A 71,919-nucleotide genomic window follows, 5' to 3' on the forward strand; every position below is an offset into this window, starting at 1 on the left:
CGTTGACTTGATTGGATTAAGGCCTTTTTGCCTAACAATATGCACCTGCTACTCCTCCAAGTCATTTCTGATTAATTTCCATTCCGCCTATGAATTTCTTGGTGGGTTCCTAGTCATTAATTTGAATAGTAACGACGATTAGTAATGACCCTTATATTTTAATTTTCAGATGGATGTACAAAGTTTCCAAAAACCATTTTATCCATTGCAATTTCTTGTTTGACTTTCCATGGCTGCCAAAGGTTTCTCTGAAGCATCTTCTTCTAGCTTCAAATGGAACCATGATGTCTTTCTAAGTTTCAGAGGCGAAGACACTAGGAAGAACTTCTCGGATCATCTCTACGCAGCTCTGGTGAGACATGGAGTGGTTACCTTCAGAGATGACGATGAACTTCCCAGAGGAAAAGACATCTCCTCGGAGCTCCTCAAAGCAATTGAAGAATCAAAACTTTCTATAGTGGTTTTCTCTAAAAACTATGCTTCTTCCAGGTGGTGTCTTGATGAGCTTGTCAAGATTATTGAGTGCAAAAACACAACAGGTCAGGTTGTTATTCCAGTCTTCTACGATGTTGATCCATCTGATGTCCGGAAACAGATGGGAAGTTATGAAGGAGCTTTTGCTAAACACGAAGAACGGTTTAAAGATAAGATGGAAAGGATCAAAAAGTGGAGAGAAGCTCTTACAGAAGCCGGAAATTTATCCGGCTGGGACCTTCGAAACATGGCAAACGGGTAATATTTAATTTCTAAGATGAATCATCCAAAAAAATTCTAAGATATATATATGTGTGTATATATATGTATATTTACATCTTCGTTTTTAAACAAAAAAATTAAATGAAACTAATTTTAATTGCTAGTTAGTTCTATTAAAATTATAATATGTACTTAATTTTAAGTTCTTGTAGTCAATTTATATCTTACTATAAATTTTTTCTTTTATGTTTGACGATTTAAACCTTAAAATTAAAAGCGAAAATTCTACTCAAACTATAAATACCTGAAAAAATGTGTAATTTATTTCTGTTGTAAAATTGTTTGTTTGAAGTGTATAATGAGAATATATCATATATAATTATTGGAGTATAATTAATCAATTATAATTTAGTATTGTGAAGTGTCCATCAAAAAATTATTTAAATCTCATTATATTTTAAGTGATGAACTCTTAAATAATATTTTATTATAATTGATTAATTGTAGTAATGTAATCAAGATAATTATAAAAATTATATAACCAAAAGTGGGTGTTTACTGATAGTCAAATTTACTTATGTTTTTCTTGTGTTCTTTCATATGTTTTTCTTGGGTTCCTTCATCGCAAATGATTTCACAGGTATGAATCGAAATTCATCCAAGAGATTGTCGATGATGTTATCAGAAAATTTAACCGCAATATTCACAATGGCTTGCACGTCGCCACTCACCCAGTAGCTCTAGAATTACGTATCAAAAGGGTGATGAAATTACTAGATATTAGATCTGAAGAAGTTCGCGTAGTGGGCATCTATGGAATGAGCGGGATAGGTAAGACCACCATTGCAAAAGCTGTCTACAACCTAATGGTCTGTGAAGGATTTGAAGGATGCAGTTTCCTTTCAAATATTGAAGATGACTCGCAGCTACCTAATGGTCTTGCTAGGATGCAAGAGAAGCTCCTTTCTGATATCTTGAATGGCAAAAAATTCAAGATAGATTATATTGACAGGGGTGTCAATTTAATCAAGGAGAGGCTTTGTTGTAGAAGAGTTTTTATAGTTCTTGATGACTTGGTTGAGTCAGCACAATGGAGACCATTAGTTGGTGATAGGAAGTGGTTCGGTCGAGGAAGTAGGATTCTCGTCACAACCAGAGATGTGCTGGGAAAAACAACAATACCTACGCGCAGCAACCACACACAAAATAACAAGCTCAAATCAAGAATAAGAACACACAAATATATTTGGTTCGGCCCAACTCAAAATGGCCTACTCCAAATCTAATTCACTATCAAATAAGTCTTTACAATTGTGAGACTTTTAGAATGAGAAAAGTCTCCTAAAACTCCTTACTCAAAACTTAACCCAAAACCCAATTACACCCTTTTAATAGCCTACTCACTTAGCTATTCTCTTGGTGTCTAACTCTATGGGGTTACTAAACTAAAACCAAAACATCTTATTTATAGGGGTGAAACCCTTTATACCTTTACTAAACTCCCGATGTGGGATACAAGACAAATTCAAACTTACTTAACTTTCGATGTGGGATTCTGAGATTCAAGGCAAATCCCAACAAATCCTCCCTTGACTTGAATCTCCAAACACTTCAACAGTATCTGCAAAGCTAACATGCTTACCTTTCTTCTTTTCTTTCATCACAGGCATTCCAGCAACTGAGCCTCCATCAAACATGTACAAGTGATTGACCCTATTCCCTTGTAGAATCACACTACCATTCTTGTACACTTTCAACCAATCATTACTACCATAATATGTGTACCCTCGAGAAGCTAACTCACCCAAAGCAATCAAATTGTAGTGACAATTTGGTACATACCTTACATGACGAAGTGTCCTAATAACACCATTGTGAGATTTAAGGCGAACACTCCCAATGCCTTGAATCTGCACATTTTCTTTGTTAGCAACCACAATATCCCCATACTTTTCATTCTCATTCAACTCCACAAAGCAGCTCCTATCATTGCAAACATGAACTGTAGCAGCTGAATCTAAAACCCAACCTTTATCACTTTTCAAAGTCTGGGTCTCATCCACACAAGTTGTCAAAACAACATCATCATCATCAGACACGACAGCAGCAGTATCACTCTTTTCTTCATCTGATTTCTTCTCATCATTCGCCCTTTTAAAAGCAGCCATATCCCTTCTCAGCTTCCTGCAGCGCACTTGGATATGTCCCTTCTCACCACAATAATAACATTCTACATCACTGTAATCTCTGTCTCTTGACTTGGATCTCCATCTTGATCCATCAATCCTCTTTTGAGTCCTCCCTCGATCAAAACCCTCTACAGCTAGTGTACTCCCAGGTGATGAGTTCTGAGCTCCCATAAACCTTTCATTCTCACGCAATAGGGCAGTCACATCATCCAACTTCAAAGTAGACCTGCCTACCAACACAGTCTGAACTAAAGGCCTATAAGACTTGGGCAAAGATGACAACAAAATTAAAGCCTTCTCTTCATCTTTTAACTCATCAACAGAAATCGCTAACAATTGAGAAACCAATTTATTAAATTCATTCAGGTGATTATGAAGACTCATACCTTCTTCCATCTTCAGAGAATACAGATCCATCTTCAAACATAATCTATTAGTCAACGACTTCGAAGCATAAATACCTTCAAGCTTATCCCACAAACTCTTCGGAGTACTCTCAGTCAACACACTGTACTTTACTTCTGGAGCTAACGCCAATCTAATAGTACTAACAGCCTTCTTCTGAATCCTATTCCAATTAGCATCAGACATTCCTTCAGGCTTACTACTCTCCAATGCCTGATCCAATCCTTGTTGTACTAACAGATCTTGAATCGTACTTTGCCATAACATAAAATTACTCTTTCCATTAAATAACGGAATCTCAAACTTAGGCATAGACATACCAGACATACCTTCTTCAGACATCTTCAAACACTGCTTCACGATCTCTTGGACCCACGAACCTAGAACCTCGAACCTGGAACCTCGCTCTGATACCACTTGTTGGGAAAAACAACAATACCTACGCGCAGCAACCACACACAAAATAACAAGCTCAAATCAAGAATAAGAACACACAAATATATTTGGTTCGGCCCAACTCAAAATGGCCTACTCCAAATCTAATTCACTATCAAATAAGTCTTTACAATTGTGAGACTTTTAGAATGAGAAAAGTCTCCTAAAACTCCTTACTCAAAACTTAACCCAAAACCCAATTACACCCTTTTAATAGCCTACTCACTTAGCTATTCTCTTGGTGTCTAACTCTATGGGGTTACTAAACTAAAACCAAAACATCTTATTTATAGGGGTGAAACCCTTTATACCTTTACTAAACTCCCGATGTGGGATACAAGACAAATTCAAACTTACTTAACTTTCGATGTGGGATTCTGAGATTCAAGGCAAATCCCAACAAGATGAACATTTGCTGACCGAATTAGAGGTGGATGAAAGATATAAGGTTCAACAATTGAATCATAAGGATTCAATTCAGCTTTTAAGTTGGTATGCATTTAGGAGGCCTGCTCCAGATAAAGATTTCTTCGAACTTTCCAACAGTTTGGTGGAGCATGCTGAAGGACTGCCGTTAGCTCTTGAAATTTTTGGTTCGTCTTTGTTTAAAAGAAGCCTACCAGAATGGGAAAGTTTTCTGGAAAAATTACAGAAGGTACCTCACCAAAAAATTCAAAAGAAGCTTAGGATAAGCTTTGACACACTAGATGATGATTTATTGAAAGCCATATTTCTTGATATTGCATGTTTCTATCTTGGGATGGATAAAGATTATGTGATGACAATACTAGATGGTTGTGGATTCTTTCCAGAAATTGGTATGAAAGTTCTTCTTGAAAGGTCTCTTATAGCAATTAACCCATTTAATAAGCTAGAAATGCATAACCTACTCCGAGACATGGGAAGAGAGATTGTTCATGAAGTATCACCACCTCACCCAGGATATCGCAGCAGGCTTTGGTTTCACCAGGATGTAGTAAATGTATTAACGAAACACATGGTAAAATGTTAAATGCATTTCGTAAATAAATCTAAAAATGTGCTATACTTAACTAGAATTAATAATATTCTTTATTTGTATTTAGGGGACGGAAGCTGTGGAAGGTCTCAGCTTAGGTGTGCCAGCACTGGAAGATGATCTTATAAGCACCAAAGCATTTGCGAGGATGATCAACTTAAGATTGCTGAAAATCGATTCTGTACATTTCACTGGTTCCTGTGAAAAAATTTCAAAAGAATTAAGATGGCTCTGTTGGCGTCGATGTCCACTAATGGTTCTACCGCCCAATCTTTATCTAGACAACTTGGTTGTTCTTGACATGCAATACAGTAGTATCAAAAAAGTTTGGAAGGAGACAAAAGTAATTAAAATCACTCTCACAATGCTATGTTTTTTCTTTTTATTTTGATATTCTAGATCTTTTTTTCCTTAGCGCATATTATGGATTTACTGTTATTTTCTTTTTCTTATTTCAACAGGCTCTTCACAAGCTTAAAATACTAGATCTGAGCTATTCGGTATACCTTGGAAAGACACCAAACTTTGCAAAACTCTCAAGCCTACGAAGACTTGAACTTGAAGGTTGCACAGGTTTAGTTGAGGTTGATCAATCTATTGGACATCTGGAAAAACTTGAATTCTTGAATTTGGCAGAGTGCAAGAACATAAGTGAACTTCCAGACAGCATTTGCAACTTAAGGTCTCTTGAGACAGTGAACCTCAATGGTTGCTCAAAACTTTGTAGTTTGCCAGAGCATTTGGGTAAATTGGAAGCTTTGAGAAAGCTTGTTTTAAGTGGATCTGCTATTACAGAGTTGCCTACTTCGATTGGACTTTTGAAGAACCTTGAAGATCTATCTTTGGCTGGACTTAGAAAAGAGTTACCTTCTAAGTCTTGGTTCTCATACTTTTCCTCATGGATCTCACCAAAAAGTAGTGTGGGTTCTTCCTCTTTACTGCTACCAGCAACGTTCTCTCAGTTAAGCTCATTAAGAAAGCTTAATCTTTGTGACCTCAACTTGTCTGACCATGAAATTTCCATTGACTTTGGGAGTTTCCATGTTTTGTGGAGTTTGGATTTACAAGGAAACAACTTCTGTAACCTACCCGCAGGAATCAGCAACCATCCAAGGTTAGAGAGACTTGTATTGAATAACTGCAAAAACCTTAGATCCATTACGGAGCTTCCTAAAAATTTAACGGCCTTATACGCAAAGCAATGCACATCAATTGAGAGATACCCAAACTTATCAAACATAGGTAGAAAACTTCTTAGAATCGCAATTAGTAATTGTCGCGAAGTAGCTGAGATTCAAGGTTGGGATTTTCGCTCATTTCAGAAATTGTCTTCTTCTTGGCCTATTGGACGAGATCTTAACCAGCAAGAGGTCTTTCTCTATCTCTCTCTGTATACATATAATATTTATTATCATGCATGATAATGTTCATAACTACTAGTATTTCTTTGAAACAGAAGTCGTTGTATTCCAAGTTTAAGTATTTGGAAGCTTACTTCCCAGCGAGAGAGGTGCCAGATTGGTTCGACTATAAAGAAATTGGATCTTCGATACTGTTTTGTATGCCTTCAATCCCGATTGGTTTAGATCGAGGTATGATTGTGTGCGCAATCTATTCGGTCAATGAAGAATGCAATGACGAATGCACTTCTACAGCTTCTCTTACCATATATTTTAAGAATAAAACAAAGGGCTGTGAGACTTTTGATAGGTCACATGGTTCCCTCGATGGGAATATATTGCAAGATCACGCGTGGGTGAGTTACATGGCACCTAGTTTGAACGATGATGTAAAATCTTTTATCGACGATGTAAACGCTGAAGAAGGAGATGAAATTGAAGTTTCAATTGAGCCGCATGGTGGAATTCTTGTGAAGAAATGTGGTATTCATCTGCGAATTCATGGGTAGATGAGGGTAAGTTTTAAGAGCCTTCATTGATTTATTTTATTTATTGTTGAGACCAATATTAAATTTATTCGTTGTCAATATCATAATAGGGAAATTTTTCAGAAATAAATTACGTTTTAAAGATTCATTTGCATGATTATTGAGAGATCAATGATTGAATGGTAGTTTAATTATATATATTGAAAAAAAAAAAGTTAAAAATATTGATATCAAAATTATTGTACAAATATTTTTAAAATATGAAATCACATTAAAAATAAATGTAAAATTTATAACAATTATGAGTGAATATGAAAATTTTAATTTTTATTAGCATTATCTTATTTTTATTTTATTTTTAATTTAATATATTTCAATTAAACTAGTAAAATTTCTAACTACGTTGCTAATAATCAATTCCTTGTAAGCCAATCACCCAGCCAAAATCAAATTATTTCAATATTGATGCAGAATAAAAAAAATCGTTGAAGATTTTTTTTTACGATCTATAAATATGTGATTATGTTTAAAGTTAAGAGCATTATTTTGTAAGACATTGATAAATTATTATTATATATGAAATCATGTTTCTGTTAAAAAATTAACCATTATTTATTAATTTTTCATTTTTAAAATGATTATCAAATACAATATAAATCTAATAAAATTAATTTCAAAAGATAATAATTATATTCACTCCATACCAAATTGAAAATATATAAAACCAAACAATAAGCTTAATTTTTTCCACTATTTAGAATAAAAATATATAATTATATGTTTTCATTTAGTTATTGATTTTCTTGTATTAAATTTAAATTTAAAACTTTGCAAATGATTATAAAATTTTTTTTGTAGCATGCTTTGAGACAATTGCAATATTCATTACCATCCAATATGCATTACACCCTTTATTTGAAAGATTCAAACTTGCCACTGACGATCATTGACCATATTATTGCCACTAACAATCTCTTCCATTTAGCAATAATTTTGTGGCTTCTATAGTTTTCATATAATAAATTTTTTAATTTAAAATTTTAAGTTTTGATTATAAAAATATGAAATATGCAGTAAAAAATCAAAGAAATTTGAAATATTGCTTGTAAAAAAGTAAAAAAATTTATAAAAAAAGTTGATTTTAAGTGAAATAAATTTCAATTATTTAGATTCAAGTATTGTTTAATTTTATTTAAATATCATTATTAAATGACATATGATAAAAATATATATATTTATTTAAACTTTCTTATGTAACAACATGTTGATCTACCATATTTATTTTCCTCATTTTATATTGAATTTTTATATTTTTATATTAAATTTACTAATTATATTATAATTGCATTTTCATATATATATATAATTGCATAAATTAATTTAAATAATATCCAAATTCAAAAAAATCCACGATGCAAAAATAATTTTAATTTTTTCCGACCGACGCAAAGCCCGTTGATACGGCCCAATTTGACGCAACTTGACGCTTCTTCCATTGACTCCCTTTCCATAAACCTTTTCTCTACTAAACGATAAAGCACCTTTCAAAATGGACACAACCGCACCATCCACAACCGGAGGCGGTGGCGGCGGAGGAAGGCCTGCACCTTTCCTCCTAAAGACATACGACATGTAGAGGACTCTTCGACCGACGAGATCGTGTCATGGAGCTCCAGCAAAAACAGCTTTATCGTTTGGAATCCTCCTGAATTTGCCCGCCTTTTGCTTCCCACCTATTTCAAGCACAATAACTTCTCCAGCTTCGTCAGGCAGCTTAATACCTATGTGGGTTTCTCTTCTTTTTGCTTTTTTTAAAGGATTTTCTTTCTGGGTTCTTTTATTCATTTAACTTGATTGAATTCTTTGATAATTATGGGAAATTATGGGTTTTTATTTACCGTTTAACTTCATTTCTTCATGGGTTTTTTATTTGTAACTGTAACAATTTTGATTTACAGCTGATTATGATATCTTGGCCTGGAGCCGGCACAAAAATTTAAGGTCGACCAATGTCTTCTGTTGTCATTTATAAGGTGATTTCTATGAGGGGTGGGTCGTTTTCTTGGTCAATGAACTATGGAGGTGAATCAACCTTGTACAGAAACATGGGGATTGTAATTAGTCTTTTCTAATTTGGATTTAGGAATCTTCTGCGTAATTGTTTCAGATTTTCATTTTTCTTTATTGTGCATTTCTTCTATGAATAACAGAAACTTTTGATCTTTTCTAGTGAAGAGAATTGTTCTTCATTGAATCGGAGCTTAGCTCAGTTGGTTCATGTAGCTACTTTATGAGTTGGCATCCGGTAGGTCTAGGATTCAAATCCCAATATCGCAACCATTTCCCCTATCTCTAGGTTTTGGGCTCTTTGTATAAAAAAAATTGATCCGTCACTAAGGTATCACTTGCATGTTTATCTTCGATTCATAGGCTGTTCATATGAATGTTACCAATAGTTTTCTATTACCTTTAGTTTGCTTAGGTTAGATATATGAGGATTGGAGTGGTTAAGAATGATCTGAGTGCATACGAATGTAATTTGGCAACAGGGGTTCCATAAGATTGATCCTGAAAGGTGGGAATTTGCTAATGAAGATTTTGTGAAAGACCAAAAGAATCTTCTTAAGAATATCCACCGTAGAAAACCTATATACAGCCACAGTAATCCTCATGGTTCTATGATAGATACGGAAAGAGCTGGATTTGAAGAAGAAATAGAAAAGCTTTAAAGTGAGAAAGCTGCACTTGAGGCTAATGTTTTGAGGTTTAGACAAGAGCAATCAGCTGCAAAGCATCAATTGGAAAAACTGACACTGTGAGCTGATCAAATGGAGCGGAGGCAGGACACTTTGTTTGATTTCTTACAAAAGGCTGTTCAAGACCGTACTTTTGTTGAACATCTTGTTCATAAGATTGAATCTATGGATGTTGCAGCATACAATAAGAAAAGACGATTGCCTTATATTGATCAAACCAAGCCAGTTGGAGAAAATAGTCTTTTGGAGAACAACAGTAGTTCTGGACCTGAGATAGGAAATATTTTCCACCAAAGTTTCTCAAACAAGCTAAGACTAGAATTGTCACCTGCTGTTTCAGATATTAACTTGGTTTCTAATAGCACACAAAGTTCTAATGAAGATAGAGCAAGTCCACAGAGAAGGGTCTCTGAAGGAGAACCAAAGGATGCTCAGACCAGATCAGAGGGCCTTTTATTCGCACCTGAAACGTTAGATCTTTCAGATACGGGTGCATCTTTTACATTCAAAATGGATTCATCTTTCACGCAGAGAGTACAAATGAATGAAATCCCAACAGTACATTCCCTGCAACAGAGATTAAATTCCAATGAAGAACCTGATAGTCGTGTTTCCTGTCAATTAAATCTAACTCTGGCATCTTCATTACAAGTCAATAGAAGTCCTAGCTTAACTATGATGTCCCAACAACGTCGGTAAATTGTAAAAGTCCCAGAGTTAGGATTTGATGCCAACACTAAAGACTCTGATACTAGAGCTTCTGGGAACACCAGAAACATGATTGATGAGGAAGCAACATTTTCTTCACCAAAAGAAGGCCCTAATACAAATCAAGAGCCTACGGCTGCTCCAGTTAGAGCGAATGATGTATTTTGGGAACAGTTCCTTACGGAAAGACCAGGCTCCTCTGACAATGAAGAGGCCAGTTCTAATTATCAAGCAAACCCATATGAAGAGCAGGAAGACAAAAGATTGGGTCATGGACCACCAAGGAATGCTAAAAACATGGAGCAGCTTAGTCTTTGAGCAGCAAAATTGCCAATTTTCCATAAATCCAGTGACAAATCTAAAAAGGTCTCTCTTACACCTCTTCTAAAATCGTTTTGATTAAAATAATGTTGGACTCCATTTGTGTTTCCATGTTGATATAAGTGCTCACATTGGAGAGATAACAACCTTTTGGCATTAGTGAAATCAAATTATGTAGTTGTACCATCTAGTTTTCAAGTTTTCAGTACTTAATTAACAGGCACTTATCTTGAGAAACTGAAGTTATCTGCTTTTCTTTTTCCAGTAACAAACTGAAGTCTCTTATTACTGTTGCATTTCATTTCTTAATTTTCCGAAGTTTTCAGCATCTTGAGTGTTAAATTCAAGCATTACTTCATCTACCTAGGTATTGCAAGCAATTATGGATGAGTTGGCCTTGACAGGCTTTCTGGAGAATATGAATACATAGAGTTAGTTCTTGTGAAATGATTAGACAACCCAAGTGCACAGAAATGCTTTCGTTCTTCCATAGCATTGGAAAAAAGTTCTACTTATGCAACAAATGCTGCTCTGGTAACCAACCACCGAAAGGAAATTTTAATGTCCCTATGGTTTTATTGTTAATCCTCCATGCTTTTATCTTATTGATAAAAACTTAAAAATACGTTGGAAAGGGTTGGAGCTTCTAATCCAACTTTTCACAAACTGATGTTTGTGGCTACTGAGATGTTTCGAAAGGAAGAAAGCAGGCTGCAACAAGTAGGTTAATCATTGGGATATATCAAATGCTGCATGGATAGCCGCCCAGTTGTTGCTTAGAGCTCCTAGTCTTGTTAATTTCCACTTTTATCATGTGTTCAACTTAGAGCCGATAAATTTGACTTGAAAATTCCATCCGAATCCAATCCTGATCTAATCTGAGTTGATGAGGAAAAAATAATATTTGAGCTCATTCAGGGAAAATTTTAAATATAATGAAGTTCAAGAATTTTCTTATTAAAATTGATTTAATAAAAAATTTAAATCGATAAATTAATATTCAATAAAAATCTTAATAATATATAAAAGAATTGTGACATAATAATTGTGAGGAAAATCAATTATGACATAATAAGCCCTAGTAATACTAGAATCCTTGGCAAGCAAGAAAGCCATTACTCTCATTGCTGACAGTAAAACAAATAACAGTCAAGAAAACCAGTTTACAGCTATGAAGAAGATACAGACAAACAATACCAGTATAAGATGATATGAACACAATCATATAGTAATTTTTAAAAAATAAAGATATAGATATATTAAGATACGGTAATAAATTTATATATATATTATATTATAATCATTAATTAAAAATATATAATAGATTTTGAGCTAATTTTTAAAAGGTAATTATTTTTGCATAAAAAAAGGATGGTAGACACAATAATAAAAGAAAATAAAGTGTTAATACCTACACATGGATTCTTTATTTATTTATTTATTTTGTTATATCCGGCCAAATTTAATACTATTTCAATGTATCAAAAACGTCAAAGTATTTAACACAAATACGATAAGGATATAAATGGGTCATAGGTTTACCGATTATCAATATTTTAGCATGGATGGAATGTCAACTAGTACTATTGGAACTTGAGATTTTCCTAAGTATTCCATAACACTCTTGAATCAATCTTAGTTACAGAAGACATGGGTTCAATTTTAGAAGTGTCAAATGGGTTAGACAGTTCATGGTATGATATAATTGGTACGATATTGATCATAATTGACACAATTTATTGTTATAATAATGTGTCATGCTAAGCACAATTCATATATTTGTATTGTATTGAGTTAGAGATTTAGGTTTATTAGATTGACACAACATAACCCATCAAGCGTTAATACCAGCATTGGACATATGGATTGGCATGGTATGACATACAATAATTAATATGTCAAGTTGTGCAAGTTCATAAATACTATAAATGAGTTTAGTATGTTAATCTTTACTTGTATTTTATGTTACTCTTATCATGCGATGGACATTCTTTTATCCTTTTAATACTTTATATTAGGAATTTATGAAAATTAAAGTTTATCAATAAATTTACTTATAAAATATTTAAACTATTAATAGATAAAAATTAAAATTTTTTTCATTTTGAATTATTATTTTTTAAAAACAAGAACTATAAAATGTAATTATTTAAAAATTGACTATGAAAAAACCAAAAATAATAAAAAAACACATAATATAAATGAACCGTCATATGGTGAAAATGAAATGTAAAATAATAATGTGATATCTATTTTTTTTAATTTAAAGAAGTGATATTAGTATTAGTTAATTTTAACATATTTGATGAATTTTTTTACCCTTTATTTGTAAATATAGATATTTTATCGAATTATATGAATTATATGCCTCATGTATTAATTTCATATATTAATTTTTAAAGATAGTTGAAAAACAAAAAAAAAAATTTCCTCAAAAAAATAATACAAAAATTAAGAAACTATTAATGGGTCTATGACTAAAAGAATAGTGCCATTTTAGATGCGACTTGACCCATAAAGGCTAAAAGTCATATGTTGTGTTGGACTATACTTTTAGTTTTTATGAGTCATATCAACCCAGCACGTTAAATAATAATGTTGGTTGACATAACCCATTGCACACATGGGCTATTTTTTTTAATGGATTGTACTAGCCTAACACGACTCATTTGACACTTTTACTTAGTCTAAATTCAAGCATCATAATGAATCAAATTTGCTTTAACTTACAAATTAAGATTTATGGAACTCATATAAAAGAATGTCAACTAGGAAGTACTGGTGGGATATTGGCTCAAATCTCAAAATATTTGGTAAGAGATTTTTTTAAAAAATTAATTAGATATGACTTAATTGAGAAGAAGACCTATAATCGAAGAATTTTATAAGAAGAGAAATTTTTGGTGAATAAATTAATAGTCTTATAAACAATGAGAGTCTCAATAAAGTTAAGTATAAGATAAAGACGTAAAAAAATTATAAGATTTTATCAAGATAAAAACATAAAAGACTAAAAAAGATTGAGAAAATACTTATAGATTTGTATATTTGAATATTTAATGTGTGATACTCGAAAGGACTAGATGAAAAAAAGAGGATCCATGAGTATGATAATTCTCATGTTTGTGAATAATTTAGATAAGAACGAAAGGATCCACAAAAATATGTATGTGTTTTATTTAGGATAGTTAGAGATTAATTTGGAAACATTAAATATCAATTTGGGATGGTTAAAGATCGGTTTGGGATTAAGATTATATGATTGTAATTTTCTATAACTAATTAATTTATTCTCATTCATGATGGTAAACAAATTAAATGTCAAATTATATTATTGTTATCTTTTATGTAAATAATTTTTTATTTGATTTCCTTTCTCTAACTTAAATATTTAATTTATTAGGATTTTTTTTTTCATATCAGAGCAGATCTAACAAGAACAATATGAGATAGAATTATTACACAATAAAATGAAAAAAAAAAAAAAAAAAAACACTTGATTTCTGTTTCATAGGTGATGTGTTAGGCCAAATCCACAGCTGGAAATGTTAAATGGGTTGTAATGATAACTATCCCACTGCCTACTAAAGGTGCAAAAATATGGTGGGTATCTTTTTTCCCTTTCTTCATTGATGAGGTTTCCCTTTTATTAAAGAGCAGCTCCAGTTATGTTCTAGAGTCCAGCAACATGGGGATGCATTCAATCCTTTGGCTTTCATATTCTTCTCTTCTTCCTTATTCTCGGCCTTGTTCCATCCAATATTTAACACAATACGAATGACTAGGGAAAAGGGAGATAGGATATATTTAATCATGTATAATGGAGTCAATAAATTTGTTTGGAAAAATTATAACTCAAATTTAAAATTGAATGCAAGCAAATTTATTCATTTTGAATGATATTAATTATTAGTTTGCACATTATTAAGGTATATAATATATTGTAATTAATGGCCATTCATTAATAATCAAAGCATGCCTTAAAAATTACAAATGTAAAAGAATTTAAACTTGTAATTTTCTCTTCAGGTGAATTAAATAAATAAAGATTAGAGAGTTAAAAAAGTGATATTGCATGATCATATATATATATATATAATTCAACCATATAAATGCTCTTATTGAATTTAAAATTTTCATCACCTATATATAAAATTTTTTTTTTTTTTTATAAAAGATTAAAGAAACTCACTTGTGAATATTTTCTCGTGGAGCGTATGTAGTTTACATGATTTCCAAATGATTCTTTGAACATTGCAAAATAAAAGTAGGGACAAGATTCTACCCCTATAAAAAAGGTTAAAAAGATGCCATATATTGAAGATGAGCAAGGTTTACACATATATTATGTGTATTTTGATAATTATTTGGTTTGCCATTTATGTAGAAGAATATAAATTTGACTTGAAAATGAAGAACAAAAAACCAGTGATAAAATGTCAATTTTAAAACTTTAAAAGGCAAAATTGTAATTTACATAACATTTAATCACAAAATATTTTATTAAAATTTTTGAAAGAGTCCCCACTTTCTAATGCATTTACAAGCAAAATGGGATAATTTTGTTGCAAACATAAACATATGTAAGCTTATACTGTTTCCATGTCTAGGCCTCATCCATCACCTTTCCAACAACCCAAAAAGTATTAATTTCAATCCATGTGACAGAGCAAAATCAGACCAACAAAGCTCCAAACTAACTCAGAAACACCCAATCCAAAACCAAAAAATGCCCATACTCAAATTCCTATTCACCACCCTCTCTCTATCCCTTATTTTCTACCATACCTGTGATTCTGTTTCAATTTTAGACCTTGACAATGCACTGAAAAACAGTGAAGTTGATGTCATGGTGAGAAGAGTTTGCACCAAAGAGCTTGAAGATTGTTTAGAAGAGCAAGAAATGGAGTCAGAGAGCAACAGGAGAGTGCTGGTAATGCAAAGGAGGTACATTAGCTATGAGACACTGAGGAGGTACATGGTCCCATGTGCAAAGCCTGGTGCTTCTTACTATGATTGCAATGCTGGTCAGGCAAATCCTTACAACCGAGGTTGTGAGGTTATTACAAGATGTGCTAGAGGTATCAAAGATATCAAAACTCGAAACCCCAAAATTGAAGTTTTACCCATGATAACTGCTTTGTGAAAAGTGGTAATGTCTTGGTTGTGGGTTTCTAAGATTTTTGGTGTCTTTCTGGGTTTTTTCTTTTTTTGGTTTATGGCTGTATATCAAAGATTCTTACTTTTAATTTGGCATTTGCTACATATAAATGTATGTTTAACTTGAATTTTGAGATCCTGAGACTTCCTTGTTAGAGTACTTAGGAAAGTTTACTTGGTCCTTGGTGGGGAAATTATGAATAATGTAGGCAATCTTCATTTTTGTTTTCTTGGTTTCTGAAAATCTATCCTGTAAGAGTTGTTCCTGGCCTTTAACGTGAGCAAAGAAAATTTTCTAGATTTCAAAATCTTGTTTGTCAGGATGTTCTACATTTGAATCAGCTATTTTGATTTCCATAATATCCCCAATGAGAACCTAAAATTGTGATTTTCTGCATTATTTTTTAACTTTTTCTGCTAAATAAAAAAGTGTACACAATGGAGAACGGAAGGAAAAAGTTAATTTACAATTAAGTCTGGTCTGTCCTTTTCTAATGATCAAATCAACTTCAATTAAATCCAGGCACCTCCAGTAGTCTATCCTACTCAATAGACTGAGGAGACTTCATCCATACCTTTGAAAAAACTGCCCTTGATGCCCACATCGAATTCATTAATTCGACTGAATGGCTTGCTGCTGTAGGCTTGTAGCATGTTTCTGCTATAGTGTTTAGCTTAGATCAATTAAAGTTCTTTATTCATTCAACGAGAAATCTCAATCACGCCTTGTTGTGAAGGGATCATTGTAATTTTCTCATTATCTGATAGTGCATAAAATCTCATTAACATACTATATTGGTGATTAAATATATAGGATGCCTTCCTCTAGTTCTGTTCTAGCTAGCCTTGCGGTCCATTCTGTTTTCCCCTATGCCCCAACAAAAATGCAGGATTTTTTAAAACTAGCTATTCGATTAGAGGAATTTCATTTCATTTTAACTTTGTGTTTGAAAAAACTTCTATTAGCTTTGATCGTCACATGATGGTGGTGAAATTATGAGCTCATATAGGGTTTTTATTCCCTGTTGTTTTATCACACTCCTTGTTGCTCTTCTTTTATGTGCTTGATATCTTTACTTTGAATTTAATTAGTTGCATTACGTTGATCTGTTTAGACCCCAATATTTCAACAAGTGCAAAAAAACAGTAGGTCATCTTCAAATGAGTATAGATGTAATTTGTTTTTTATATGCATTAATTGTCAATAGATTCTAAATTTAATTAGGTAAAAAATAATTAAAAGGAAAAATATGAGAAGATTGGATTAAAAATCTTGGTAGAGTTGCAGATTTTCCCTCTGATTCCAGTCCTATTCCTGCTTACTACATCCCATGCTTTGAATAAAATTCTCATTTGAGATAAAAAATTCTTACTAGTGAAGTATAGGATTTTTAGTTTCACTGACCATAAATCAAATCCTGAAAGCCTCGTTTACAAAAATAAATAACTAACAATTTACATTCTCAAATTGCCTGTTATCAGCGTGGTCCTATATTAGTTGAAATTGTATCTCAAATTTTATATCAGCCTCATCTGGCTTGAAAATTTATTTGATTAGCTATTGACATAATTTTTAATTTTTAATTGTAAATGATAAGATCGAATAATTAACCTATAGACTCCACTATGTAAGATCATTACTCAATTAAAAAAAAATCTTAAAGTTGTTTTCAATTTCCATCCCTCCAATGAATTTCTTTGATTTGTCCTATTCATTTGGTTTTTTTTACATTATTCTCACATTTATTGTCAGGCTGATCCCATATTAGTTGAAATTGAATCTCAAATTTGAAATCCGTCGCATATGGCATAAAATTTTTTTTGTAATTGTGAACGATAGAATCGAATAATTATCCTATAGAATCCACTATGTAAGATCATTACTCAATTAAAAAGATTTGAAAGTTGTTTTTAATTTCCGTCCCTTCAATGAAGTTCTTTAATCTGTCTAAATCATATGGTGATTTTGTGATAACATTTTCTTGGGAGAGTTTCGTAGAAAAAGTAACAATCCAAAAATAAAATATAATAAACGAGAATAATGTAACAATTAAGTCGTTTTTACTTTTTGTTGTTGTTTTTTTTTTTTTTAAAGAGAATGAAAATGAGAAAATTATTGGGAAGGTAAACCACACTTGGAGACCATGAGAGTACACCAAAGAGCCCATACATACATGTTGGATACTACTTGATCTTAAAAGCTTAAGCTATTAGGTTCTTGGATCTTTCATACATATATAAGATACCTCATTCAGATTTCTTAATAATATGAGATTCTTTACTCACATGTGAATCATATCTCAACAATCTCCCATGTTCACTTATAAGTTCCAATCAAGTCACACATTGGCTTCCCCATGCGAGTAAGTCCTATCAACATCTCATTTTGGTCAAGCAACCTCACATCTCTAGTACGCTTTTGGGTCAAGCCACAACACTCAGCCTTACCACATAGGTTGTCTTAGTGCTCCCTCAAGCTTACACTCCAAGTTGACTCAACACATCGCCTACTTAGGTGTTTCACTTTTGCATATTATCATAGACCCCTGCATCCAAGTCAAATTTTTTAATACTGGTGTTTGAGCATATAGACTTGATGGATGCGATCAACCTTCAATCTACCAATAATCTCCCTTTAGTAACATTACTGGGACTCGAACCTATCATAACCTTAGCTCTAATATCACTTGTTGGGTCTAAAGCAATAAACACAATAATGCATAAGCAATATATTACAATAAACTCATAGTAATTGACAACAATCAACAATAAAAAATGTAAGAAAAATAAAGCACACCAAATTTACATGAAAAACCCTCAAGTGTAGAGAGAAAAACCATGGACCACAAAAAAAATCCACTATTAAATAATGGATATACAAAGTTCTTCTCTAGCTAAAACTAGAGCTAATCAATAACTAGAAAGAGATAATTGGAGAAATCTCACCAAATAAGTGACTAAATAAATACACATTATATTTGTTTCTAGAGAGCTTCAAACTCGATCTTCACCGTTGATAATGTGAAACTCTGAATCATAAACCTACTGAAAAAATTTTAGCTCAATCAAACCACAGATCAACTTTTGTTCAACCAACTCTCCTTTCTCATTTTTCTCTATTTTTTTGGCTTTTTTTCTTTCTTTTCTTAGTTTGTGACACCATTTTAAAATAGTCCCACCTCTTTTTATTAAGTAGCTAGGGCTTTGTGTTAAAAAAAAAAGACCAAGGCCTATGGCCTTTGATTAATCCAAACCTAATTACATGGGGCCGGATCCCATTTTCCTATCAACTTCTCCCTCCAGCCCCATTAACAGGAGATTTATCACCATAAAAGTTTCATTTGAAACTTACCTTGACTAAGAAACTCATTTGGGTCAAGTTACTATAGAGTTTAAGCTTCTCCTTAGCAAGTATCTTAGTCAATATATATGTTATATTCTCATCAGTATGAACTTTCTTCAATAGTACTACTGTTTTTCAATCACTGAATGTAACCAGTGATATCTAACATCAATGTGCTTTGTTCTAGCATGGTACATGGCATTCTTACTCAAATCTAAAGCATTTTGGCTATCACAAAATACCACATACTCTTTCTGATTTAACCCTAATTCAAGAAAAAAATATTTCATCTAAAGCATTTCTTTACCTATTTCTGTTGCTGCAATGTACTCAATCTCTATAGTTGACAAAGCAATACACTTTTGCAACTTAAACTGCCAAGACACAGCTCCTATTGTAAAAGTGAACAAATACCTTGAAGTAGATTTTCTACCATCAATATCACCTACCACATCAACATCAATAAACCCTTCTAAAACTGGTTATGAAACTCCATAATTCAATCACATTTTTAAGGTGCCCTTCAGATATCTGAAAATCTATGTCACTGCTTTTCAGTGAATCTTTCCCAAATTAGAAAAAAATCTACTAATTACACAAACTACACGAGTAATGCCAGGTTGTGTACAAACTATAAGATACATTAAAGAACAGATTGTAGAAAAATAAAGAATACTAGACATAGCTAGTTTTTTTTTTTTTAGACACCAGATAAGATTTCTTACTCAGATAAAAATGGTGTAAAAATAAAAAAAAAATTTATCCATTTATAATCTTCCTCTAGCTGGATTAATTAAGATAGTATTGATTTTGATCTGTTTGAGTATGACAAAGATGGTATTGATTCTGATCACTGTTATATTCAATATTTGCTTAATTACTCTTTTACCTGCAAATGCAATATAGGCATGAATTCTTTGAATTTGAAGAAAAAAAAAGAAACAACTTTGCTAGAAAATTACAATTATACATTATACACATTGAATCCTAAGATTACATATTGAATTTTTGGCAGTCTCTCCATAATAATCAAAAAAATCAAAGAAGTTTTTGTGATTGTTCCAGAAAAAATAAAACCAAAGATATAATAGAACTAGGATAATTAGTGGATGAGGTTTACATGTTGCAGTTAAATCTACTAAGCACCCATTCACCAAAATTTTCCTATGACAACCATAGCTTTTCAACTCTCTTATCCCGAATAATATCCATACCAAGAATTTGTTTTACTATACCTAAATCCTTCATATCAAAAGATTAGATAATTATTCTTTCAACTTGTGAACCATACCGGCATTTTGTCCTACAATCAACATATCATCAACACATAATAAGAAAATAATAAAGTTACCAACAGAGAATTTTCTGACATACGCATAAAGATCTACTGCTGTTTTTTTATAGCTGTGACTCACCATCAAAGAATCAAATATTTTGTACCACTGTTGTGAAGCTTGTTTCAAGCTAATCAAGCTTTTCTTCAATTTACAAACAAGTGCTCTTTTCCTTTCACTTTAAAACCCTCAGGTTGATACATATAAATGTCCTCCTATAAGTCACCATGTAAGAATGCTATTTTAACATCAAGTTGCTCAAGCTCAAGATTCAAAATAGCTACTAATCTCAGTACTACTCAAATGGAACTCATCTTCACAATTGGAGCAAAGATCTCATCAAAATTGATGCTTGATTTCTGAGAAAAATCTTTCATTACCAATCAAACTTTGTACCTCACTAGTTTGTCACCATCTTTTTGCAACTTGAACATCCATTTATTTTCATTGACCTCCTCCCTTTCGAAAGTTTAAAAAGATAATATGTACCATTTTTTAATGACTCAATCTTTTCTTTCATTACTTTTAACCAGTGCTTTCTATCCGAAGTAGTCTGTACATCTTGGAAGCTCTTTGGCTTTTCCTTATTGGTAAGTAGAATAAAATCTGAACTTAAATACCTAGTAGATGATCTGTGCTCTCTAGTAGATCTCTTTGGCTGAAACTCTATACCACTTGATATCGAAGGTAGGTCCCCTTGCTCAACACTCTCAGGTAGAGAAGATTACTCTCTTTACTCAAAATTGATTGGATCTAGCTCATTACTAACTATGACTAGCTTATTCATATCCCTAAGTTCTATTTCTTACACATTTTCACCATCTGTGGCTCTTTCTTATGGAACCCCTGTTGGTGTTAAAACATCATACTCAATAGTAACTTGTGTAGTCTTCTCATTTTTCTCAAGATCTCTATGGTTTTTTCATAAAAGATCACATCTTTGCTTCTGGCTATCTTTCTTTTCATTGAATCCCATGCCCTGTAGCCAAATTTTTAATTATCATATCCTACAAATACACATTGTGTGACTTTACTATCAAGCTTTGACCTATGCTCTTTTGACACATGAATGAATGCTTTACATCTAAAAACTTTTAAGTGAGAGTATGAAGCATCTTTCATTGTCTACACTCTTGTTGTAATGTCAAAGCCTAAAGAAACTGATGGTGATCTGTTAAGCAAATAACAAATTGTATTGACTGTTTCATCCCAAAATGGCTTTAATAATTTTTGCTATCCTCAATACACATCTGACTTTTTTCATAATGGTGCAGTTTATCCTTTCAGCTACACCATTATGCTGTAATGTTCCAAGTTTTATTATCTCATACCTGATCCCATACTTTGAATAGTACTTTTTAAAGTTTTTGAATGTGTATTCCCCACCATTATCAATCTGGATACACTTTAATCGTAATCCTGTCATCTTTTCCACCATGGCATGAAATTTTTTAAAATATTCAATACCTGGCTTTTGTTTTTCAACATATACACCTAAGTCTTACGTGAAGTATCATTAATAAAAGTAATAAAATACTTGCTACCACCTAATTACTCAACCTCAATGGGACCATATACATCAAAATAAATTAATTCCAATATTTATTTTCTCTGAAAACTCTTACGAAAAGAAACTCTATAATGCTTACCAAACAAATAATGATCACATAAATCGAGAGACATATCTTTGGTCAAGGGAATAAGATACTACCTTGGTAAAACCTGTAACCTCTTTTCACTCATGTGTGCTAGCCTCTTGTGCCACAAGTTTGTTGAAGCATCATCTTCAATGGTATTTATCTAGTTATCGTTTAATTGTTTCTATATCTTATACATTATGCAGCATAGTTTTTCTTTTGCAACTACCATAGATCTTTTAAGAAGCTTCCACTGCCAATTTTTTTGTTGACTATTATATCCTTTCTTATTAAGGACACTAATGGCAAGTGAGTTCATTTTGATATCTAGAATGTGTTTGACATCTCTCAAAGTCAACATACAGTTCGTACTAGTTTGAACAATAATATCAACAATCCTAATAATCTGCGACACACTCTTATTTTCCATCTTAGTATAACCAAAGTCTTCTACTTTGTAAGTTGTAAACAACTCTTTCTTAGAAACATAATGATATGCCACTTTTGTGTCAACTATCCACTCAATGTCAAGATTAGCAATATGATTACAATTACCATATGTACAAATCAAAGTAACTGAATCACTATCAAAATGTATTACTGTAACATTACCATTATCTGAACTTTTGTTTTTCTCATCTTTTTGCTCTTGCTTTAAGATTTTATAGTGTTATTTTATATGACCTATTTTACCACAATAGAAACACTTTACTTTATCTCTAGACTTGAATCTATATTTAGACTTACTATGATCTTTTGAGTTTTGACCTCTGTCAATGTTTATACCTCTGTTCTTTGTGACTAAAGCTTGATTCTCAAGGTCTACATCCTTTTGTCTTGCTTCTTCATTAAGCATATTGTCCTTCAATGTTACCTTATAATCAGGAGTTGAATTAAGAATAATCATAACTAGAGTATTTCAACTATCTAGCAATGAACCTAAAATAAACAATGCCTTTATTTTATCATCCATATTAAGCTCCATAGTAGTCATTCGATTAAATATATCTTAAAAATCACTCAAGTGCTCTATAATAGATTGTCTATCCTTATACCTATAAAGTTGCAAGCTTTTTAACAAGCATAACTTTATTTATACCTATTTTTCTCTCATATAATGCTGCTAATTTTTTGTCAAACAGTGTGGGCATCTATTTCTTACGCTACATGATGGAACACGTTGATATTAACTCATTTTCTGATCATAGCCAGCGTCTTTCGACCTAACTTCTTTCAACTTTCATCTTTCATATCTGCTGGTTTAGCCAAATCACCTAATATTGGCTCATACAAATCTTTATAGTATAAATGATACTCATCATAAGGTTTCAAATTGAATAATTTAATACTGTCAATTTTTTCATAGAACCTGTATTACTTTCCATGATTTCAAATAAAATTTATTTCTGTCTTAGGCTACTTTTGTATTAATGTCTCATAAATAACCCTCGTTCTGATACCACTTGTTGGGAAGGTAAACTACACTTAAAGCCCATTAGAGCACACCAAAAAGCTCATACATACATGTTAGACACCACTTGAGCCCAAAAGCTTAAGCTATTAGGTTCTTAGATCCTTTATGCATACATAAGACATCTCATTCAGATTTTCTAATGATGTGGGATTCTTTACTCACATGTGAACCATATCATAACAAAAACAAATAACAAAATTTGAATAGGAAACAAATAACAAAAAATAAAATCATCTAATAAATGAAGCTTAATTTTTTCACAATGATTTTACCATATAATACAGACACCATAAAACATAGATTTACAATTCGAATGTCCAAAGTTGCTAAGAACCTTGATAATTTTTTCATTTCAACAAATAAGTTTGTTCCTAAATAATAGTACAAACATGAGTTATTCAACATAAGGTATATAAAATATTTTTTCATCATTTAATTTTTAAATAGATATATCACAATCATATAAATCCATTTGATAAGTTTAAAATCACTTTAATATAGTCTATGTATAGAAAAGTAATTCTGAAAAATTAATAAAAATTTGATTGGTCAAATACAATGTTAGGATTGATAAAAATATATTTACGGAAAAAACTATCCTATACGCATTGAAGGTTTTAGATTTCGTAAATGAGGATAAAAGATTGAAAAGTGTCTCATTAAAGCATTTATATAAATTTTTTGACCTATTTCTGAAGTTGAAAATTTTTATCTAGCGTTAGTAATGTATAGTATAATTTTTATATATAATCATGGATATTGGTGAAACTTTTTATTGACTAAAATGAAAATTATATTTACTATATTTTAAATATTTCTTCTTCTAAATATTAATAAGATTTTAATTTGTAAGCAAGAATTTTATTTTCATAAAGTTTTTTTTATTAAATGAATTTATTTGATAAATAAATAGTTAATGTTAATGTCAAATTTCTTTATCTTTATAGTTCCAAATGTACATTAACGCTAATTTAATATATTTTGTACATGAAACAAACTTCACATATTTAAAGGTATTTGATGAATTTTAACTATTTATACAATAGGCAATTATATGTTCAATATATAATAATTATTTAAAAATAAATTAATATAAATATTCAAATTTAATGAATGTAATAAAAATACTAATGATGAAAAAAAAACAAAAATAAAAGAAAAACGTGTCTTTGGAGCTAAATTCTAATATAAATTATTCTTGCTTTTTATATATTGTGAATGCATTTGGATCACTTTATTATATAAATAATGATTTAAGTTAAAATAATAAAATGCGAAGGACAAGAGCAGGTTGAATTAAAAAGATAATATTAAAGTCTACATCACAATGCACCCACTACGCCTCCAAGTCATTTCCCATTAATTTCCATTCCGCCTCTGAATTTCTTAGATCAAATAATGATTTATGAAGCTTTTTCTTGGAGGGTTTCTTGTGATAGTAACGCTCCCAATAAAAAATACATTAATTTGAATAGCAAGGATTAGTAATGACCCTTTTATAGTAATTCTCAGATGGATGTACTAAGTTTCCAAAAAACCATTTTCTCCATAGCATTTTTTTTGTTTGACTTTCCATGGCTGCCAAAGGTTTCTCTGAAGCATCTTCTTCTCGCTTTAAATGGAACCATGACGTTTTTTTAAGCTTTAGAGGCGAAGACACTCGGAAGAACTTCACAGATCATCTCTACACAGCTTTGGTGAGAGATGGAGTGGTTACCTTCAGAGATGACGATGAACTTCCGAGGGGAAAAGACATCTCCTCGGAGCTCCTCAAAGCAATCGAAGAATCAAAACTTTCTATAGTGGTTTTCTCTCAAAACTATGCTTCTTCCAGGTGGTGTCTTGATGAGCTTGTCAAGATTATTGAGTGCAAAAACACAACAGGCCAGGTTGTTATTCCAGTCTTCTACGATGTTGATCCATCTGATGTCCGGAAACAGATGGGAAGTTATGAAGAAGCTTTCGCTAAACACGAAGAATGGTTTAAAGATAAGATGGAAAGGATCAAAAAGTGGAGAGAAGCTCTTACGGAAGCTGGAAATTTATCCGGTTGGGACCTTCGAAATGAGTAATATTTAATTTTAATTGCTAGTTAGTGCTATTAAAATTATTATATGCTCCTAATTTTAAATTCTTGTAGTCAATTTATATCTTAGTATAAATTTTTTTTTTATGTTTGATGATTTAAACCTTAAGATTAGGCACGAAAAAAATGGCTAATTTATTTTTGTCACAAAATTGTTTGTTTGAAGTGTATAATGACAATATATCATATATAATTATTGTAGTATAATTAATAAATTATAATTTAGTATTATGAAATGTCCATAAAAAATTATTTAAATCTCATTTATATTTTAAGTGATGAATTCTTAAATAATTTTTTATTATAATTGATTAATTGTAGTATTGTCATCAAGAACATTATAAAAATTAAATAACCAAAAATGGGTGTTTGCTGATAATTAAATTTTCTTTTCTATTTTTTGTGTTCTTTCATCGCAAATGATTTCACAGGTATGAATCAAGTTTCATCCAAAAGATTGTCAAAGATGTTACCAGAAAATTAAACCGCAATATTTGCAATGGTTTGCACATCGCCACTCATCAAGTAGCTCTAGAATCACGTGTCAAAAGGGTGATGAGATTATTAGATACTGAATCTGAAGAAGTTCGCGTAGTGGGCATCTATGGAATGAGCGGGATAGGTAAGACCACCATCGCAAAAGCTGTCTACAACATGGTTTGTGAAGGATTTGAAGGATGCAGTTTCCTTTCAAATATTAAAGATGACTCGCAGCAACCTAATGGTCTTGCTAGGATGCAAGAGAAGCTCCTTTCTGATATCTTGATTGGCAAAAAATTCGAGATAGATTATATTGACAGGGGTGTCAATTTAATCAAGGAGAAGCTTTGTTGTAGAAGAGTTTTTATAGTTCTTGATGACTTGGATGAGTCAGCACAATGGAGACCATTAGTTGGTGATCGGAAGTGGTTCGGTCGAGGAAGTAGGATTCTCGTCACAACTAGAGATAAACATTTGCTGACTGAATTAGAGGTGGATGAAAGATATAAAGTTGAACAATTGAATCATGAGGAATCAATTCAGCTTTTAAGTTGGTATGCATTTAGGAGGCCTGCTCCAGAAAAAGATTACTTCAAACTTTCCAATAGTTTGGTGGAGCATGCTCAAGGACTCCCCTTAGCTCTTGAAATTTGGGGTTCTTATTTATTTAAAAGAAGTCAACCAGAATGGGAAAGTTTTGTGGGAAAATTACGAAAGGCACCTCACCAACAAATTCAAAAGAAGCTTAGGATAAGCTTTGACACACTAGATGATGATCTTTTGAAAGCCATATTTCTTGATATTGCATGTTTCTATGTTGGGATGGATAAAGATTATGTGATGACAATACTAGATGGTTGTGGATTCTTTCCAGAAATTGGTATGAAAGTTCTTCTTGAAAGGTCTCTTATAGCAATTAACCGATTTAATAGGCTAGAAATGCATAACCTACTCCGAGACATGGGAAGAGAGATTGTTCATGAAGCATCACCATCTCACCCAGGATATCGCAGCAGGCTTTGGTTTCACCAGGATGTAGTAAATGTTTTAACGAAACACATGGTAAAAAGTTAAACGCATTTCGTAAATAAATCTAAAAATGTACTATATGCTATACTTAACTGGAATTAATAATATTCTTTATTTGAAATTAGGGGACGGAAGCTGTGGAAGGTCTCAGCTTAGGTGTGCCAGCACTAGAAGATGATCTTATAAGCACCAAAGCATTTGCAAGGTTGATCAACTTAAGATTGCTGAAAATCAATTCTGTACATTTCACCGGTTCCTATGAAAATATTTCAAAAGAATTAAGATGGCTCTGTTGGCGTCGATGTCCACTAAAGGTTTTACCGCCCAATCTTTATCTAGACAACTTGGTTGTTCTTGACATGCAATACAGTAGTATCCAAAAAATTTGGAAGGAGACAAAAGTAATTAAAATCACTCTCACAATGCTATGTTTTTTCTTTTTATTTTGATATTCTAGATCTTTTTTTCCTTAGCGCATATTATGGATTTACTGTTATTTTCTTTTTCTTATTTCAACAGGCTCTTCACAAGCTTAGAATACTAGATCTGAGCTATTCGGTGTACCTTGGAGAGACACCAAACTTTGCAAAACTCTCAAGCCTACAAAGACTTGAACTTGAAGGTTGCAAAGGTTTAGTTGAGGTTGAGCAATCTATTGGACATCTGGAAAAACTTGAATTCTTGAATTTGGCAAAGTGCAAGAACATAAGTGAACTTCCAGACAGCATTTGCAACTTAAGGTCTCTTGAGACAATGAACCTCAATGGCTGCTCAAAACTTAGTAGTTTGCCAGAGCATTTGGGTAAATTGGAAGCTTTGAGAAAGCTTGATTTAAGTGGATCTGCTATTACAGAGTTGCCTTCTTCGATCGGACTTTTGAAGAACCTTGAAGATCTATCTTTGGCTGGACTTAGAAAAGAGTTACCTTCTAAGTCTTGGTTCTCATACTTTTCCTCATGGATCTCACCAAAAAGTAGTGTGGGTTCTTCTTCTTTACTGCTACCAGCAACGTTGTCTCAGTTAAGCTCATTAAGAAAGCTTGATCTTTGTGACCTCAACTTGTTCGACCATGAAATTTCCATTGACTTTGGGAGTTTCCATTTTTTGTGTAGTTTGGATTTACGGGGAAACAACTTCTGTAACCTACCCGCAGGAATCAGCAACCATCCAAGGTTAGACAGACTTGTATTGAATAACTGCAAAAACCTTCGATCCATTACAGAGCTTCCTAAAAATTTAAGGGGCTTATACGCAAAGCAATGCACATCAATTGAGAGATACCCAAACTTATCAAACATCGGTAGAAAACTTTATAGAATCGCAATTAGTAATTGTCGCGAAGTAGCTGACATTCAAGGTTGGGATTTTCGCTCCTTACATAAATCGTCTTGTTGTTGGCCTGTTGGACGAGATCCTAACCAGCCAAAGGTCTTTCTCTATCTCTCTCTGTATACATATAATATATATTATCATGCATGATAATGTTCGTAACTACTAGTATTTCTTTGAAACAGAAGTCGTTGTATTCCAAGTTGAAGTATTTGGAAGCTTACTTCCCAGCAAGAGAGGCGCCAGATTGGTTCGACTATAAAGAAATTGGATCTTCAATACAGTTTTGTATGCCTTCAATCCCGATTGGTTTAGATCGAGGTATGATTGTGTGCGCAATCTATTCGGTCAAGGAAGAATGTAATGACGAAAGCACTTCTAGAGCTTCTCTTACCATATATTTTAAGAATAAAACAAAGGGCTGTCAGACTTTTGATAGGTCAGATGGTTCCCTCGATGGGAATATATGTCACGCGTGGGTGAGTTACATGGCACCTAGTTTGAACGATGATGTAAAAGATTTTATCGATGATGTCAACGCTGAAGAAGGAGATGAAATTGAAGTTTCAATTGAGCCGCATGGCGGAATTCTTGTGAAGAAATGTGGTATTCATCTGCGAATTAATGGGTAGATGGGGTTAAGTTTTAAGAGCCTTTATTGATTTATTTTCTTTATTGTTGAGACCAATATTAATTTTATTGGTCGTCAATATCATAATAGAGATTCTATATTTTCAAAAATAAATCACATTTTAAAAATTTATTTGCATGATTACGGAGATATGAATGATTGAATGATAATTTAATTATATATATTGAAAAAAAAAGTTTAAAATATTGATATCAATAATATTGTACAAATATTTTTAAAATATGAAATCACATTAAAAATAATTGTAAAATTTTTAACAATTATAAGTGAATGTGAAAATTATAATTTTTATTAGCATTATCTTATTCTTATTTTATTTTTATTTTAATATATTTAAATTAAACTAGTAAAATTTCTAACTACATTACTACTAACCAATTCTTTATAAGCCAACCACCCAGTCAAAATCAAACTATTCAAATATTGATGTAGAACAAAAAAGATCCCTAAAAGTTTTTTTATGCGAGTATGTTTAAGGTTAAGAGTATTATTTCATGAAATACTGATAAATTATTATTATACATGAAATCATGTTTATTGACATATTTTAAAAAAAAAATCAACTCCTATTTATTAATTTATCATTTTTAAAATATTATCAAATACAATATAAATCAAATAAAATTAATTTCAAAAGGTAATAATTAATGCAACAATACAATTATATTCACTTCATACGAAATTCAAAATATATAAAAACAAAAAATCAGCTTAATTTTTCATCATGATTTAGAATAAACATTTATAATTATATGTTTTCATTTGATTATTGACTTCCTTGCATTAAATTTAGAATTTAAATCTTTGCAAATGAGTACAAAATTTTCTTTATAGAATGGTTTAAGACAATTGCAATATTCATTACCACCCAATATGCATGACACCTTTTATTTGAAATATTCAAACCTGCCACTGACGATCATTGACCATAATATTGCCACTAACAATCTCTTCCATGTAGCAATAATTTTGTGGTTTCTATAGTTTCATATAATAAATTTTTTAATTTAAAATTTTAAGCTTTTATTAAAAATATATGAAATATGCACTAATAAAGTCCACAATCATATAGTAAAAAATTAAAGAATTTTGAAATATTGCTTGTAAAAAAGTATAAAAAATTATAAAAAAAAAAGGTTGATTTTAAGTGATAAATTTCAATTATTTAGACTTAAATATTATTTTGATTTAACGCTGACTATGATAGCTGTGCCTGAAACTGGCACAAAAATTTAAGGTCGACCAATGTCTTCTGTTGTCATTTATAAGGTGATTTCTATGAGTTGGGCCGTTTTCTTGGTCAATGAACCATGGAGGTGAGTCAACCTTGTACAGAAACGTGGGGATTGTAATTAGTCTTTTCTAATTTGGAAGTTAAGAATCTTCTGCGTAATTGTTTCAGATTTTCATTTTTCTTGTTGTGCATTTCTTCTATGAATAACAGAAACTTTTGATCTTTTCTAGTGAAGAGAATTGATTCTTCATTGAATCGGAGCTTAGCTCAGTTGGATCATGCAACTACTTTATCATTTGGCATCCAGTAGGTTTAGGATTCGAATCCCAATATCGCAACCATTTCCCCTATCTCTAGGTTTTGGCCTCTTTGTATAAAAAAAATTGGTCCGTCACTAAGATAACACTTGCATGTTTATCTTCGATTCATAGTGCTGTTCATATGAATGTTACCTATAGTTTTCTATTACCTATAGTTTGCTTAGGTTAGATATACGAGGATTGGAGTGGTTAAGCAGGATCTGAGTGCATATGAATGCAATTTGGTGACGGGTTCCATAAGATTGATCCTGAAAGGTGGGAATTTGCTAATGAAGATTTTGTGAAAGACAAAAGCATCTTCTTAAGAATATCCACCGTAGAAAACCTATTCACAGCCACAGTAATCCTCAGGGTTCTATGATAGATCCGGAAAGATCTGGATTTGAAGAAGAAATAGAAAAGCTTTCAAGTGAGAGCCGCACTTGACGCTAATATTTTGAGGTTTAGACAAGATAGATCAGCTGCGAAGCATCAATTGGAAGAACTGACACTGCGAGCTGATCAAATGGAGCGGAGGCAGGACACTTTGTTTAATTTCTTACAAAAGGCTGTTCAAGACCCTACTTTTGTTGAACATCTTGTTCAGAAGATTGAATCTATGGATGTTGCGGCATGCAATAAGAAAAGACGATTGCCTTATATTGATCAAAACAAGCCAGTTGGAGAAAATAGTCTTTTGGAGAACAACTGTAGTTCTAGACCTGAGATAGGAAATATTTTCCATCAAAATTTCTCAAACAAGCTAAGACCAGAATTGTCACATGCTGTTTCAGATATTAACTTGGTTTCTCATACCACACAAAGTTCTAATGAACATGAAGCAAGTCCACAGAGAAGGGTCTCTGAAGGAGAACCAAAGGATGCTCAGACCAGATCAGAGGGCCTTTTATTCGCACCTGAAACGTTAGACTCTTCAGGCGCATTTTTTACATTCAAAATGGATTCATCTTTCACTCAAAGAGTACAAATGAATGAAATCCAAACAGTACATTCCCTGCAACAGGGATTAAATTCCAATGAAGAACCCGATAGTCATATTTCCTGTCAATTAAATCTAACTCTGGCATCTTCTTCATTACAAGTCAATAGAAGTCCTAGCTTAACTAAGATGTCCCAACTAAGACAGGAAATTGGAAAAATCCCAGAGTCAGGGTTTGATGCCAACACTAAAGACTCTAATACTAGAGCTTCCAGCAACAGCAGAAACATGATTGATGAGGAAGCAACAATATCCCCTAATACAAATCAAGAGCCTGCAGCTCCTCCAGTTGGAGTGAATGATGTATTTTGGGAACAGCTCCTCACTGAAAGACCAGGTTCCTCTGACAATGAAGAGGCCAGTTCCAATTATCGAGCAAAGCCATACGAAGAGCAGGAAGACAAAAGGTCAGGTCATGGACTACCAAGTAATGCTAAGAACATGGATCAGCTTAGTCTTTGAGTAGCAAAGTTGCCAATTTTCCATAAATCCAAGGACAAGTCTATCAAGGTCTCTCTTACTCCTTTTCTGAAATTGGTTTGAATAAAAAAATGTTGGACTCCATTTGTGGTTCCATGTTGATAAAAGTGCTCACATTGGAGAGATAACAACCTTTTGGCATTAGTAAAATCAAATTATGTAGTTGTACTATCTAGTTTTCAAGGTTTCAATAACTAAGCAACAGGCACTTATCCTGAGAAACTGAAGTAATCTGCTTTTATCTTCCTTTATCAGAACTGAAGTCTTCCCTTAGCGTTGCATTTGACTTTCTTAATTTTCTTTTCAGTACCTAGAACTTTCATTTTTGGCAAATTGACGCGAATCGATGTGTCTGTCTTAAGATGTTCATCTGACATTTCATCTCATACATTTTGTAGGTTGTTTGTTGTTACATCTGTCTTGAGATATCATAGTTTTCCCTTTCGACCAATTGATTTATAGATTATTCATTAGTTGGTGCAGTGAATGTTATGCGTGATAGCAGATCTTAAATCATTTGAAAATTACATTAGCATAATACAGTGATAATGTGATAGGTAAAATAAAAAAATGGAAAACTACCTTTGCTTATGTGGTTCTTAAATTTAGAGTAAAAGGGCCAACTGAGTGTTACATTCAAGCATTACTTCATCTACCTAGGTCTCGCAAAAAATTATGGATGAGTTGGCCCTGACAGGCTTTCTGGAGAATATGAATACATTGAGTTAGTTCTTGTGAAATGATAGGACAACCCAAGTGCACAGATATATTTTTCTTCTTCCATGGCATTGGAAAAATGTTCAACTTATGCAACGAATGCTGCTCTGGTAAATAACCACTGAAAGGAAATTTTAATTTCCCTATGGTTTTATTGTCAATCCTCCATGCTTTGATCTTATTGATAAAAACTTAAAAATACTTTGGAAAGGGTTGGAGATTCCAATCCAACTTGGACTAAAAATGATATTTGTGGCTCCTGAGATGTTTCAAGAGGAAGAAAGCAGGCTGCAACAAGTAGGTTATCATTGGGATCTATCAAGTTGTTGCTTAGCTCCATCATGCCAAATTGCCAGCTCCTAGTCTTGTTACTTTCCACTTTTATAATGTGTTCAACTTAGAGCCGATAAATTTGACTTGAACTTGAAAATTCCATCCGAATCCAATCCTGATCTAATCTGAGTTGGTGAGGAAAAAAATAATACTTGAGCTCATTCAGGGAAAATTTTAAATATAATGAAGTTCAAGAATTTTCTTATTAAAATTAATTTAATAAAAAATTTAAATCGATAAATTAATATTCAAAAAAAATATTAATAATATATAAAAGAATTTATTAAAAATATCATTTATAATTAAATTTTGATAAAAGGTTATTTAATGATAAAATTTAATCAAAATTTTTATTAAAAATACTTATCTAAAAAATATATAAAAAAATTTTTTTTTCAAAATTTGCAAGCTTGATTTGTGTAATAAAATTTTTTAATTTATCATATTTAATTTTCAATTTTAATTATTATTTAATCAATTTTAATAAAAAAACTTTATGAATTTCATTTAAAGAATATAATGTAAGTTTTTCTCAATTCATTTAGCCCAAATATAAATGATTCAAAAAAATTCAAAATTTAAATTGATCTAACCTAATTTGATATAACTTCATTTAACTCAAGCTTAAATTATTCAAAACAAATTGAACTGAAAATCGATTAGGTTCAAATTCAAAATTACCAAAGCTTACAAAGACATGAATTTCTTTGATCATAAAGTGACCTAACCTAACCCGTCAAATTTCTACCAACTTAAAGTTTACATTACATTCACAACTCAGCTTGAATGTAAGTCAAACCAGCTGGAGTCTCCCACTCGTTTATATGCAATTATTAATATGTGTTTTCTTCTGTTCGGTTATTTGTCTAGTGAAAGACTACGGTTTAGAGTGGGAAAAGGAAAGATTTTATTACAGTTTCCATGAATAATTGTGAGGAAAATCAATTATGACATAATAAGTCCTGGGCAAGCAAGAAAGCCATTACTCTCATTGCTGACAGTAAAACAAACAACAGTCAAGAAAACCAGTTTACAGCTATGAAGAAGATAGAGACAAACAATACTGAGTATAACATGATATGAACACAATGATATAGTATTTTTTAAAAAAATAAAGATACAGATATATTAAGATACGATAATAAAAAATATTTTTTTATATATTATAATATTAATTAAAAATATATAATAGATTTTAAGCTAATTTTTAAAAAGTAATTACTTTTGCAAAAAAAAAAAAAAAGGATGATAGACACAATAATAAAAGAAAATAAAGTGTTAATACCTACACATGGATTATTTATTTATTTATTTATTTTGTTATATCTGACCAAGTTTAATACTATTTCAATGTATCAAAAATTATGAAATATTTGACACGGATACAATAAGGATACAGAAGGGGTCATAGGTTTACCGATTATCAGTATTTTAACATGGATGGAATGTCAACTAGTACTATTGGAACTTGAGATTTTGCTAATTAATCCATAACACTCTTGAATCAATCTTATTTATAGAAGACATGTGTTCAATTTTAGAAATGTAGATAGTTCATGATACGATATAATTTGGTACGATATTGATCGTACTCGACACAATTTATTGCTATAATAATGGGTCATGCCAAGCATAACTCATATATTTGTGTTGTATTGAGCTAGAGATTTAGGTTTATTAGATTGATACAACATGACCCATCAAGGGCTAGTGCCAGCATACGAAATATGGATTGACATGGTATGACACACAATAATTAATATGTTGTGTTGTGCAGGTTCATAAATATTATAAATGAGTTTAGTAAGTTAATCTTTGTATTTTATGTTTTTCTTCATTTTGAATTATCACTTTCTAAAAACAAGAACTATGAAATATATATTATTTGAAAATTGATTATGAAAAAACCAAAAATAATAAAAAAAACACATAATATAAATGAATCGTCATATGGTGAAAATGAAAAATAAAATAATAATGTGATATCTATTTTTTTTTAATTTAAAGAAGTAATATTAGTATTTGTTAATTTTCACATATTTGATGAATTTTTTACCCCTGGTAAATATAGATATTTTATCGAATCATATGAATTATATGCCTCATGTATTAATTTCATATATTAATTTTTAAAGATAATTGAAAAACAAAAAAAAAATTCCTCATAAAAATGACAATAAATTAAGAAACTATTAATAACTCATACATGACTGATATGACACAGAATAGTGCCTTGTTAAATGCAGATTGACCCATAAAGGCTAAAAATCATTTGTCATGTTGGACCATACTCTTAATTTTCATGAGTTGTATCAACGTGATACGTTAAATAATAGTGTTGGTTGACACGACCTATTACACACATGAGCTATTTTTTTAATGGATTGTGCTAGCCTAGCACGACTCATTTGACACCTCTACTTAGTGTGAATTCAAGCACCACAATGAATCAAATTTGCCTTAACTTGCAAATTAAGATTCATTGAACTTAAATAAAAGAATGTCAACTAGGAAGTAAAGGTGAGATATTGACTCAAATCTCAAAGATTTCATAAGAGAATTTTTTTAAAATTAATTAGATATGACTTAATTGAGAAGAAAACTTATAATAAAAAAATTTTATGCGGAAAGAAATTCTCAATGAGTAAATTTATAGTCTTATAAATAATGGGAGCCTCAATGAAGTTAGATATAAGATAAAGATGTATGAAAATTATAAGATTTTACCGAAATAAAAACACATAAAACTAAAAAAGATTGAGAGAATATTTATAGGTATGTATATTTGAATATTTAGTGTCTGATACTCCAAAAGACTAGATGAAAATAAAAGGATCCGTGAGTATGATAATTATTATATTTGTGAATAAATTAGATGAGAATAAAGGATCTATATAAATATGCATGTGTTTTTATTTGGGATAGTAAGAGATTAATTTGAAAACATTAAATATCAATTTGGGATGGTTAAAGATCGGCTTAAGATTGAGATTGTATGATTGTAATTTTTTATAACTAATGAATTTTTTTTTTTTTCATTCATGATGGTAAACAAATTAAATGTCAAATTATATTTTTGTTACCTCTTATGTAAATAATTTTTTATTTGATTTCCTTTCTCTAACTTAAATATTCAATTTATTAGGAGTTTTCTTTTTTTCCATATCAAATCAGATCTAACAAGAACAACATAAGATGAATTATAACATGATAAAATGAAAAAAGAACACTTGATTTCTATTTCCCAGCTGATGTGTTAGGTCAAATCCACAGCTGGAAATGTTAAATGGGTTGTAATGATAACTATCCCACTGCCTACTAAAGGTGCAAAAAGAGGGTGTATATCCTTTTTCCCTTTCTTCATTGATGAGGTTTCCCTTTTATTAAAGAGCAGCTCCAGTTATATTCTCGAGTCCAGCAACATGGGGATGCATTCAATCCTTTGGCTTTCATATTCTTCTCTTCTTCCTTATTCTCTGCCTTGTTCCCCCAATTTTAACACAATATGAATGACAAGGGAAAAGGGAGATAGGATATATTTTATTATGTATAATGGAGTCAATAAATTTGTTTGGAAAAATTATAACTCAAATTTAAAATTGAATGCAAGCAAACTTAGTCATTTTGAATGATATTAATTATTAGTTTGTACATTATTAAGGTATATAATATATTGTAATTAATGGCCATTCATTAATAATCAAAGCATGTCTTAAAATTTTCAAATTTAAAAGAATTTAAACTTGTAATTTTCTCTTCAGGTGAATTAAATAAATAAAGATTAAAGAGTTAAAAAAAATGATATTGCATGATCATATATATATATATATATAATACAACCATATAAATCCTCTTATTGAATTTAAAATTTTCATCACCTATATATAAAAATTTTTTTTTTTTATAAAAGATTAAAGAAACTCACTTGTGAATATTTTGTCATGGAGCATATGTAGTTTACATAATTTCCAAATGATTCTTTGAACATTGCAAAATAAAAATAGGGACATGATTCTACCCCCATAAAAAAGGTTAAAAAGATGCTCTATATTGAAGATGAGCAAGGCTTACACATATATATTATATGTATTTTGATAATTATTTGGTTCGCCATTTATGTAGAAGAATATAAATTTGACTTGAAAATGAAGAAAAAAAATCAGTGATAAAATGTCAATTTTAAAACTTTAAAAGGCAAAATTATAATTTATCTAACATTTAATCACAAAAAATTTTTTTGAAGGGGTCCCCACTCTTTAATGCATTTCCAAGCAAAATGGGATAATTTTGTTGGAAACATAAATATATGTAAGCTTATGCTGTTTCCATGTCCTAGGCCTCATCCATCACCTCTCCAACAACCCAAAAAGTATTAATTTCTATCCATGTGAAAGAGCAAAATCAGACCAACAAAGCTCCAAACTAACTCAAAAACACCCAAATCCAAAACCAAAAAATGCCCATACTCAAATTCCTGTTCACCACCCTCTCTCTATCCCTTATTTTCTTCCATACCTGTGATTCTGTTTCAATTTTAGACCTTGACAATGCACTGAAAAACAGAGAAGTTGATGTCATGGTGAGAAGGGTTTGCACCAAAAAGCTTGAAGATTGTTTAGAACAGCAAGAAATGGAGTCAGAGAGCAGCAGGAGAGTGCTGGTGATACAAAGGAGGTACATTAGCTATGAGACACTGAGGAGGGACATGGTCCCATGTGCAAAGCCTGGTGCTTCCTACTATGATTGCAATGCTGGTCAGGCAAATCCTTACAACCGAGGTTGTGAGGTTATTACGAGATGTGCTAGAGGTATTAAAGATATCAAAACCTGAAACCCCAAAATTGAAGTTTTACCCATGATAACTGCTTTGTGAAAAGTGGTAATGTCTTGGTTGTGGGTTTCTAAGATTTTTGTTGTCTTTCTGGGTTTTTTCTTTTTTTGGTTTATGGCTGTATATCAAAGATTCTTACTTTTAACTTGGCATTTGCTACATATAAATGCATGTTTAACTTGAATTTGGAGATCCTGGGACTTCCTTGTTAGAGTACTTAAGAAAATTTACTTGGTGCTTGATGAGGAAATTATGAATAATGCAGGTAATCTTCATTTTTTGTTTTCTTGGTTTCTGAAAATCTATCCTGTAAGAGTTGTTCCTGGCCTATAACATAAGCAAAGAAAATTTTCTAGATTTCAAAATCTTGGTTGTCAAGATGTTTTACATTTGAATCAGCTATTTTGATTTTCTGCATTATTTTTTAACTTTTTCTGCTGAATAAAAAAGTGTACCCAATGGAGAACAGAAGGAAAAAGTTAATTTACAATTAAGTCTGCTCTGTCCTTTTCTAATTATCAAATCAGCTTCAATTAAATCCAGGCAACTCCAGTCTATCCTACTCAATAGACTGAAGAGACTTCATCCATACCTTTGAAAAAACTGCCCTTGATACCCCACATAAGATTGAATTCATTAATTCGACTGAATGGCTTGCTGCTGTAGGCTTGTAGCATGTTTCTGCTATAGTGCTTAGCTTAGATCAATTAAAGTTCTTTATTCATTCAACTAGACATCTCAATCATACCTTGCTGTGAAGGGATCATTGTAATTTTCTCATTATCTGATCGTGCATAAAATCTCATCAAAATACTAAATAGGTGATTAAATATATAGGATACGTGCCTCTAGTTCTATTCTATCTAGCCTTGTGGTCCATTCTGTTTTCCCCTATGCCCCAACAAAAATGCAGGATTTTTCTTTCTGCCTCGAGTTAAAACTAGCTATTCGATTAGAGGAATTTCATTCCATTTTAATTTTATGTGTTTGAAAATTTTTCTATTAGCTTTGATCATCACATGGTGGTAGTGAAATTAAGAGCTTATATAGGGTTTTTATTCCCTGTTGTTTTATCACACTCATTGTTGCTTGTTGCTGATTTCTTTTCTTGCTTTTTTTCATTCATTTAATTGAATTTGATAACGGATCCCTTTGGACAGTCTTCCTTCAAGTTTGTCGAATGTAAGTCATTGAACTGATTCTTCTCCAACATTGACACATGATCATAATTGTTTGTAGACCATATAGTTACAAAAGATGTTCTTATCAGCTAAATCTTAACTATATGTGCTACAAGACGGATGGATTTAGAAATGGGAAGTAAAGAATTTTACGGATTTCAAGTTTATGACATGTTGTAACTGACCACTAGGAATAAGGTTGGTTATTCCTAATATTGAACTCCCTGCAGTATGAACCCGGAGCTTAGCTCATTTGGTTCATGCAATCATCTTTTACAGTTGGCATCCAGCAAGTTTGGGGTTCAAATCCCACTACTTGCAACCCTTTCTTTTATTTCCAGGCTATGGCCTGCTTTGTACCCAAAAAAAAAAAAAACTCCTTGCTGTATTTTCTTTTCCAAACAATAGTGGGAAAAAAATCTTTGCAGCAGTTGAAAATCAGTTTTGTTTTCTTTGTGGATTATTATTATCGGCATTGCAAATCAAGATATTAAGTTGATCAGGAAAATCATGGCTGTCATTAAACTTAAGTTTTTCTAGAATAATGTCACTGTCTTCAGTTGTTTGTCAACTTTCAAACCCTTTCTTGTTTTACCAAAGTATTGATCAGTTCTTAAACCAGCATTTCATTTTATCTTTCTTTTGATTTATAAACTGCTATAAATAACTACATTAGAAATTGTTTTCATAAACCATTTGTGAAAATGCAAATCAGCAAGCAAAAGGTTAGCAGGTTTGCCCATCGACCGACTCTATGGAGTGCACTATCTATTTTTTATACTTGAGGTCGTCGGAATTTGAAATTTGGTCCCTACAATTAGGAGTCCACCACTTTGAGTTTATGTATGACAATTCAATTAATCACATCCTCATTCATGAGGTATATAAGATATAATTAGATTAAACAATTAATTTATTCAGTATTCAACTCTCTCTCTCTACCTTCTCTCACTACTTTTACTCTCTCTTGCCTTTTTTTTCCTGGAGTATCATCTCCACATCCCTTGATTTTCTTATTTTTGTTGGGTGATAAACGTTCTACTTCTTACCTTTCAGTGATCTTCTCGACCATCACATATACTAGGAGTTAAATAACAATCACAGAAAATGGTATCAAAATCTTTTATAAATTGGCGATTTATAGGTATGTACTCTCATCCTAGGTGAACAAACTAAGAACAATCCATAGACCACAAGCCAAGAAAGAGTAAACAACGAAAGGAAACAAAGGAGTCCAGAAAACAATGCCAGAAAAGAACAATAAGTAGAAGACGAAGTTAAAAGAGAAGAAGACATAACTGCTTAAATGACTCTAGGGGGGCCTCATCTCAGCATGTCAGCATTCATGGTTAGGAGTGTTAAGACATAGTACGCCAGGCCAGGTGGGACAACAGCCCATTTAATTGGACATGTCCCCTTCAACTGCCTGTACTGTCTTCCTTTTTCCCTTGTTTACTTTTCTGCTTTTTGGTGCGGTGAGATTGGGTGAAGTGGTAAAAGTGTGCTTCGAAATAATGATATACATATAAAAATAGAATTAGAAGTAAAATGATTTAAAATTTTAATAATAATTATATGAGTTTAATAAAATTTAAAAATATATATTTTATATTTTTATCTTGATATTAATTATGATACATAATTTTATATAAAATATAATATAAATATATAAATTTTAATAATTTATATAATATAAATATACGAATTATCAATTCTATGTGTTTTTTTCTTTGTTACTTAAGTTTAAATCCGATAAAAAAGTTGTAATCTATAAAAAAACATGTTTTTATGAACTCGTTATATTAATATACGTAGGTGACTGATTTAGATAGGAGTGCATTAGACAAAGCCCATCCCCCCTCTCGGCTAAATTAAAAAAAAAATGCGACAAATAATTTTGGGTTGGTTGCCTACATCCCTGTAACTAGCACCCATTCGGCTGGTTGTCCACATGGTCTTGGGCGTAATCTATCCTCGTGGTCTTCTGATAAAGCAAACTGTTTGTTGAGGATCCTGGGTTTAACCAAAACCCAATTCATGACTCGAGCATTATCAAGCTCGCAACTTTGGTTTGGAGCACAAAATTGTTCATGGCAAACTACAACTAATATCTTCCATGATAACAATGGCAATTCGGGACAGTAAAAAACTACAGCCTATACGTAGTACAGCAAGTTAAACCTTAGAAACATAGATGGAAGACTGGTTTAGGGACAAAGAGAGATGGGACTTCAAAAATATATGCCTTATAAGCAACCTCAAATGAAGTTATAATGAGACCATAATGACTGTAAAAGGAAGGCACACTGAAGCCTCTCAACCATGAACGTTAAATGGGTTTTAGTTCATTTGCACCCTTTATCCTCCTCATTTTATCTCCATCTTAGTTCTTTTTCGCTGGGAAAATCTTAAATTACTAAAGAGAAAGGGGTTACTGCTTCCATCTCATATTCATTTCAAAGCCCAAGCATGTCAGCATTTTTATTGGCTCATTGGTTCTTTGATGGAGAGAATAGGCTGCCTAGTAAAGGTGGGGCCCAGGTGCACTGAATTTTGGGTTGATAGGAGGGTCCAGACAGGAGACCTGCCAGATGCCAACAAACCTTATTGTTTATAGATCCATTTAGGAGCCCGGTTATAGGCCGGTTGTAGGGATTTTATCGCATCAAAAGATACGTTTTTAATATTCAACTACAGAAAATATTTTTGAAAAATATTTATATTTTTCGAAAAAAATGGAGATTTTTTATTGTTTAAATTAGTTAACGAAAATACCTTTTATTATTTAGTTATTTTTTGAAAAATTTGTTTTTTTTTTCAAATAATGTTAATGTAACTATTAAAATATTAAAATTTATTTATTATTAAAGTATATAGAAATTATTTATTATTAAAATTATTAATTTTCAAGAATAATTATATTTTAATAATTATATTTTAATAATATTATTAATATATTAAAATATTATATTAATATAAAATACTTAAAATAAAATTATTTGTTATTCTTTATATTAATATTGTAAAATATTTAAAATAGTATTATTATTCTTAAAATATTATTTTTATTAATTTAAAATAGTAAAATTTATTATTAAAGTATTTATACTATTAAAATATTTATATTTTATATTGAAAGTATCTATTATTAAATCATAACCAAAATCTTTTTTATTTATATTTATTTTTAAAATATTGATATAAATAATTTAATAAATAAAATAAAAATTATATATTTTAAAGTAAAAAATGATAAAAAAATAAAAATATGTATAAAGAAAATATTATTATTATATTATGCAGCATTAATTATTAAAATAATTAAAATATTATTAAATGTTATTTTTTTATTATTAAAACAATAATATAACACTATTTATTATTGAAATACTAAAAATATTTATGTTTAATAATATATAAAATTAAAATATTTAAAATTAAAATATCAAAAGACTTTTAATATTAATATTTTAATATTTTAAATAAAATTAAATAAAATATTTTATTAATATAATAATATTTTAATTTAATCAAATCAAGTTTAGGTTTAAAATATTATGTTTAGAATCTTATTTGACTAAAATTATAAAAAAATATTTAATGTTAAAATATTAAAAGAATTTTAATATTAATATTTTAACTTTTAAGTAAAATTAAATAAAATATTATTTATTAATATAATAATATTTTAAATCGAATCGAATTAAGTTTAAATTTTAAAAATCATATATTAAATTCAAATAAAATTATATTCAAATATATTGATAAATAATTTTACTCATAAATATTTTTTAAAAAAATTATTTTTTTTCAAAAAAATAAAATAATTTTTAAAAAAATAACATTATTTTCTATTGATCAACAATTTAATTTTTGTTAATCAAATAATTTTTTACCAAAATAAATACTTAAAAATATAAAAATTATTTTCTATGAAACAAATAAAGTCTATATACATACTTCACAGTATGGATCATAAATGCATCTTGTGATGAGAAATTTTCAATCGAACTCTGTAACTCATGTAAAAGGACGACGACACTCCTCTTTTCCTTCCATTTTCCTTGAGAAAACAAAGAAAATTTAACCCACTAATATTTCATTTTATTTTCTTAATAGCTGCAATCAAATCTTCCTTTTCAACTTCAATAGTGCGCAAGCGACAACAGGCGAAGAAAATATGGCTATTGTCGCAAAACATGTACTACTATTAAAATTATCCATCGGGAAAAGTCTTCGTTTTATATGGATTACGAACAGACAGCCACCAACCGCAACTATAAAAATATCTCATATAAAATAAGAAAAACCTGCCACCACAAACCATTTTTGTCCATTACTCCACCACGCAAATATCCTAATCTTAGGTCAAAGGGTTTTGTTTCACTTGTAAATTTCCTATACATAAATCCAATAGACCTGGCTAGTGGCAAAGGGGGTCGGTAAACAGGCAGGACCGCAATTTGGTTTTGGAAAAAATAAAGCACCAAAAAAAAAGTACTAAAAATTACAACTTAATAAATATTAAAATTAAAATTTATTCATTTTCTTTCAATTTTTCCATGTTTTTTCCAAACCCACTTTTATTAATGTTTACCAACACTCGATAAAGAAATAGAAAGTGAAAGTTAAAGCAAATTGCTCCTCTTTTTATGATAATTAATTGATAACCAAATGCAGCAAAACTAGACTGCATCAATGGCAATATTATCTCCTCACACACCCCAACACCTTATTCAAACCCATCTAGTCTTCTTCAAGGAGAGACCAATCCTTTTTGTCCTCCCAAACTTTCCAACCATCCAAACAGAAACTCCTACAAAATTCAAACCTAACAATCTAACCACAAACCATCGATAAATTTTGGTAAAAAGAAACGATCAGAGCATCCGTGTGTATTGTTTTTCTCGACGAACTCTTATGATCTCTCCTCAGTACCTGTAGTGAGGAGGCTTGTAAGGTCCTTCAATGGGCACGCTAATGTAATCAGCTTGTTCCTTGGTGAGCTTGGTAAGCTTAGCTCCAAGCTTGCCAAGGTGAAGAGCAGCAACTTTCTCATCAAGGTGCTTGGGCAAAACATACACCTTCTTCTCATACTTGCCGGTTCCCTTCTCCTTCCACAGCTCAAGCTGAGCAATCACCTGGTTTGTGAATGAGCAAGACATGACAAAGCTAGGGTGGCCAGTGGCACAACCCAAGTTCATGAGACGCCCCTCAGCCAACACAATGACGCCACTATTGGTTTCAGGGAAGACCCACCTATCAGTTTGAGGTTTGATGGTGATGCGCTTAACACCGGGACAGTTCTCAAGACCAAGCATGTCGATTTCATTGTCGAAGTGACCAATGTTGCAAACAATGGCATTGTTCTTCATCTTCTTCATGTGATCAACCATGATGATGTCCTTGTTACCGGTTGTAGTTACAAAGATATCAGCCTGAGAGACAACATCCTCAAGTGTCAGAACATTAAGTCCTTCCATAAGAGCCTGAAGGGCACAGATGGGATCAATCTCAGTGACAACGACGCGAGCACCAGCTTGCTTCAAGGCAGCAGCACAGCCCTTACCAACATCACCATAACCACATACAACAGCAATCTTGCCAGCAATCATGACATCGGTAGCTCTCATCAAACCATCAGGAAGAGAGTGACGGCACCCGTACAAGTTATCAAACTGTTCCAAAAGATCAAATCATAGCAGCAATCAGATCAGAATCCAGAAATGACAATTAAATACCACAATTCAATTAACGAACAAAAGACTATTAGCTGGGCAATGGGAATCTAACTAACAACTACCTATGAAATCATAGGATAAAACAAAATAAAGCCTTCCATTAATTCTTAAAATCAAGATCTAAGAACAAGTTCACAAAAAACCCAAGTTGAAAATCGAAAGAAAACATCACTAACAGTGAAAACAGAGCTAGCAAACACCAGATCTGAAGCAATTTAAAAAAAAAATGAATTGTCATTTTTGAAACCATTTTCATCAGATCTGCATGACAAATCACCAGATCCGTTGTGTAAGAAGTTGAAAAGTATAGCAACAATAAGAATTGAGAAAAAATAAACCTTGCTCTTGGTGACAGAGTCATTGACATTAATAGCAGGGAACAACAAGGTTCCATTCGCCTGCATCTGATAAAGCCTCTTAACGCCAGTTGTAGTTTCCTCAGAAACACCAACCAATCTCTCCTTCATCTTCGAATACTTCTTGGGATCTGTCTTCAACCCATCTCTAATTATCGTCAAAACAATCTGAAACTCAGCGTTATCCGTAGAAGACGGATCTGGGAGTTGCCCAGTTTTCTCATAAACCTCCTCGGCTTTAACTCCTTCATGGATCAACAAAGTAGCATCCCCACCATCATCCACGATCAGATCAGGTCCACCAGTGGGACCCCAGTCGAGAGCTCTCTCAGTACACCACCAGTATTCCTGGAGAGTCTCACCTTTCCAGGCGAATACAGAGGCGGATTCACGAGCGATGGCGGCGGCGGCGTGGTCTTGGGTTGAGAAAATGTTGCAAGAGCACCAACGGACTTCGGCTCCAAGGGCAGTTAGTGTTTCGATAAGAACAGCGGTTTGGATCGTCATGTGGAGAGAACCAGTGATTTTGGCTCCTTTGAAAGGCTGGGCAGGGCCGAACTCGGCTCTGCATGCCATGAGACCGGGCATTTCCACTTCGGCCAACTCAATCTCGAGACGACCGAAGTCGGCCTGCGACATGTCCTTGACCTTGTACTCACGGCCGCTAGAAGTTTTCTCAACTAAAAGAGCCATGGCTATCAAGAAACGAAGTAAAGAGTAAACACAGAACACAGTCTCCGAACGAAGTGATAACGAGGAGAGAGTCGCGGAGTGGCGAGGGATGAGAGGCAAAGTAAGGATGTTATAAATAGGATAGGTTGAGATGAAATTGAACGGTCAAGATTGGATGGGTTGAGGTTGGTGGATCTCGGTAAAAAGTTAAAAGATTTGGCATTGGGGTGGGTGTGGTAGACAAAGCGTTATATGATTGAAAATTGATATAATTAAAAAATTATATTTTATATTTTTATATCGTTATAATTTTTGTATAAAATATAATATAAATATAATATTTTATATTATATGAATTATTAAATTTAATATTTAAAAAAATTTATTGAAACTTGAAAATTTTGTTAAAATATTGACATATATTTATTAGTTTATATATCAATTTATTAATTTATTAATTTTTAATTTTAATTTAATTTTTTGATTTATTTATGCTTTATTTAAAGAGTTGGGGCAAATGATTAAAATTTAGTGTTTAAATGTAAGGTTAAATTTAAACTCTTATAATTTATAAGTCTGAAATTTTTCAATTAAAAAATATGTAAATCTCTTTGTAAATCAACTGTTTATTTTGATTTTAAAATGATATTTTTTTTTATTTTTTAACTTTTTTCGAGAAAAAAAAATAATATACTCTAGTTAATGTGATATGTTACAATTCTTTTTCGGAGAAAATCATCAATGAAAGAATTAAAAATTTGTATTTACATTAAATTTTGAAAACTAAAAGACAAATCCATGAAATAAATAAATATATTACTTATAAATAAATATAATTTTGATAAATAATTCTCTAGCTTTTAAAAGTATTTTTCCTTTATAAGATAGATTGATGCATGCTTGGTAATTAATGCTCACCACCATTACTTGATGGCGTATCCAACATGCAAACTCAGGCAAACAAGTGTGGTTAAACGATCCTAACAGCCACCAAGAATATTTAATTTGAAAAAAGATTACGTGTAAGTCTCTTCACAATTGCCAATTTATAAAAGAATTATGTGATGTAATTTAGATAGGTTTTCTTTTAATATTGAAAATCTACTATCATCTTAATTGCATTTAAAACTTATTCTAAAACAAAATTAAGGCAATTCAACATTTCTAATTCTTTTGGGTTGTAAAACTTGACAGTGAAATAACCAACCCCCACACAACTATTTAGTGCTTGAGATAATGCCAAAGCCAAAGTCAATTTTACTCTAATTAATTAACAATTTCCATTTTCTATAAAACATATAGAGGTAGCAAGAAAAATTCAAACCAGCACCAATCTAATATCCACATAAGCAATTATATATATTATAACATACAAAGTTATATGGTAAAAATTGCTTATGTGGACATTTAAGAGGATAATTTTTTTTTGACATATAAAAAAATTCCTAAAATTTATCTACAATGACACCTAAGATATTTCTTAATTTTAGGCTATTTATAAAAAATATATATTTAAAATATTATTTAATTATCTAAAACTTTCAAAATTTAAATGAATGATCACTTTTATATACTATTTAATTATCCAAATACATATATGGATAATTTTTAAATTAGTAACAAATTCTAATTTAGAGATATTATTTTTTAGGATTTTCTAATAATCTAAATATATATCTTTTTAAATTTAAAATTTTCATAGATATGTTATCTCTTAAATTGATTTACAAAATAAGTACATTTAATAAATTATTTAAATTCAAAATGAAAATCTATAAAAAATTTGAAAAATTGTACAAAATTTGAATTTAAAAATATCAAATTTAGAATTTATCTTTCCTTTTTAAATTTAGCGAAATTTTAAGAATATATATTTATATGCATCATAAATTTTAAATACATATCTCCACTAAAATTGATTAGATTTATTTTTTTATTATTTTGAATTTGAAAGAAAAGTTTTATATTTTAATTTTTTTATAATTAGACTATTTTAAAAATTCAATTTCAATCACAATTATCCATTATTTTATCATTATTATTTCCAACTATGCATCTGAAATAGCAATGAAAGGCGTCACTAAAAATTTTTTATTGTTTCACTCAGTCACAATAACCCATCATTTTTTTTTGTTTGAGAAAAATTATAATTTGTAACTATATTATTTATATGTTTGTTAAATAATCAATTGATTTGTATTTTGTTGGATGATTTATAAGAAGAGCTAGAGATTCAATTGTCTAAGAGCAAAGGATTGAGGACTTTTTTTTTATAATCAATTACTTTTATATCAATGTCATTTTTTCTACAAATTGAGCAACAATAAGGTATCATATTATATATAATATAAATGGCCCATTAATTATTACTTTGTATAAAAGTTTGTAATTTTTTATATTTCCTCCTCATTAAAGTCATAATACTCATTTTATTTATAAAAAAAATTGAGATAAACCGAAATTCAATTTAAATTCAATTTTTTTATTTTTTATTTTTAGATTTTTTTCTTTCTTCAATATTATTTATTGTATATTTTAAATTTTATCAATTTTTAATTAAAAATTATTTTTTATTATGATTTGATATCTTAATTATATTTATTTATATTACATATATTTTGAACATATAAATAATTAAATAATATTAATTTATATTTTTATTAATATTTAAATAAAATAAAAATAATCAGTGTATCGTACGAGTTGCAAACTAATTTGTTATTATATTATAAGTAAGTATTAAATTTTGTCACTCTACTTTAATTTCATTAAATTTTATCATTAAAATTTTATTTTTTGTTGAATTTTGTAACTATATTTTCATTTTTGATGATTTTTAGACCAAGACTGGCGAAAATAGAATATCCCATTAATATATTAAAAATTTTTTGAATAAAACATAAAATATGATATGAATATTTTATTTGCAGCAAAAATTTATACCAGAGAAGTTTTTTTTTTTTTTTAACAAAATTTTATATTAAAATCAATATTTTTAATATTATAATTTATCCAATAAATATAATTATTTATTTTATTATAAAAATTTATAAAAATAAATAAATAATAACTTCTTCTAACGTGTTATGTCACATTTATATTTTTATTACATGTGAAGCATCCGTGTACTATTGTATATTTTTATCAAAATTTATTTTAAATATTTTAACATAATATTTTACGAAATATTCTATTTCTATTAACTTTGATCCACAAATTTTAAAAAAGTACAATGATAAATTTAATAAAAAATGAAATAAAAGTAAATGGCAAAATTCAACATTCACTTATTGTACAATAATAAATTTATTTTTCATCTAAAAAATAATTATTCTTATTTTTTAATTTAAGATTAAATAAGCTTTAGAAAGTAAATATTAATACAAACTTTTGCTTTTTTTTTTTTTCACACGTCTCATAAGATCTTTTTTAATACCTTTATGTAATGTTATTTTGTATGGTATTCCATCATTTAACAAATATTGATCCTTTGGTAGGTTTAAAAAATAAAAGTTTAACAACAACGATAACAACAATAATAATAAATGTAAAAATTAAAAAAAAAAGTATATAATATAATATATTTATTCAAAAAATAGATTTATAATATGTTATTTTATGCATATAGTATTTTTTTCATATCCCAAAATCTAATTCATGAAAGCTAGTTTCAAAACACTTTTTGAATGCTTTTCCTTTGAGATTTATTTTAATTGCTAGATCAAGAACACAAAAAAGCATACATATTTGCTTCACAACTTTATAAATTCTTAATAAAACAAAGTTACTTTTAACCTATTCCTAATAAAGATGTTGTTGAACTTGAGATTTAATTTAAATGATTTATTTACTTTTAAAATATAAATTCTCATAAAATTATAGTTCAATTCTCGACATTTGCAATTTTCATTTCCTAACTAAGACGGCCTTGTAAAAAAAAAAAAAAAAAAAAAATGGTGTCGCATCTTTCAAGCTAGATGAAATGAAATGATTATTTGTAGTTATTAATCTTAGGTTATAAAAGAGAATAATAATGGTCTTGCCATGTATAATTATGATATTAATTAAGATTCTATTTAGATGGACGATGAGATTAGTTGTGGTGAGATTGAAAACAATAATAAAATTTATTGTAGTTGTAACTAAAAAAAAAATTATTGTAGTTGCGATTAAAAAAATTTAATAAAAAATTTTTATTGATTTGATTTCATTAAAATTGAAATTTGAATTCAACTAAAAGTGCGGTGAGTTTAATAGAATCCAAACGGCTACTAAATTGGTAATGAAGAGGTAGCTAGAATGATATTGCTTGATTATCTATTTTCAAACAAAATGATATTGCTTCATATTTAACCTTATTATACATACCCAATTTAGCTGCCTTAAATACAAAACATTAGAAAGAGTCACAACTCATAATGTTTAATTTTATCGAAATTCATTCATTTTCATGTTTAATAAATATAATACTAATGAAATAAAAGTTTGTAATTTTAATTGTATGTTATAGAATATCAGAATTCATTTTCGTTATTGATGACTTATTTGAATATAATCTCTATAAAAGATATATCATAATTTTTATTAGGTGATTGTATTTTCTTTATAAAAAAATTTAAATTTGTTTAATTGAAAATACGAAAGTTTGAATTTTTTTTAAGCAAAATATGTACAAATAATTATTAAATTAAATATTCAAATATATAAACTCTGATTTTATTTGCTTCCCAAGATTATAAAATTTCCTAATCAAGGTTTCAATATTAAACAATGAGATTATAAAATTATTTTTTTCTTAAAAAATCAATGCCTTCAAAAATCTTGGATAAGAGGCCGTTGATGTCCCCATGTTGCTAAAGGAAATGACTGCCAACATTTGAGAGTGACTGTTATAATACTATTTTTTTCAACCATGAAAGAATTAATTTAAAAAAGTCTTAATACCCACAATTCCAATTTTTCCCTGGTCTCTTTTTTTTTTTTTTTTAATTTAAGGAAGTTTGGATCTAAACTAGAAGTACTTTAAGGCACTACTCCTACATCAAATATCATTGAATCAAGTTAAGATCCTTGTCAATTGGCTGATTGAGTGGGACCCTTGGCTTTTGTAGTATAAAAAAGTCAAAACAAAGGGCAAACTATTTGTATGGGTAAGGATTTAACTTATAATATTTATAAATTATTTGAATTCAATTTGAAGAAAATTTAAATTTGATTTAATTATTATCGAATCAAGTTTGAACAAAAGTAATTTAATTTATCAATTGAATCGAATTTGAGTATTTTTATATTTGATTCAAATAATTCATAAGTTTAATCGATTTTAATATATTTTAATTATTTTAATTAATAAAATATCTCAAATTTAAACTTAAATTTGAGTACAAATAATCAAATTGTTACGAATATAAAAATAAAATTTATTTTTATATATTTATCAAATTTAATTGAATGAATTTAAGTAATTTAATTTTTATCACGAATCAAATTCTAACTCAATTTAATATTATATTAATTTGAACTCGAACGATTATATCCCATGCTCATAGTCATTTGATAAATATTAAAGGATGGTTTGGTATTGTTGCTAATTTTACGTTTTATATTTTAAAATTTAATTTTGTTTTGTTTTGTTATTTTTAATTTATTGAATTTAAAAATATACTGGAATAGAACATTTTTATTACAAAAAATTGTCAACATGTGCTTACGAGAAAAAGTGACTAAAGCTTAAATTTTAAAATGGCAAGGGAAATCCTTCTATTAATAAATTTTTATTAATCTTTTAATTTTGAAATATTAAATTGACTCAAATACGTTTTTTAAAAAGGATGATCAATACGAGAGACAACAATACCTAACACGTTTGTATAATTTTAAAAGAAAAATTATTTGATATATTAACAATAAATTTTTGGAATTTTCAAAATAGAATTAAAATAATAATACATGTATTTTAAAAAAAAATTTAAAAATTAATTTTAAAAAATAAGATATGTACAATATTTTTAATTTCATTTGTAAAATTAAAATATTATTATTAGTATATTAAATAATTTTTTATTTTAAAAACATTATTTTGTGTTTTTCAATTTTCTAAAACATTATATTTTGTTTTGGGTTTTAAAATAATAAAAAAAACACTCACTTAAAATATTTTAATATTTTTAAAAAATTGAAAATGAAAACATAAAACACGAAAAAAAATTTCCGAACATACCTAAAAAAATTAAAATATCTGTGAAATTATGTAAAAAGTAGGGGACAAGATTTACTTTTGTGGGGCATACCTATAAAACATGTATTGGTAAAGTTCAAATAAAAAATAATGCAAAATTTAATTTAAGTAATTTATATAATTATTTTTCATATACAATAAATATAAAATTTAAATTTCAATATTTAACTCGAAAATTAATTTCAAATAAAAAATCGAAGAAAAACAAAATTTATCAGTTGAGTTAATATTATCATTAATAACTAATTTTATCTTATTTTGCATTTCCAAAGTCCATTTGTGTTTTTTTTTTTTTTTACTTAGAGTCTTTAGTATTTTATATTATATATATATAAATCTAATTTAAAATATATTGTCTATATATGTCAATAAATTATGCCGCTCCAAAAAATTAAAAATGAAATGATTTGATTAATATTTCATGATATTTAAGATTTTATTTATAGATATACATATTTGTACAGATTTTACTAATCAAAGAAGGTGTACATACATTTGCTGACCCTCCTTTTCTCAATCTTTATTGTGCTTTTTTATTTGGTAAAAAAAAAATTGAGATAGATATACTACTTAATTCCCTCAATCAAAATAAAATTTATCATATTTAATAATTTAAGATAAATAATTACAGGTTATGCATTCGAAATAATCTTAATAAATAATTACTAATAAGATTTGAATTTAAGATCTCTTCGTAAAAAAAGACGAACTTATTTATAAGTTGCTGTTGAGAATTTAATTTGTTTAAAAATAAAACCAACATGACCTAACACAGACGTCTTAATTAAAAAAAAAATGATGAATTTCATCAAATCCATTTTTAAGAAAAATTTAACACAAATCAATCCCTCGCTATCCAGTTTTGGGTTTTTCAAAAACCAAAACAATAATAGTAGCAAATGTTTCATTTGAAAGAATTTAACAGCGTCTTTGGTGAAGCATTCATCTTAGTTTTCATGCTTGGCTGACCAGTTGTTTTTGCTTAATTGCATTTTTTCAGGCATGTTAATGGAAATTAAAACAAGGGAAACAGAAGATACGTCTGGAAAAGAATTTCGGACAGAAATAGACCATAGAGCTCAAAAAACCAACAAGCAAATGCAAAGCTATATCAATATAATAATATCCCTAAACCAAAACTCTACTATTCACAGAGAGCCAAATGTAATCATCCCTAAACCAAATAGTAGCCGCTGAACCGTCGACCTTCTTTCAGCTTGGATCATCAGAACCTCGCCTAAGCCGCTTTTAGACCACCTGTGAACCGAATCGTTTGAACCGACAATGAACCGTTATAGAATTGTTGACTGGCTTTATTGGTCTTTTTTGGATAATTTTTCATTATTTCTCTTATATTTTATATATTTTTGTTAAGTTATTTATTTGTTCATTTACTCACATTTAAATTTTAAATTTTTGAATAGATATATATTAAAAAAGGGATGTTCCAATTTTTTTTAAAATGAAAATCCTTTGATATTGAAATATTAAAAAATTACAAGTAGTGATTCTTTTAAAATATTTAGATGAGAATATTTAAAAAAAATAATAAAGTATTGGAGTATTTAAAAATATATTCAATATAAAAGGTTTTTATTTACATATTTTTAATTATAAAATATAAAATAATAATAATAAATAAATAAAATAATAAAAAATTAAAAATTAAAAATTTTATCTGATGATGAAACTCTAAGTATTCAAGTAATGAAATATACAAAATCTCTAAGTTAAAGATTTTTTTAAATATTACCAATGTATTAAAGTATTTATATAAAAATTTCAATGTAAAAAGATTTTCCTTTTAAAAAAAATAAAAAAATGAAAAAATAAAAAATAAATTAATATATATAAATAAAAATAAATAAGCAATTTTTTGTAAAAAAAGAAGGTAAATAAAATATGCGTATAAATATTTCATTATTTACATTGCATGTATGTCATCAGATTTTGAAAAATAAATACAAGCCTTCAAGAATGAGATTCTAAGATAATCCGAATAACGATATCTAAGAAATCTCTAATTAAAAAATTTGTCTTACAATATTACTAACGTACTGTAACATTTTAAAAGCTTTATCAATAACAAGGTTTTTATTTATTTTTCTTAAAAATAGAATAATAAAAAACAAAAAAAAAAAAACCAAAATTATCACAAGTAAAGGTAGCCAAGAAATTTTTTTAAAAAAACTAAAATTATAATATTTTTATCAAAATTAAAAGATAACACATAATTAATTGATTTTTTTTAACAAATTTTGTAAGGATACTAATCCTTCCCACACATAACAAAATTTTCGAACTCAAATTATTTTCACAGATCTTAAAATTATCTTTTTAATAATTTTTAATTAATTTTAAGATTTTATTAAAAATATTAATTTTAATAGGTGATAAATATCACTTAATCAAAAAATATTAATGATGACTTCATTTTTTATTTTTAAATTTTTGTCTAACAATCTTCAAAGCTATTATAGCAGTTACCAAATCTTCCTCTCCTAGAAAGTTCATCCAATTATTTTGCTTTTAACAAAAAAATATATTATTGAATTGAACCACTTTATCATCCTTCATTTTTTTGGGGGGATTGATGGTTTACTTTTTCTTCTTTGCTTAGATCATTAGATGCATGCCTTTTGCGTATTTTATTCTTCAAATTCCACTTTTTAAAAAGAAAACTATTACTTTATAAAAATTTTATTTTATCAAACTTTATTAAATAGAAAACTTTATTAAATAAAAATTTTGGGGGTTGACGCCTTTTACTTATTTTGTTAAATAGAAAAAATAGAATTAAAAAATAAATAAATGAAACATATTCAAATGATGTTTTAAACCTTAACTAAATAGAATTAAACAATAATTAATAATCTTAAAAATTATTTTTGTAAATTATTATTAGTATAATTTGAAACTCTCTAAAATTATACCTACTTAACACAACTAACTTATTTACTACTATAATCTCTTGAGAAAATATTTTATTAAAAATAATTTATTCAAGATCACTTAGCAAATGAACACAATTCTTTTACTATTTAAGTTTAAAATTATAGCTATAATGTAAACTTTATTAACTATACCCTTTAGTATATACTAGCTTTTTATTTTTTATTTTTTTGCAAAAATAAATGTCAACCACCCAAGAGTCGAAATTATTTGAAAATATTTCATTTCTTTATTTTTTTTGTTAGAAAAAATTCTAACTTTATTTTTAATATGATGTAATTTTATATTTTTATCTAAATTTGTCAATATTGTAGAAATAATTTTTAATAAAAGAAAATAAAGAGAGGAAATAAAACTAGGATGATAGATTTAGAATTATTTTTCTTTGCTATCATATAAATGTATTTATTAGAATTAAACAAGAATTTAAATGTGCCCAATTCTGTTAGGAATAATGACTTAAATCCCATAAGAGATTTATTTAAGATTGGTCAGATATTGCTTAATGAACAAGAAAACTTATAGAAGAAGAATTATAAGAGAAAACAGATTCTTTATAAGTAAGTTGACTTACAAAAGAAAAATTCTAAGTGGAAAGAGATTCTTAATAGGCAAGTTTATATATTTATAAATAGATAAATTCTCTATAGATTTAGATATGAAAAAAAAATATAAGAGAGTTGTAGGTTTTATGGAATAGACACCCCATAAGACTATTAAAGATTTATATCTTAGGTATGAAAAAAAATGTAAGAGAGTTGTAAGGTTTTATAGAATAGACATCCCATAAGACTATTAAATATTTATATCTTATGAATGTGTGTATTTGAATGCTTGTAAATGGATTAGAGGAGACTGAGAGGGTCTACATAGATATGGTGAATGAGTACATATGAGTATGTATTTATTTGTGTTGAAAGAGTACACATGTATTTATATTTGTTTGGATCGAGAATATTTCATAAGATTAAAAGAGATTAAGAGTGTCTTATGAGTATTGATTGTTAAGAGATTAATGATTTGATTTACATATTTGTAATTATTTACAACTAATGGATCTTATTTGTTATCCATGAATGTTGGTCGGTTGGATTGAACTACGTTAAATTACTGTCTCTTATGTGATTGATTGATTATTTAATTTCACTTTTGCTAGTGTGATTGGATTTGAGTTTTTTTATCTAACAAGTGGTATTAGAACTGTTATAATCCTAAACAAATTTTTTTTAAGTAATGTCTTAGTTTTAAATATTGTGAATAGAGAAAATAAGCGTTAGGAGAACTTGCTTCTCTTATGAGGTTTAATCCGATTTAAATTTAAAATAATCATAATCAAAAGTGACTATTGGATACTAAAGAGTCCTAGACAAAAAAAAAACTATGATTTTTTTACTTAGTTTTAAATATTGTGAATAGAGAAAATAAGCGTTAGGAGAACTTGCTTCTCTTATGAGGTTTAATCCGATTTAAATTTAAAATAATCATAATCAAAAGTGACTATTGGATACTAAAGAGTCCTAGACAAAAAAAAAACTATGATTTTTTTATATAAAAAAATCTAATTCCAAAAAATGGAGCATTTTCAACTATATGGCTTATTTATAAATTAGGATTTATGTAGGACAAGCAGAGTGACAGAAATTTCAGTCTCTTAAGAGTTGGTCCAACTCGTAGTTGGGTTGGTGAGAGTTGGTGAGGCTTTGTCATTATTATTATTGCACATTTAAAGTGTGGCTGCTGTCTCTATTTTCTTTTGTTATTATTTATTTAATTGATAAAAAGGAAAGTGGTAAAAGTTTTGGGGGAGTTTTGAATTTGAGCAACAATGGTTGAAACCTGAAAGTGGCACCATGCCACCAACCCCGACAATGTATGCTTCTAGGGGAAAAGGGGCTGAAGTGGAGGAACAGGAAAACGGGGTCGATTTTCAGGCGGTGGTTGGTGGTGTTGAAATGACTGAATTGCCACTCAACAACCTCATTAGCCATCGCATTGATGAAAATAGTTAGAAATGTGAACAGATCATATATTCGTTATTTTTTAATATTCGTATTCGAATTTATTTAAATATAATATTATTATTTAAATTTATATTCAATTAAATATGTATTATTTATTAAATATTTTAATCTATTAAAATATCAAATACTTAATTTTTTGTGAAAATATAAAATAAATATGAATTAAATTTAAATTCAAGTTGAATCTTTTTTTTTTTTGAAACAAAGAAAGAGAGGTGGCTCTTCGATCCAGTACATGTCTTGATCACAACTCAAAGCATGTTTGGCTAGACTATGAGCTACATTGTTTCCTGTCCTTCCTATGTGAATGAAATTACTGCTGGTAAAACCTCTACTTATATCCTTTGCTTCTCCAGTTATCACGGCTATGGGTGCCAAGTCCAGTTCGCACAATTGCAACCGTTTTAATACAGTCAGTGAGTCTCCCTCTATTATTATAGAGCTAAATCCCACACAAAGTTGAGAGCAGTAACAGCTCCTCTTGCTTCTGCCATGAACAAGTTATCAACCCTATGGATCCTGGTCGCACATGCTCCCATCAATTGGCTTTGTGAGTTACGGATCACGACTCCCACTCTTGCTGTCTTCTCAGATCGATTCAGTGCAACATCAAAATTCACCTTATAACTTCCATTGTTGGGTGATTGCCATCAAGAAGGTTCCTGCTTCTGTCCCCTCCTTGCTCTCTCCTGAGCTTGGTTGTATTCATGGCTGCATTGTCTGATGAAATTTTCATTGCGACTTACTGTGCCTATCTCCTATCCATGAAAAGTTTTGTTTCTATTTCGGTTGTTAGCTTTAATATCTTTCCTTTGAGCCATACACGTACTTCATCTGGTTCATCACATTGAGTATCCCAAGAAAAATTCGGACACTATCATACCTTTTTCACTGCTTCGTATTTTTTAAAGCATGGAATAACGTTTCTCTTTTATTTTTGCATCTTCCACAAACTTCATCGACTTGAATTCCTCGTTGTACCAGTGCAACCATGTTGGTAATATACCACGACATGCCTTCCATAAGAAAACTTTGATTTTGTTTGGAACATTTGTTGTCTATAATTTCCTCCATAGCTCATGTTCCTACTGGCCCATATGCGCCCAGTCGTGATGCTCTTCATTGCTTAGCATCCTATACCCGCTTTTCACTGAATATTCTCCCCCGTTATCATAGTGCCATACAAGAATGTCTGACCCTTCCCTCATACTCAGTGATATCATGCTGATGGCTTCTGCTTCCGTTTCCACAAAATCTTTTCACTAATATCATGCATCCTTAGGTGACTAGATCAAAGAGTCACTGTTGAAAGGTACCCACTGATCGGTCCACACTTTGGTGGATTTTTTGTTTCCTACCCTCCACCTCACTCCCCGTTTGAGTGTAGAAATAGACTCCCACAGACTCCTCCACGTTAATGATGGCTTGTTGCCCAAACTCGAATGAAGAAATGAAACTTTTGGAAAGTATTTACCTTTAAGCACACGACGCACAAGTGTGTGTTCATTCTTGAGTAGCCGCTATATTGTTTAGTCTCCATTGTCTTGTTGAAGCTGGTCATGTCATGGAACCCCATTCTTCCATGCTTCTTTGAGCAACACATCTTATCCCAACTAAGCCAGTGTAGTCCTTTTTTGTCCTTGTTTTGCTTTCACTAAAACTTGCTTATGACTCAATTCATTGCCATTTACAATGTTTTAGGAAGTAGAAAACATCCCATGGTATAAGTTGGGATAGATTGCACCACATATTTGATAAACACCTCCTTGCCCCCTTGTGAAAACATTAGCTAAGCCTTCCAGTCATTCACCTCTCTATTCTATCCTTAAGCTCTTTAAAAGCTCTCTTTCTTGCCCTCCCCACCATAGAAGGCACTCTTAGATATTTCTCCATACTCGATATGGTCTCGATGCCCAACGTAATCTTGGTTTAGGATTTCATCTTGTCCTGCATGTTGTAGCAGAAAGTTTATGCACTGGCCAGAGGTTTCTCCATACCTCCTTAGCACGTGCCTTACCACCTCGCTTTTGTTTTTATTTGCTTTAGCAAATAAGATACTACCATCAGTCGAAAAAGAGTTGTGTAACTCTGGCTCCAGCCTTACTTGCCAACATTCCATGGATTCGACCTTCACCTTGGTGTTTGTGTAAAAGTGATGATAGACCTTCTGTGCAAATTAGAAACAAGTATGGGGAAAATGGCTTTCCTCATCGGAGTCCTCTTTATGGTCTAAAGACATCAGTCATACAACCAGTAATCAGAATTGGGTAAAAGACTGAAGTTACACATTTCATGATAAGACCAATCCACTGCGTATGAAAACCCAATTTGGTTATCATTCTAGCAAGAAAGTTCCATTCTACTCTATCATATGCTTTGCTCATGTCAAGTTTTAAGGCAAAGTAACCATCCATCCCCTACCTTTTGTTTTTCAAGGTATGTAACATTTCATAGGCAACCGAGATGTTATCGGTGATTAGCCTCTCAAGGACAAAAGCACTTTGAGCATCACTAATACAAACAGTAAGGATGTGTTTGAGCCAATTAACTAGGACTTTTGCTAGAATTTTGTATATAACATTACACAAGCCAATTGGTCTAAAGTGGCTAACATTCATAGGATTCTTGATTTTTGGAATAAGACAATGTTAGTGTGATTTATATCCTCAATCTTTCTCCCCCCATTCAGACATTCTAAGCAGTAATTTATAATATCAATCCCAATAATATTCCAAAATTTTTAGTAAAAAAGTGATGGCATACCATCAAATCCAAGGGCTTTGGTTCGGTGCATCAACCTGATTGCTATTTGAATCTCTTCAGCTTGTAAGTCTACAAGGAGTGAATTATTCATTTCTTCTGTTACCCGCGGCTCAACTGCCTCAAGAACATCCTCATAGTTATTTGTCCTGTTTAACTAAAATAGTTTCATGAAGTATGCAGTGGCAGTTTGATGGATGTGTATATCAGTCTTGCACCATTCCCCATCCTCCATTCAATAACCCTTTGATTAAATTTCTTTTTTTTTTTTTTTTTCGTTTGGTTACCTGTGCAGAAAATACGCCATATTTTTATCTCCCTCACTCAACGAAGCAATCCTTGACCTCTACAGCCAAACCAGTTCTTTTTCTAGTAGAAGGTTTTGCTCCTTTCATGCTATTTTCCTGTACCAAAGCTGCATCTGTTGGGCTTGAATGTTGACTGCCTCGGAGCTCTTCTTTCACCGTTTCTATTCTATTCCTCAAACTGCCAAACATCCCATCTTGCCAGAGCTTTAATTTCTATTCTATTCCACGCCATGCATTTTCAATCACGTGCATACAAAGCGAAACATGCATCTCCCCGTGTTTGTTTTTACATTTTGCGCCATCTGTGTTCATTAATATAGGCACATGGTCAGGCACTACTAGATGTGACCATCACCTCGAACATCCAAAAGCAGTATGGAAAGCTCTTGGAGGACTTCAACAAAGGTTTGGACAACAAGAAGGAGATTGAAGAGCTCAAGTCTGATGTTGAGGAGTTCGCGTCCTCGTTTGAAGTGCCTGGCTATATGTCCAAAATGAAGCACAAGTATTAGAACTAAATACTATCCACTCTTATTGCTGTCATTACCAGCATTTGGGCCTTTTGGAATGTTGCCTCAGTTAATGTCCTGAGCGGAAAAACAGAAAAAAAGAAAGGGAAAAGAAAATGAAGCAACTCTGATTAACACCAGCTTAGAATCACCTTATCCAACTCTGATTTTGAAGACATCAATCCAACACATCAGAATACAGTGACTTATTGAACTCTAAAAATTATTGAATAGCCGTTAAGAATTCCAAAATGCCTATGATTTGTTTAATCGATTCAACTCAGTTATAGCAAATGAGGGCATTGCAATTCCAGTCACATCAACTAGCCAATACATTTGTGCAAAATAAGAATCATGCACCTCAGCCATCATTTTGATTTTTTTCCTTGTTTCTTCTTGATAACTTCATCAATGTACATTATACCCTTGCCTTTGTAAACTTCTGGAGGCTTGCAACTTCTAACAGTAGCAGCAAATTGGTGCACCCTCTGCTTGTCAAGTCCGGTGCAGCAGACTACATTGTTTTTGAAGCAGAAAACGCGGACAGCTGGAGGAACAGTAAGTTCAACCTCATGACTGTATCCCAGTTTGAGAAATAAGAGCCTTCCCTCTGCTTCAGCTCTGGCTTTGTACCCAACTCCAACAATTTTAAGAAAGCGAAAGAATTTAGCCTCCATGATGATTGAAACAACAACCTGATAAGTGTAGTCATTTAAAAGATCATCGTAAGGAAAGAAAAACAAATGTGGACACAAAGGAAATAAAAGAGCCATGAAACTCCAATAAATCATTTAATATTTGCATATTGGCTTCTCAAAGCTTGGTTGCGATAAATTAGAAAGTTAGCATCTCTGAGACAACAATTATTTACTTTGAACTTCAAGTGAGAATAGTAACAACTTAAAAGTTAAAAAGTAGAAAAGACATCCCAAATCTGTGGTATTGCAATTCACATTCATGGATAACAAAGAGCAAAAACTTTTTTATGTTTCTTTTAATATTTTACACATGACTAGTATATTTTAAGAGGAAAAAGACTAAAGCTCCATTTGGTTTTTGTTTCTTTTGGTAATTTACTCAGGTTATTCCCAAGCATTTCCCTAATTCCCTCTTCGGGTGATTTTAATGGTGCACTCTCCCATAACGGAGTGCTTCCTATCACACAAGGATTGAACCTTAATAGACAAGAAAAGAGGCTCCTCTACATACCTTGGTATGGCTTTTGTTACTTGCATTTTACTTCTTAAAAGGTTGCAATAGTGCAAGAGCAAAATCATAATCAATTAAATATGAAAAATGATTAGAATGCAGCACCGAGTACAATACAAACGTTATACAAAGAAGTAAAATCATTCATTTTGTCATCTAAGACGATTAATTCTTCAAAAAGGCATTTATCCGCAAGCAAAAACCCAAAGCAAAAGCAAAAACTGGCACCTAACTAACATACAGAAATCAAGAACCAATTGTTAAACAGGAAGGCAACAAAATTTTAATTAATTACAACAAAATGTGGTTCTATAACAGCTTTGAGTCAAGGTTTCCCACACCAATACATTGCCTTTTTAAAAAACGGAACCTGGAGTTACTTAGAAAAGTTAACAGGGCAGCTTAGAAAAGTTACTTAGATCATTTGGTGCCATAAGTTGATCAGAACCAACTTTGAAGTTGGAATTTGTTGCTTAACAGATTCTAGTTTGCTTCAAGGTTCGAAACTGCAGTTGAAAGAAGGCAAAAGCATGGCTATTTGGCTGTCACAGACAGTTCTATGTTGTGTCCTTTTGAACAAACATAAAGTGAATTCTAAAATAATATGAACTACGATGGCTTAAAGAAATCTGACGTTGCCATGAGAGTTTTGCAAAGATTTTGAGACAAGACCCACTTATATTATCTTGCTCAACGTCAAACAAAGAAAAAGATAAACAGTTAATAACACATGAAACAAAAAAAAAAAATCTAGAAATACAGACCTTGCCTACTGCTTCCTCCCCCTGGCACCACCAGTTATGGTTCTGTTTAATTCACTGTTCAATCCTAAAGGAGCTTCGCTGCTGTTGCTGTTGCTGTTTCTGTTGCCGTTGCCGTTGCTGCTGACTGGGGAAGGAAGGGCTGGCTGAGAAGGGGCGCCGCTTGGTGTGATTAGGGACTCGAGAGAGTGGAAGACAATTGTGAACGTTCTATAACCTGGGCTAAGGCTAAGTGTGTCAAGCGATTTTCAACGTTTTGGCCCATGTAAAGCCCAAACTGGTTCCATTCAAGTTCCGAGTTCCCTTTGCCTCCATGTCCACCCATTTCCATTGCAGTGGTCGAAATGGAATTCAAAGAAACCAATAGTTTTAGTTTGGATTGGGACCAGAATTTCACTGCCGAAGTGATCCAATTGATGGACGCCATTGAAGCCACTCTTCAGTCCTCTTCATCTTCTTCTCCATCTTCTCTCGTCAAGAAACGCCAGTCCACCAGCCTCCAAGAAAACAACCCCCAAACCTGCCGGAAATTACCTGATTCCATTGTCTCTCCACCACCTTCATTTCCATTTTCCTTCTCACGCTGTCAAGGTATTGCTATCACTTCCTTTACCCATTTTTTCTTTCACAATTTTGAATCAAATAAATTAGTAAACCCTTTGATTTTCTGATTTGGCAGCTCGTCCGAGGTTTAAATATCCGCTATTGAGATTTGGAGGTCAAATTCTGTATAGCAGAACAGAAGCTGAGGTAGAAAAAGCTGCAATGGAGCTTTTGAAAGTTCTTGAAATCCAGAAAAAAGAAATGGGTCAAGTTTCTATAGGGTTTGATATTGAGTGGAAACCCTCTTTCCAAAGAGGTTTGCTTGATTGCTTTCCCTACCCTCCTTGTCTTGCTACATTCATTTCATATCATCCTTTTTGTTTGTGTTTTTGTGGTTTTTTTTTTCTGTTTCCTTAGAAAGAATGTGTGAAAAACCAACTGTTTTTCAGCGCAAACTACATGATTTTCTTTATAGATAGAATTTTTATGTTAGAATTGGTATTGCATTGTTGTAATTACTTGTTTTTAATCAGTTGTAATTTTGCTGTTTAGACATTGTGGTATGCTATATTTTGAAACTAAATATTTATGCCTTGTGTTTGTTGATGTCCTGCTATATCCTTGCCTTGATGAAGGCCTTTCAATTTGTCATAAAGCAGCATTGCTACAATGTCTTTTAAAGCAGAAGCTAGGCACTCTTTACTCCCTGTTTCATGAGTTGGTGTGGCCATTATCAATCATTCCCTCTTAAGGCTATAACCATGAGAACCTCAATGGTTTTTTATTTGTAAATTTTATTCTATGTTGGTGATTCTTTTTCTTCTTGTTTACCTTCTGGTGGAAGTGGCCTGTTTAAATCATTGTCAGATTGCATTTAGAAGATAGCATTGAAACATGAACACATTGAATTTGCATTAGTACGCATGGTTAAATATCCATTGTACTTCGAGGCTAGGGACTAATGTGGTCAACCACCTCCTAATATATCACTTGTCTATCTGGTTCCTGTCTTGCCTTCTTGACCTTTCATCAAAAGTAGTTACTATAGACATTGGCTCTCTATCAATTTCAGTAGTTAAGGGGGATGGGAATAACTTTATGGGACTTTGCAGAGTATGGGATTAGATAAAAGGGGAAATAATTACTTCCTAATTTTTCAATCACATCTGTAGAACTTCTTCCTGCATCTCGATGTACAAAGGGGTTTTGGTTACAATGCTGCCTAGTGGTTTATGAACCAAAAACTTTGGTTGCTTCCTTGCATCCAATTCAATTATATATAAGAGCTTCATATTCTGATTAAGAATCTTTATTCTCATTTTTTTAAGCTTTTTTGCAAAGGTTATAGGGGAGTTAAGCTAAAATTGTATTAAATTATACTGTATGGATAATTATTTATAGTTGGAATTTTGAGACTGCAGGTATTTTGCCTGGGAAGGCTGCAGTCATGCAGATATGTTGTGACAATAGGTATTGTTATGTGATGCATATTATTCATTCTGGAATACCTCAAAGTCTGCAGGTTCTCCTTGGGGATTCCACAATTATAAAAGTAAGTAATATCTTTACTCTTGACTTTATGTCTTTTTATTGTCTACCTAAATTCCTGACTTTCTATATTGGGATTGTATGTTTAGCTTTTAGCATTTCGAATTTATGCTCACAAATGAACAGGTTGGAGTTGCAATTGGTGGCGATGCTGTCAAGGTGTTCAGGGACTATAATGTATCTGTCAAAGCTGTGGAAGATCTTTCATATCTGGCAAATCAGAAGCTCAATAGCGATCCCCAAAATTGGAGTCTTGCAGCCCTCACTGAGAAGCTTGTTTGCAAAGAGGTATTCATCTAATTTAGCTATTTGAAAGCCTGGAGAACACTGAAGCAGTCTTTCATCTTATATAACCCTAATATGATATTAGTTCTCAACTGGTAAATAGTACTAGTATTTTAGCTTCGACCTAGATATTTGGTTTAAACTTTCCTTAAGCAGCAAGGCTGAACACTTTCATTGGGAAATCTTATTAAAAGTTGAGTATTGCAGCTTCCGAAGCCCAAGAGAATTAGGCTGGGAAACTGGGAGTTGTATCCTTTATCCAAGGAGCAACTACAGTATGCAGCAACAGATGCTTTCGCTTCATGGCACCTATATCAGGTAACATTACTATATCACCGTCTATCATAAATGTAGAGAGGCTTCGATATTGTTTGACTTCATTGTCAGTCTTTGGTTATTATCACTGTTAAAATTGTTATTACATACAGCACTATCTTTTGCTTCCATTTTTTACTAAAAAGTATTTTTTTTGTTGCATTGCAGGTCTTAAAGAACCTCCCTGATGCAGTAAAGGATCCGGCAGGTAAAAGTAAAGGTATTCTAACACAATGATTTTCGTTGTTTTAACATTTTTCTGTATAATATCCTTATTAAGTTAAAGATTTGGGGTTTGCCACCATTCTGTTTTAATTCAAGGCAGAGTTCTCTTAGTTTCATAGAGAGAAGCGAGCCAAAGGCCAAGAAACAAAGAGGTTCAGTATTTGCCTATTTGGGAATTCCTTGTTTTTATTCTTGGCCACATGGGAATTCATTGTTTATATGCTGTTGCATATGATTTAATGTATACAGCTTAACTATGCCATGTTCCAGCAAAGATGATTCGCGTCATTCGGAATCTAATATCTGTGTTTCAGAACAAACATTTTATTTTTATCGATTTAGCATGATCTATTTATGTTTATTTGTTTGTCAAATACTCCTTGTGCCTCTGCCTTTCATGTACCTTCAATGTGCTGAATGAGTTTATCCATGACATAATGAGTTCGGGTTTTAGCCCATGCTTTTGTTGCTTGGATTTAAAGGTAACTGGTTCTTTTAAAGATAACTGCACAAATCAACTGAAGTAAATACGGATTCAGAAAAACAAAATCTTTGATCAAAGCTAACATGTCCTAATTTCTGGTCCATATGAACCTCCATTTTCTCTGGTTGTTACTCAAAAATCTAACAAGCCACATGCCTAAGCACATGGCTAAGAGAACAACCATTGGGACCTTCCTCTTTGGAGCAATCATTAACCATATGGCATTATTTTCTTCATTGTTTTTTTCTCCCTTTTGCCCCATGCCAAAGAAAACTCGTGCAATATCATCAAATTTGTATGTTAAAAATTAAAAAAAAAAAATCAAGATTTAATTTAGTTGATTTAGATTATCATCTTAAATGTATCGAATCCTTTAAATTGGCTTTCATTTTGAATTACGAATTTTTTATTAACATTTTTGGGTAATATTTAAATGTTTTTAAATTTTTAAATTTTCACAATTCAAAAAAAAAAAATGATACTATGATTTTGAGTTTTAAAACGAGAAATAATTTTTTTTCCATCTCATAAATCTCACCTGTGATTCAAATTTAAAACCTTTAAAATGAAACCTCAGAATTTTACTTCAAGCAAAATACAAGAAAAAATATATTTTTTCTTTAAAAAAAATAATTACATTACCGGAACAGTGCCAAGCAAATTGATTAGTCTAGGTCCTTAGGATTAGGGATGTAAATGATACATTAGTACTCTCGAGATATTGGGATTCGATTCGAAGAAAACTCGAATTCGGTTCGATTAGAAGAAAACTCGAATTCGGTTCGATTATTATCGAATCGAGCTCGAGCTCAAGTAGCTCGACTTATTGATCGAGTCGAATTCAAGTATTCTTATATCTGATTTGAATAGCTCGTGAGCCTAATCGAGCTTTTATATATAAATATATTTTTATTATTTTAATTAATAAAATATTTCGAATTCGAGTTCGAACTCGAGCATAAACAATAGAACTCTTGTTGAGTATATGAATCGAGCTTATTTTTACATATTAATCAAGCTTAATCAAACGAGTTTGAGTAGCTCGAATTCGATCATGAATCGAGCTCGAGTTTGAAAAATAAAACTCGATTGAGTTTGAACCGAGTATCGAGTCACGAGTTGTGAGTCGAACTCGAACTCGAACTTCTTACTATATTGACTCGACTCGACTCGATTACACCCCTACTCAAGACCATTTTAATCAGATTCAATGCTTTTTATGCCAAAAGAAGTAGCAATTGGGAATCCACATGACATTGAATTCCTGCTACAGATAAGGCTTGAAAGAATTGAAGTTGCAGATCTGATGGATTACCTTTACATCCTAGAAAACATCAAAAACCAGACACGCATATCACCAACACTCCTCTTGAGTACAATGAAGATGGTCTATCTTGTTATATATAAATGTTATGGAATATTGTCCAAAAGCACTTGTTGAAGATTAAAATTATTATGAACATATGCTCGTCTCAAGTGGTAAAAAAAGTATGTTCTTTTCTTTGTTATTTGGATTCAAATCCATTGAGAAATTATAAAATATAATTTTTCATAAATTCATTATATTTAACATAAATAAATTTATTTGAATTGATTCAAAAAAAAATTATCAGATAAAAATTAACAAAAACAATTAACATTATTTAACTTAATGATTTTTTAGTACATTTGATGAAATCAAACAACAATGTTAACAAGTGTTTTGTAAACAATTATTAAATCCTTTACTATAATACAACATCGTCACAGTTAACAAAATCCAAACGTATGAAGAATATATTATTAGTTGTGCATTGAATATAAACTTATTATTAGTTTTAAATCCAAGGAGGTGTGCCAATGAACAAAAAATATAATGTTATTTAGAGTGATGAAACTAACCAGGCTTGTTTTTCTTAAAACATTCGAGTTTAATTACTAATCACAGCTTCATTTTTTTTTTATTTCCTTCCAAAGTAACAGTGTGATTCCATTGTTAAAGCTAATTAAGGCTTCCATAGCTCCAACGATATCTGAATTAATTTTTACTAATTATCCTCTTCTTTTTCTTAATTTAAGAATAAAGCATTAATATCTTTTCCAAAATCGAAGTTCATTCAATTGTTCTCACAATTAATATCCAACAAATTTTGCATTTAACTCTAAGTTTAGGGTTTGTGGGAAACACTAAGGATCCATTTGGATGAGTAATAAATTTGGTTCAAGTGAGATTGAAAATAATAATAAATGTGAAATTTAGTTATTATAACGATGATATTAAAATAAATAATGAATGTGTATGAATATAAGTACAGTAATGATTTTAAAATAAAAATATAATAATAAATTATTTATATATTTTTTAATGTTATATAATGTTTAAAATTTTATAAATTGAAATATATAAATTATTTATTATATAATTTTAAAAATATTATGTGAAAAACCCTAAATAAAAAATAAAAAATATAATTAACAAAAAAAAGACAAAAACTAAATTATAAGGGTATTTTGGTCCCATACTATACATTGGAAGGCAAAAAAGAAAAGTAAAATGATGGTAGAGGCATAAAAAGACAATACAGAGTAGTACTATTTATACCTCAGCTTATTTTTTCACGTCCCACTATTATTAACACTCGCTCTTTTTTTCTCATTACACCCAAACCAAAGCACAAATCAAATCCAAATCACCCATTTGATGTTAGAAAGCTTAGAATTATAGGTAAATTATAATTTTTTTTATTTTCTCATTTGATTTTGTATTTAGTTTCAAAATATTTAAAATTTTAAGTTTAAAAGTACAATTTAAGATAACAATTTGAGCATTTTAAAAATAAATTTTTAAAAATTATTGAAGGTTTCCAAAATTAAATGTTCAAAAACTTTTTCAATATACTAAATATTCGTTGAAATTTTCAAATAATTGCAATGTTTTCTAAAAATAAATTTTTGATAGAATTTAAGAATTTTCATAAATAAATTTTCAACACATTAAAAAAATTTTCAAAAATTCATTTTTAATAACTTACTAAAAAAGGGTGCAAAGGTCAAAAAGGTATTTAAGTAATGGATATTTAAATAATTTTTTTATTGATTAAATTTTTTGGAGTGTATTGAGGGTTTTTTGGGGTGCAAATAGTTCCACTTGACAATAACTGATAAGGGGCATTCTCATCTTTACACTATACATTGAAGGGCAAAAACGAAAAAAAAAAAAAAACGAGAAAAGATGACAAAGACATAGGAGGAAAGAAAGGGTGTAGTGGAGAGGTTGATTTGAGTGGTGTTAAATGCATCCCCATTTTTTATTTACATCCTAATTTTTTTTAATTTTTTTTAAGTAAAACTAAATTATCTTTCTCTCAATTTTATGAAGTTTTATAATTTTTTGAAAATAAATTTTTGAAAAATCATATAATTTTTTAGAAATAAATTTTCGAAAAGTTACAAATCTTTCTAAAAATAATTTTCAAAAAATCATAAATCTATTAAAAATTTTGACTTTTCTAAAATTTAATTTAAAAAAAGTTTATAATATTTTGAAAATCTATTTTCAAAAAGTTATAAGATTTTTCGAAAATTAATTTTCGAAAAGGCTTATAACTTTTTGAAAATTTATTTCCAAAAATTTATGTGAAAAAAAATAATTAAATAATTTTACTTACAAAAATTTTTTAAAAGAATTTATATGTGAAAGAAAAAAAAAAAAGGGCCAAAGTACATTTAGCAACACTCAATTGATTTTCCATCAGACCCTTAAGTTTCAATGGCGATTGGAGTTTTCAATACGATGAAAAGAAGGTTAAACCGCGCCATCCTTCACTTACAATTGAAGCTCTAAATTGTGTCGTAGTTAATCGGTGATCCAAATGCAGCCTAAATTTGGAATAAAATACCAAACTCTAAGTTGTGTTTGTGGGAAACATTTAATTACTTTTGGCTTTAAGAGGAGGAGGAAAGTGTAGCATCATGCTTATCATTATAAGGGTCAAGGTGTTTTTGCCACATTTGAAAACAAATGTGAAGCATGTGCTGCGTGGGCCTTCAATTATATTATGCCTTTTTCAATTTTCCATGTCTCTCACATGTAATTGTACGATCACCCTATGACCATGTGAAAAGTAAGGTTGACATCGGGTCGGGTTCAGGGTGGGTTTTGTTGGTCCCGAATCCGATCCGAGTTTATCTTTTATTAAACTTGAATATGATCTTACTCAAAAATTTTTTATTTTTTTATACTCGAATCCGACTCAACCCGAAATTAATAAAATATTATTTTTTAAATATAAATATTTAAAAATATCATTACATAAATATATATAAATAAAAAAATTAAATAATTAATTAAAAAATAATTTTTTATATAATATCAGATCGGATCGAATTTTAGATAAACTCGAATCAACCCGACCCAAAACTTGAATTTAAAAAAAAAAATTAATCTTATAATGTCGGATCGGATCAAAACTCATCGGAGATGAGTTAATTCGCCATCCTAATGAAAAGAGAATGACATCACATTCTTCGACCCAACACAACCCCCCCTAACCTTGAATGATAAGTGCCAACAGGAAAAAGAAACTAATAAATTCCTTCTGACAGGTACTTTAACAATGGCATTGATGTTTCATTCGTTCCTTCATGCATTTAGGTTGACATCATGTTTGTTGGAAAGAAGGGAAATGGTGAGAAGAAAAATAAATGAAGAAAGAAAAAAAAAAAAGGACGAGAGGGAAAATTATCCGAAATATACTTTTCTTTTGTAAAAGCATCTTTTGAAGAATTTTTTATTTGAATTTAAAAATCATATTTTAAAAATGAAATATCAAATTTTTTTTGTTATTTAATATTAAGGTTGAGTTGCAAACCATTTTTGAATAATGCTAAACTAGTATAATATTAATTTTTTAATTGTAATAATTAAAATTAAAAATTTTAATTTTAATAACTTCGTCATCGAATTAAAAAAAAAGACAGGATGAATATATTCGTATTTGTTACGCATCAAACAGCTGAAAAGCACATTTCAACAACATGCAAAATTTCAACCTTTTGAGAAAAAAGACGGCCCAGACCAAAGCTGTTGAAAGCGTCCATAAATGAGGAACCGACGTCAAATCAGAAGTTAACTTTCCTTAACAAATGCACCAATCAGCTGACCATTGCTGTTGCCTTTTGTAGTTCCCAACAGTCTCCATCGATGATCTAATCGGTCCTTGGATTCAGGCCCATCACAATTGAGAGCTTTTCCTAGACAATAAATTAATCAAATGAGTGGCCCTTATAAAATCCGTAATGCATCAACCACTACTCCAACATACGAGGATTCGAGTGATTAAAAATTTTAATTTTTTAAATAAATTTTAAATTTTATGAATAAAAAAATAAATATTAAAAATATATTTTTTCTTACAGAATTTGAATCATTTAACTTTAAATTAATTGCAGTTTAAAATAATTATCAAATATCAAAATATTTCAAATTAAAAAAAAACAAATAATCAACTATAACTATCATTTTTATTTTCAAAAATACAATTATTAATACGCCTTAACCTTCTTGTATTTTATTGATACCGACCTTTGATTCAAGATAAAAGCAAAATAATATTTCGTTCGTCCTAAAATATTTATTATATATTAATTTTGATAAAAATAAAAAAAATTGATTTTAATATGTTTTATATCAAAATTTAAATTCTTTTATAAAATTAAAATTTTTTATTTTTAATATTAAAAAATAAAAAAATCATAAAAAATAATTTTAAAATATCAAATTGTAAGAATTTTATATAGTTAAAAAAATAAATAAGATATAATTTTGAAACATTTCAAAAAAATAGATAAAAAAGTAGATAGAAGGAGTAATAATAATAATAATAATAATAATAAATATCCAAAACATTAAATATCAATTCTTAAAATTAATTATATAAATTGATTGAATTAAATTTTAAATTTATTCATGATTATTTTTTTATCATATTATATTTAT

General features: G+C 30.3%; 8 protein-coding genes and 2 pseudogenes across 18 annotated transcripts; 8 read left to right on the top strand and 2 right to left on the bottom strand.

Annotated features, from left to right (window-relative positions):
- Positions 1-178: 178 nt before the first annotated feature.
- On the top strand, positions 179-6,738 carry LOC111280124 (disease resistance protein RPV1-like). Its single transcript, XM_089756031.1, has 6 exons — positions 179-732; positions 1,337-1,856; positions 4,108-4,725; positions 4,811-5,086; positions 5,205-6,113; positions 6,200-6,738. The coding sequence occupies exons 1-6, from the start codon at positions 230-232 to the stop codon at positions 6,650-6,652; spliced, it is 3,279 nt and encodes a 1,092-aa protein (XP_089612157.1). The 5' UTR covers positions 179-229; the 3' UTR covers positions 6,653-6,738.
- Positions 6,739-8,032: 1,294 nt separating this feature from the next.
- Positions 8,033-10,688, top strand: LOC111280106 (heat stress transcription factor A-5-like; annotated as a pseudogene). Its single transcript, XR_016334506.1, has 2 exons — positions 8,033-8,416; positions 9,181-10,688. The product of XR_016334506.1 is annotated as a heat stress transcription factor A-5-like (transcript).
- Positions 10,689-15,032: 4,344 nt separating this feature from the next.
- LOC111280110 (protein RALF-like 24 pseudogene) lies at positions 15,033-15,710 on the top strand (annotated as a pseudogene).
- Positions 15,711-24,799: 9,089 nt separating this feature from the next.
- LOC149511005 (TMV resistance protein N-like) lies at positions 24,800-25,634 on the top strand. The gene has a single exon (XM_089756030.1). It carries the CDS (start codon positions 24,939-24,941, stop codon positions 25,434-25,436), a length of 498 nt encoding a protein of 165 aa, XP_089612156.1. The 5' UTR covers positions 24,800-24,938; the 3' UTR covers positions 25,437-25,634.
- Positions 25,635-25,760: 126 nt separating this feature from the next.
- LOC149511006 (disease resistance protein RUN1-like) lies at positions 25,761-29,057 on the top strand. The gene is made up of 4 exons (XM_089756028.1): positions 25,761-26,992; positions 27,085-27,360; positions 27,479-28,387; positions 28,474-29,057. The coding sequence occupies exons 1-4, from the start codon at positions 26,006-26,008 to the stop codon at positions 28,918-28,920; spliced, it is 2,619 nt and encodes an 872-aa protein (XP_089612154.1). The 5' UTR covers positions 25,761-26,005; the 3' UTR covers positions 28,921-29,057.
- A 1,115-nt stretch (positions 29,058-30,172) lies between these two features.
- LOC111280105 (heat stress transcription factor A-5-like) lies at positions 30,173-32,188 on the top strand. Its single transcript, XM_089756029.1, has 2 exons — positions 30,173-31,435; positions 31,484-32,188. Exons 1-2 carry the CDS (start codon positions 31,000-31,002, stop codon positions 31,933-31,935), a joined length of 888 nt encoding a protein of 295 aa, XP_089612155.1. The 5' UTR covers positions 30,173-30,999; the 3' UTR covers positions 31,936-32,188.
- Positions 32,189-37,314: 5,126 nt separating this feature from the next.
- Positions 37,315-38,152, top strand: LOC111280108 (protein RALF-like 31). Its single transcript, XM_022867272.2, has one exon. The coding sequence runs from the start codon at positions 37,460-37,462 to the stop codon at positions 37,832-37,834; it is 375 nt and encodes a 124-aa protein (XP_022723007.2). The 5' UTR covers positions 37,315-37,459; the 3' UTR covers positions 37,835-38,152.
- Positions 38,153-43,637: 5,485 nt separating this feature from the next.
- Positions 43,638-45,888, bottom strand: LOC111279773 (adenosylhomocysteinase-like). Its single transcript, XM_022866803.2, has 2 exons — positions 45,095-45,888; positions 43,638-44,693 (listed from the first exon to the last, which is right to left on the bottom strand). The coding sequence occupies exons 1-2, from the start codon at positions 45,803-45,805 to the stop codon at positions 43,947-43,949; spliced, it is 1,458 nt and encodes a 485-aa protein (XP_022722538.1). The 5' UTR covers positions 45,806-45,888; the 3' UTR covers positions 43,638-43,946.
- Positions 45,889-60,685: 14,797 nt separating this feature from the next.
- Positions 60,686-62,683, bottom strand: LOC111280135 (large ribosomal subunit protein uL6m-like). Its single transcript, XM_022867313.2, has 2 exons — positions 62,546-62,683; positions 60,686-61,267 (listed from the first exon to the last, which is right to left on the bottom strand). The coding sequence occupies exon 2, from the start codon at positions 61,247-61,249 to the stop codon at positions 60,941-60,943; it is 309 nt and encodes a 102-aa protein (XP_022723048.2). The 5' UTR covers positions 61,250-61,267; positions 62,546-62,683; the 3' UTR covers positions 60,686-60,940.
- A 203-nt stretch (positions 62,684-62,886) lies between these two features.
- Positions 62,887-65,819, top strand: WRNEXO (Werner syndrome-like exonuclease). Of its 10 annotated transcripts, none has more exons than XM_089756398.1 (8): positions 62,887-63,133; positions 63,222-63,401; positions 64,507-64,637; positions 64,760-64,921; positions 65,126-65,236; positions 65,402-65,453; positions 65,555-65,610; positions 65,708-65,819. In XM_089756398.1, the coding sequence occupies exons 1-7, from the start codon at positions 62,887-62,889 to the stop codon at positions 65,575-65,577; spliced, it is 906 nt and encodes a 301-aa protein (XP_089612524.1). In that variant the 3' UTR covers positions 65,578-65,610; positions 65,708-65,819. The 10 variants fall into 10 exon arrangements, 9 of the variants coding, with proteins under 9 accessions (XP_089612524.1, XP_022723047.2, XP_089612528.1 ...); XM_022867312.2 differs by having other exon boundaries at positions 65,559-65,610; XM_089756402.1 differs by having other exon boundaries at positions 65,402-65,441.
- Positions 65,820-71,919: the final 6,100 nt, after the last annotated feature.

This window comes from Durio zibethinus, chromosome 27, assembly GCF_047325235.1.
Source record: "Durio zibethinus cultivar Kanyao isolate XHJ-2024 chromosome 27, ASM4732523v1, whole genome shotgun sequence".
NCBI classification, from domain to species: domain Eukaryota; kingdom Viridiplantae; phylum Streptophyta; class Magnoliopsida; order Malvales; family Malvaceae; genus Durio; species Durio zibethinus.

Coding starts and splice junctions, on each gene's coding strand:
- LOC111280105 (XM_089756029.1), top strand. CDS start 31,000: ATGGAGCGGAGGCAGGACACTTTGTTTAATTTCTTACAAAAGGCTGTT. Junction 31,436..31,483: donor ATTTTTTACATTCAAAATGG/ATTCATCTTTCA, acceptor TCCAAACAGTAC/ATTCCCTGCAACAGGGATTA.
- LOC111279773 (XM_022866803.2), bottom strand. CDS start 45,805: ATGGCTCTTTTAGTTGAGAAAACTTCTAGCGGCCGTGAGTACAAGGTC. Junction 44,694..45,094: donor ACTCTGTCACCAAGAGCAAG/GTTTATTTTTTC, acceptor CTTTTGGAACAG/TTTGATAACTTGTACGGGTG.
- LOC149511006 (XM_089756028.1), top strand. CDS start 26,006: ATGAGATTATTAGATACTGAATCTGAAGAAGTTCGCGTAGTGGGCATC. Junction 27,361..27,478: donor AAATTTGGAAGGAGACAAAA/GTAATTAAAATC, acceptor TTATTTCAACAG/GCTCTTCACAAGCTTAGAAT. Junction 28,388..28,473: donor GAGATCCTAACCAGCCAAAG/GTCTTTCTCTAT, acceptor TCTTTGAAACAG/AAGTCGTTGTATTCCAAGTT.
- LOC111280135 (XM_022867313.2), bottom strand. CDS start 61,249: ATGGAGGCTAAATTCTTTCGCTTTCTTAAAATTGTTGGAGTTGGGTAC.
- LOC111280124 (XM_089756031.1), top strand. CDS start 230: ATGGCTGCCAAAGGTTTCTCTGAAGCATCTTCTTCTAGCTTCAAATGG. Junction 4,726..4,810: donor ATGTATTAACGAAACACATG/GTAAAATGTTAA, acceptor ATTTGTATTTAG/GGGACGGAAGCTGTGGAAGG. Junction 6,114..6,199: donor GAGATCTTAACCAGCAAGAG/GTCTTTCTCTAT, acceptor TCTTTGAAACAG/AAGTCGTTGTATTCCAAGTT.
- LOC111280108 (XM_022867272.2), top strand. CDS start 37,460: ATGCCCATACTCAAATTCCTGTTCACCACCCTCTCTCTATCCCTTATT.
- LOC149511005 (XM_089756030.1), top strand. CDS start 24,939: ATGGCTGCCAAAGGTTTCTCTGAAGCATCTTCTTCTCGCTTTAAATGG.
- WRNEXO (XM_022867311.2), top strand. CDS start 62,887: ATGGAATTCAAAGAAACCAATAGTTTTAGTTTGGATTGGGACCAGAAT. Junction 64,922..65,125: donor AGAAGCTTGTTTGCAAAGAG/GTATTCATCTAA, acceptor TGAGTATTGCAG/CTTCCGAAGCCCAAGAGAAT. Junction 65,237..65,401: donor CTTCATGGCACCTATATCAG/GTAACATTACTA, acceptor GTTGCATTGCAG/GTCTTAAAGAACCTCCCTGA.